The 71,108-nt window shown below is 46.9% G+C and overlaps 1 protein-coding gene across 2 annotated transcripts; it reads left to right on the top strand.

Annotated features, from left to right (window-relative positions):
• The first annotated feature begins 13,389 nt into the window (after positions 1 to 13,389).
• PDGFRA (platelet derived growth factor receptor alpha) lies at positions 13,390 to 63,588 on the top strand. Of its 2 annotated transcripts, none has more exons than XM_007075881.3 (23): positions 13,390 to 13,568; positions 23,553 to 23,613; positions 25,592 to 25,909; positions 29,683 to 29,943; positions 30,984 to 31,114; positions 32,958 to 33,129; positions 33,222 to 33,411; positions 37,254 to 37,369; positions 38,706 to 38,832; positions 40,749 to 40,942; positions 41,705 to 41,799; positions 42,005 to 42,137; positions 44,550 to 44,654; positions 45,045 to 45,155; positions 45,758 to 45,911; positions 46,689 to 46,855; positions 49,151 to 49,266; positions 49,602 to 49,724; positions 51,753 to 51,864; positions 53,117 to 53,216; positions 53,333 to 53,438; positions 54,960 to 55,201; positions 61,060 to 63,588. In XM_007075881.3, exons 2-23 carry the CDS (start codon positions 23,565 to 23,567, stop codon positions 61,205 to 61,207), a joined length of 3,270 nt encoding a protein of 1,089 aa, XP_007075943.1. In that variant the 5' UTR covers positions 13,390 to 13,568; positions 23,553 to 23,564; the 3' UTR covers positions 61,208 to 63,588. The 2 variants fall into 2 exon arrangements, with proteins under 2 accessions (XP_007075943.1, XP_007075944.1); XM_007075882.3 differs by lacking the exon at positions 13,390 to 13,568 and adding an exon at positions 16,368 to 16,408.
• Positions 63,589 to 71,108: the final 7,520 nt, after the last annotated feature.

Raw genomic sequence — 71,108 nt, 5'->3', positions numbered from 1 at the left:
AGTGGAGAGGGAGAAGAAGGGACAGATTTTAGATATTCTTGGAAGGTAAAATCGATAAAACTTGTTAATAGCCTGCATATGGGGAGTCAGGGAGAAGGAAAAACAAAGGAAACACCTGTCTTTGAAGCTTGGGCCACTGAGAAGATGGTGGTGTCATTACCCGAGATAGGAAAGTCTAGAGGAGAACCAAGCTTGGCTGAAAACCCATAGTTTGTAAATCAAGGCTTCCCAGCAGCTCCACTGGGTACAAGGCTGATCTCAGGGGAAGTGAAGAAGGTCAAAATGACTCAGAACACCTACAGCCTCGGGGTGCCTGGCTGGCTCAGTTGGTAGGCTTGGTAGAATGTGCAACTCTTGATCTCACGATCTTGGTTTCTAGCCCCATGTTGGATGTGGAGCAAAAAAATAAAAATTTAAAAATAAAATAAAATAAAATAAAAACAACCTAAAAAACCCATCTACGGCCTTGTCAGACCGAAGAGATTCTGTGAAGAGAAAAAATGGGGAACATTCTCATTCACAATGAGATCATTTCTTCCCGGGATTTTACTGTCTGTTTCCAATCGCTCCCCACTCCCTTAGTTCTGGATCTAACATGCAAACTTCTGCCCCCGGGAAGGCCACAGGGATATCCCTATATTCCTCTCTCAGCCAGAAAGTAGAAAGTTCCCTTCTCTTCCCCTTTAGTCATAGCTAGCCGCAATGGAAGAAAAGACTTTTACCAGAAATAAAAAGAAAGGAACCCAAATGTCAGCCAGAGAACATGAAGACGGGAGGAAAGCAAGAGTGTATTCTGAGTTGTCTAGGGTCTGGCTCAGACAACGGGGTGCTGGGTGTCTGTAATGCTGAAAGTGCTGGGTGTAGACAGAGATGTCATACCAAGGCGAAGCTGGGGGGGCAGCCAGGACCCTTTATGGTGGGTTTTGCAGGCTGTGCCAAAGGTTCTGGAACTTGATCTTATTGGAGTTGGGACAGACAGTTGGGAGGCTGTGATCAGTCTAGAGGGGAGATGGGGAGACGGGCTAGTCAAGGATAATGCCCAGCCTGGAGGGACCTTTTGGACTGTGATATCAACAAGTGAGGGAATGCAGGTCAAGGAGCAGGTTTAGAGAAGTAGCTTGAATTGGGTCAGTTGAATCCTGACCTGGTGACAGCTTACATCTTGCTTCCCACAAAAATCCCCATGGCTCCGACCACATCCAAGCCCCAAACCCGGGGACTTGAATGAATGACCCACCGCATTTGTTCATACGCTAATGTGTGCTTCTTAACACATAGATTTTAAACTTCTGGGGATAGCGTTCTATTTCTTGAAATTTCTTTGGTGTCTCTTCCTGGCCACCTAACACCCAGCTTTGCACATAGAACGTCTTCAAAATGCCTTTAGAAGTTTGTGGCATTTATATAGTGTGAACCATAATAATAGGAAAAAGGCCCAGGAACATGAAAACCTACCCCACTCAGATTCCAGGAGGAAAAAAACATTTTACTTCTGAGCTTCTTGATTCGCAACTCTACCCCTATTATGTCCACATAGACTCTTTCTAACTGCAAAGAGCATGATGGTGGTGGGGAGACCACTGCTGGGACCCGGGAGGATGTCCGTTCTTCCCCTACCTGGGAATGACGGCTTGTATAAATCAGCAACCTCTCCTACTCAGTGTCTGTGTCACTGTTCCTTTTGCCCATGGCTGTGAGGGACATCGGATGAGCTCGCAGATTCAGGAACACTTTTGGAAGGTGGAAAATAGCATGGGAGCATGGGGGTCGCAACAGTGGAATAGAAAAACTGAAATGAAAGTGACCTGTACCTCCAGCATCTGGATTTGAGAGTATCTGAAACACTGAAATGTTTTTCATCCACCCTTCAGGTAATATGTAGACACCGCTGGCCTTCATCCTCTGGATGGTAGGGCGTGATGGTGGGGTAAGGATGAGCTATTTGCCACACAGCTTTAGAATGAAACTTATCAATGGTTATGGACAGGGCTGTGCATTTTAGCCGAGCATCTTGGCAAGATCACTGTGCTCAAAGACCAAATAGTACGCAATACCCACAGTACCCATCAGACCGGCTCCTGCTCAGTCATCCTGGTGGGGTGGGGCAGGGAACTCTTGAATGGCCAATTCCACTTTCTCAGGTTTTATTGGTGGCTTGAGGGAAAGCAGACAGCACTCAGATAGGCAGATAAGATAACCACTATCTGAAGTGTGAGTCTGCACTTTTAAGCTGTCTTTTATTTGGAAATACATTCAATCTCATTTAAATAGTGGGTCAAAACTTAAAGATTCAACTCTATACAGCTATAGACAACTCATTTTTTTAAGTGGGCAGAATAACATCATGTGAATTAAAAAGAAACTTTTTAATGTTTATTTTTGAGAGAGACAGAGAGAGAGACAGAGAGAGAGAGAGAGAGAGAGAGAGAGCGGAGGAGGAACAGAGAGAGAGGGAGACACAGAATCCAAAGCAGGCTCCAGGCTCTGAGCTGTCAGCACAGAGTCCGACGCAGGGCTCGAACTCACGGACCTCCAGATCATGACCTGAGCCGAAGCCGGATGCTCAACCAACTGAGCCACCAGGCGCCCCTATAATGGGAATTTTTACCTGCAATAATAGTTTAGTAGGCTAGGTATTAGGTTACACCATCAGAATTGTTGATGCATAACCAGTTTGGGACCCACAGAGACAGTAGTTAATTATGCCAGAGTTGTCAAATTTACCCCAGCTTCTGTCACTGGGAAATTCAGGTGACTCGGGGATCTTCGTTTATAGAAGTCATTCTTTACCTTTTGTGTGACAGTCTGGCGTGTCTCTGATTACCATAAGGAGTACTGAAATACATCTTAAATCAAATTTACAATCATGCCACTGTGCCCTGAATTTGGTAGACGATGGGTTTGGGGCAGAGCATTAAGTGCAAAGACCTGAAGTCATCCCAATCTTGCCTGAACTCAACTAAAATGGAAATAGGTATTGGATCTCAACGATCAAAATTCTTCTTAGAGATAAGTGTGTCTGTTGTTATCTGTGTCCGTAATAACATGACTCAGCCATAAAAGCATGAGTGTTTTTTAATCGGATAAATCACTCTTGTTCAACTGGCCTCACTGGTTCCCAAGCGGAATAAGGGGGCTCACCCACAGTAATAATATCAGGGTTTTCACAGGGCTGTCGTGGAAAACTATTGGATCAGAGATATTTTCCTCGATGCCTGCCCCTTTCAGAGGGCCATTTCCATAGGAGAACCTCGGAAAATTAAATCTTTTAGCTCCGCAGTGCAGGACAGTCTGTCCAAACACTGTTCTTGTGGTAATACGTGCAAAATGTACTACAATATTCCTTACCGGCAGGTAAAATTGTTGTTTCAGTGTCTGAGAATTCCAACAGTCAATGCCGACTAAATGTGATGGGGCGCTGATATTTGTTACAGGTGCCAATTTTAGACCTTTTAATTTGAGCTGAACTTAAGCGCAGGTCCTGAGTTCGCTCTTTGAAGTCCTCAGGCGCGGGATGGAAACTGGCTGTAGTGCTCGTTGCATCCTGTGCCCCCCCCCTCCCCCCCCTTGTACTGACACACAAACCTTAGTGTTCTGAGGATGAGTCCAGACGGGGTCAGACCTTCGAGACGAATCTCCGGCTTGCTGAGGGCTGGCCTGGAACTGAACCAGTTTCTAGGGGTGACCGGGGAGTCTTAGGGAAGGGAGAGGCCCTGACCTGGTTCCTCTCCAGAGTATTCGGGAACCCTTGGCTTCTTTTTCCGGCACTAACGTGGACTTGCGGAGTGGACTTGGATCCTGAGCCGGCCTCTTGCGCCCTCTAGTGGTGCAAAGTCACAGTCGGACAGAGGTAGAACTCCGCCAGGGGTCTGGCTTTTCTTGCTTTCATTGGAGTTAACCACTTAGACGTCTACCAGTCAGTGAAGTCATTTCATAAATACACTCAGGGAGCAATGCAATAATTAACCAAATGCACATACAATAAGGGAACTGGTAACATTTTGTATTATCCTCGATGGGCCTTGGGTTCTCTGTTTTGTAATGCAAACTCTATCTAATAGGCTGTATGTACCCAGTGGATAATTGAAAACGTGCTTTAATCAAAGGCAATCATTCTGTCATTGTCAGCCTGTGAAACATTAGCTCAGGGAGTTGGATGACAGCACGCCTTCCTCTTATCTCCGCAAGACAGCCCCACCCTCAGGATGATAGAAGAACCGGGTTTGGCTTTGTCACGAATCTCCGTTATATTCAAATTTCATGATAGCCAATCTCAAGGGAGCGGAAGGGTCTCTTTTGAACAAGGACAATCCCCTAGATGAGTGTGTTCAATCATTCTGTGATTTGGTATCAGAAAGTTCCTTGGGGCACCAAGAACTGCCATTTCCAGAAACAGCAGAGTACGTTTTGTTGTCTTTCTACCTGCCCCAAACAAAACATTTCTCGCGGGACCTAACTTACTGAATGACTTAAAAATAATAGCAGAACATAGCCACTTTCCTCAGAACTGCATGCAGCTTTAAATAGCACCTCCTCAGGGGCGCCTCAGTTGGTTGAGCATCAGACTTGGGCTCAAGTCAAGATCTCACAGTTCGTGGGTTCGAGCCCCGCACCCGGCTCTGTGCTGACAGCTCAGAGCCTGGAGCCTGCTTCGGATCCTCTGTCTCCCTCTCTCTCTGCCCCTCCCCTGCTTGTCTCTCTCTCTCTCAAAAATAAATAAACATTTAAAAATAAATAAATATCACCTCCTCAGGGATGATTCCTTGAGGTATGGAACCAGCTCTGGCTTCCTGTGATAGGCTCGTGGGTCACCAGATGACAGCAGAGCTCTTGTCACATCTGCCATTTAATCAGGGCCTGGTTTGTTTTCTGTCTGTCTCCCCCCAGCCCCCCAGAAGCCGAGCCCAGAAAGCAGAGGTCTTGTTTGTTTCTCTACTACAGCATTCCAGAGTCTCGCACCATGCCTGGCACAGGGTTGCTGAATAAACATTTGTCAACTGACAACGTCCTGAATGCTAAGGAGACAGGCCACAGAGGAAAGCTGGTTTCCATTCTTTTCTTAGGGCTATGAGGGACCCCTTCATTCATTATGAGCTGGAAGAATATATGCTTAAAGACTCAGCGATACCTGCTTGGAGGGTTGGGAACAGCCCTAATACCTTGGCACATTTGCAGCTATGGATATAGAGCAGGGCGAGGAGAAACTCAAGTTCTCTTATTAAATTCCTGAGTCAATCAGAAATCATCATCTCCTTGCCTCGTGGGGCTGCATCTCTGCCAAGGAAGGGCCTGGTGGTGGAAGTTGACCTAAACTCCGTGGCTGTTTACCTGCAGGATCGTTTTATTACCTCAAAATGTGGGCGTGAAGTTTACCTCTCGGCAAGGGCATCTTTAAAGTGGTTAAAAACCGAACAAGGACGTAAGTATGTTAAGGATCTGGAGGTAGCAAAGAGAGAAGGCCAGTAGTGTGCAGACTGTAAGAATGTAATTAAGGGTAAGAACAGGACCCTAATGAGGAATGAAAATAGGAGACCAGGAGAAAGGGTGGGGGAGGAGAACTCATGCCTACTTTCTGTTGTTTCTTTCAGAGTCCTTTTTCTAGAAGCGCTGACTTTCCAAAGACAAATTGAGTAGGTAGCATGTCTGAATCGCGTGTTGTAAAACACACACACTTAGGTCCCACAGGAATGTTGTTAATGTCAGCACGTCAGCAGGGACACGTCCAGGTCTTGGTAGGCTTAATGGGGATGTCATTCAGCTGTGTATGTGCTTCAGCCCTTCTGTCCCCAGACAGTTTTCAGTTTTGAGTGAAGGTGATTGTAGTTAGAATGAACAAACGCTTTCTGATTTTGTTAGTTAGCCTCAAGCTGGGCTGCCGGTAACAGAAAAATTCAAAATAAGAGGCTTAATGAGCTAGAATTTTGTTTTGCCTACATTTTCAAGAAGATAGTAGGGAGTCTCTCAGGGTTTGTTTGGAGCTTCACAGGTTGCAGACCTTCCATGTACTACACCATAGTGCATGGTTTCCATTTTCAAGGTTGCCTCATAGTCTAAGATGGCTGCCGAAGCGCCGGTCATACATCTGCTTTCCATTCAGCAAAAAGACCAGATGGAGAAGAAAGTGCCCTCTACTATTAGGGACATTTGTTGGCAGTTGGACCCACAGCTTCAGCTCATCTGCCGTTGGCCAGAGCTTTTCTTCATGACCACATCTAGCTGCAAGAGAGACATGAAAGAAAGGTTTTGTCCCAGGAAACAAAAAAAATCAGAGTCTCAATTACTGAGAAGGAAGAGACATTGATTACTAGGGGACAGTATGTAATCTTTGTCACTGAAATCATATATATATATATATATATATATATATATATATATGTATATATATATATATATATTTTTTTTTAATTTAATTTAATTTTATTTTATTTTTTGTCCCTGAAAATGAGCCCTACTTCAGTCTCTCCAGTGCATGGTAAGGGCTGGGGGTGAATGATAGAGGGCTAGTACCTGAGGATCCTTTGGACAAGAATCCGGCTTCAACCACGCTTGGGTCTTTTGGTGATTCAAATCCAAATGTGGATACAAAGGTACATCTAAGAGTGTGAATGATGGAAACAAGAATCTAGTATTGCCATTCATCTCATAATTAAAGCTCTCATGGTTTCATAGAATGTTTATCCGCATTCAAATACAAAGCCAGCAGATATGTTCGCCCACAATTGATACTGTTGGACTTAGATGGTAAGTGGGTAAGTGTAGCCGGCTCTTTTAATTCAACCAACTCCTACACGATCCATTGTCTGGATTCAGAGCTGAGAGCCAAATATTCAAGAGATAAAGATTGCTGGCTGTTCCTTCTCAGCTGCTTCTTTGCCCACCAGAAAATGTTGGGAGTTACCCAACACTCCGTTCTGGATTTTCGACTCATTTTGACTCTTGCCTCCCTGAGGTTTTCAAATGTATCATCTTTAGGAGTGGGCTCAATGTTTTCCTTCCCAAATTTGGTTCCTTTTGTTCCCCAACTGAGTCAACAACACCAGCTATGGCCTAAACCAGAGGCTTCACTCCCCCCCCCCTTCCTCCCCCCCCACCCCCAGCGCGGGGGGGGGGGGGGGGGGGATGTGCATTCTGTCAGGAGGGATGTGCATTCTATTTGTCCCTTTCACATTCACTTTCTTCAAACCCCTGCTGTTAACCCTGGGGCAAGGGAAGCATCCTCTTTTGCCAGATTACAGCAGTAGCCTCCCTGCCTTCTGGCTTCATTCAGTCTGATCTTGCCTAAAATTCAGCTCTGTTCCAGTCTCGTCCTTCCGGAAACCAATTCTGGTACTTCCCTAACATTAAGTCCAGGCTCAACAGGACCCGGAAGGCCCCATGATCTGCCCTCCTCTTGCTCCTCCCCATCTGGCCTTTTCCAAGTACCGGCCATTCCAAACCTCTTTCACTTCTGATTACCTTGTGCTGTCTCTCACCTCCAAGTCCCTGCGCATGAGACTCCTCCCCAGCTAGATTATCATTTCTCTTAGGTTCAAAGAGCAGATGTCCCTTCTCTCTAAGAAGTCCTCACTGGCCCCCAAGTTGGGTTAGGCTCCTCGTATGTGCTCCACATCGCTGTGCTCCTCTAAAATTTGCTAACAGCACTATGGTGCAACTGTATGTTTAATTGTTTGTTCAACTAGCGTATAAACTCCATGAAGGCAGGGCTGTGTCCTTTACCACTTGGCACAGAGTCTTAGGCATCTTAGGCTCAGTAAGAATATATTGCGTTGCATTGGAGCTCCTCCCAGCCCAGGCTGGAGATCCCAGTGGTACACAGGCTGGAGAGTTTGGGAAGGTTCTGTGGCCCATGATTCAAAACTACGCTTCGTCTGGCTTCCCTAGCCGTCTTCTTTCGTAAGAGTCTCACAGAGAAATGAGTGTTGGTCCAGTGAGTGCTCTCTCAATACTCAGCAGGGAGGCTGCAATGGAGGAAACTTTGGTGGCGAGACAAGAATATTCTAGCAACTTCCCTGAAGGCAAGGACCCTATCCATTCTGCTTACTACTGTATCCCCAATGCCTAACAGAGTCAGACACAAGGCAGACGTTCAACAAATGCTTCTTGAATCAATGAACCAACTTTCCAAAGCTGAGAAGAAATTCTGATTAGTGGACACCATGAAATTTTGATGAATTAAAAAGTGAGAAAAGTGGGGCACCTGGATGGCTCCATCGGTAGAACATGCCACTCTTGATCTCTGGGTCATGAGTTCAAGCCCCACGTTGGGTGCAGAGCTTACTTTTAAAAAAATGGAAAAAGAAACTCTTCCAAAACCGAGGTTAGGGGGAAGTCTGGTGGGGGAGGGTAGCCACGAGAGGTATGCGTGCATGGGACACTTTGCCCTCCCAGGGGCATCCTCTCCAAGTGAGGGCAGGGCATCAGGTGCAGAGCCCCACAAGACACCCAGAGGGTTCCCTCATGGATCCTTACCTCAAGTTCCCCATGCCAAGGCCTCCGCTTTCCTGCAGACCCTCTGGTTGGTGATGCCAGGCCTGTCTCCCATTTTTGGTCGCTCTCTTTATCCTTCCTGGCTCCCCCTCCTTCTGCCCTACCGCCCGGGGCCCCCCTTTTTCGGGGAGGACCTCAGACACTGGGGAGTAATAGCTGAGAATCCAGATGTGCCTCGCCTCTTCCTTGAGGATACGAAATAGAAAACTAGACTGGCTTTCGCCCAGCTTTTGAGGCCAATCCAAGGGACCTGGCGACGGGTGCGACAGTCATTATGTCTGTGGAAAAGCCTGAAGAAGGAAAACAGGGACATAACGCACACCTTATGCCTATGTGTGCAAGTAAGGAAACTGAGGCTCAGAAACATGACCAGTCTTGACCAGATCACACAGTACCTGGAACTGGGACGTGGCCAGGCAGATTCTGGCAGGGCCGTATGCAAATTGCTTACCCCCTCTGACTTTGTTTGCTCCTCTGCTAAAAGGGGGTAATCTCGCACAACCCCCACGGTTGCCTCAGGGATTAAATAGAATAATGCCTTGATTAAATAACGTTGCCCTTATTGAAACTTATGTACCACACTTAATGTCACTGTGGGACACGGGTCCCTGTGGCTTTCCACTATCACAACGCCTCTGCTGGATTTTTTTTTTTTTTTTTTTTTTTTTTTTTTTTTTTTTTTAAACATCACAGGGTCTTGCTCTACTCCTGGGACTCCCAGAGGACAAGGCCCTTTCTTCAGTCAGCCTGACCTAAACGCAGCTGTGTGTTGGAAATCTGGACACTCAGGCCCCTAATAAAGAGCAGACCTCCCAATCGCTTCAATGCCTCTCCCTCCCCTCACGTAGGGTTTCAAATTAAAAGTAACTAAAAGCTAAATCCTAAGGAGCAGAGGCAAGGGGGCAGGGAGGGAAGCCAAAAATATCCCGAGATGAAGGAAGTGGGGGTCTCTCCCTAGGAAAGGGTACTCTAAAATCCAGATCCAGAGAGGGGTTCAGTCCTACCACATCTTTCCCAGCTCTCAGGAGCGGAGGCCCGCCTGGGCTGGGCCACAAAGGGGAGCGCACAGTCTGCGGTCCTCAGGTCCCAAAGCAGGCTGCCTGGTGGTCGTCAGCCACAGGGAACTGCTTTCCATTTCTCCCTGGACACAAATCTTCGGAGAGAGAGAAAGAGAGAGACCCAAGGAACCCAGAAGAGACGCTGTACCCTTAGCTAGCCAGCAACCGCCAAGGAGAGGAGGTGCGCCGGGGGTCCTGGACGGAGAACTGTCACCCCAAGTTATACACGCCAGTCTGAACCTTTTTGGAGAACTGTTCCTCCTCCTTTTCCAAGACCTGGGCCTCTCTGCATCCTGAGCGTGCAAAGACGCTGGCAGCAAGCTTCCAAGCCTCAGCTGGGGCAGACCCGAGGCAAGGGCGGAGTCCTCGCCGGTCTCCCCGTGGGGACCCCGCAACTGTGCGCCACGTCCGCACGCCTCCCCTGAGCGGTCCCTTCGCGGGGCCCTGGGAGGCGGCTTTTCCAGGCGTTGGCAAGTATTGATGGCGGGGTGGGGTGGGGGGGAAGGGGCAGTTAGCGCCGTTTTCTTTTTCAAACCTCCAAACGGCCCTTCATTTTCAAACTATGAAGCTAGAAATGTGCCCCCGTCCCGTCGACTTCATTGGGGGGGGGGGATCATAAGTTTGTTTAACTGTGATTTGCACAACTTAACGGCTTTGATAACTACTACAACCCCAACTCTTCTAAAGCAAAAGGGCCCTCTGAATTCCCGGAGGAAAGCAGAATTGGGGGTGGGGCTGGAGGGCGGGGGAGTAGAGGGGAAACAAAAAACCAGCTCAGCCGGGAAACGCCCCCGAGAGCCAAAGGTGTGCCTCCCGGCGTGGAGGCCGAGGCTGCGGAGGGGTGGGGGCCGCAGGAGCGAGCCCCGGGGCGGGGCAGGTGGGTGGGTGGCAATTTTTGTTTCTTTTCAGGGACCATTTTGGTTTGGTTGTGCGAAGTTTGCGGGGCCTTCTTTTTGATGGCTGGTTCTACTTCATCCCTTTTACACCCTTGCACCCAATTTTATGTCGCCTGCGGGCCTAGACGCGCGAGGCCACGCCAGAACGGCCATGCTCTCTGCACCCCCCCCCCCGCACCCCCTCCCACCGGCTTTCCCCAAACTTCTCGACCCAGCTCAACTCCGAGTTAGGCCTCCTTCCCAGAAGGTTTCAGTAACCCCCCACCCCCAACCCCGGACTCCCGGTTTGGGGAGAAAATTCTCATTTTTAACCCCATGATGATCGTACAAGGAAGAGACACGAGAGGTTAAAATAAAAACCCGGGGGCGGGCTGGGACCTTCGCACAGCTGCCCACGTCCGCGAAAGTCACTGCTAGGCGCGCGCCGGGTGGCCTGGTGCCCCGCGGTGCCCGGGACAGGAGCCGGGGGAGAGGAGAAAGGACCTCGTCGTCCACCTTGGCCGGCGGCACTTCTGGCCCGCGGCTGCTCCAGGACCACCCAGGACCCCGGGCGCCCAGGGAGCAATCTGGAAGGATCTTAGAACAACAAGGGTAGAGTGCGGCTCGCCGCCCCCCCGCCCCCGCCCCGCCCCGCCCCACCGCCCGGGCTGACTACGCGGCAGACCCGTCCTCTCCCGAAAGCTCGGACCGGCGGCGGAGGGCGGACGGCAAGATTCAAACCCGCCTATGAGCCGTGGGAGGCGCGGGTGGGTGGTGGCTGCAAGGGCAGGACGCGTTTTAAGGCACGAACCGCCTCTTTGGTTCCTCCCGACCACTGGGTTTATTTTGCTTTTGCAGGGGAAGCAGATGTTGACCTCTCTCCGTCTTTGCTCGGCCCAGACTCGGCGAAGTGATGCCCCAACCATTTGCTTCCCTGCGCCACCCCCCACCGGTGCGCTATCCCGGGAGTCAGCCTCCCAGGCCTTTAAACCTTCTGGAATGTCACACATGGAAACCTTTAGCAAATGTTTGTTAATGATCATAACAAAGGCATCATTCAAATTAGGCAGGTAATTACTACCAGAAGGACAACTGGGTGCTCACTTGCTCATGCGTTCTCCATGCTTCAAACTCGCGAGGAGTTACGACCCGAAGACACTCCCGCCCAGCCTGCTTTTCGGGCTCCTTGAAGCATCTCTGAAATGAACTGTGAAGTTACCATTTGTGGGCGGGGAGCCCTGTGCTCAGGAGACCCCGACGCGTCCGGGCGGGCCCTTTCGCAGAGCCTAACGGGCCTTGCCGGGCAGCCTCCCTACTTTGTCTCCTATTCATTTGGGTAGTCGCTATAAAAACTTCGACTTCACTTGTTTTTATTAATGAGATGAAAGCCAGCACCCGCCTTGTCCATTATTCCGCACTCTGATTTTTTTGGGGGTCGTGCGTCCCGGTTCATTATCTACAAACATTACGGTATCCTGTTAGCATTCCGAACAAGGGGCCGTTCATATATTTGCCTTCAATGATTTCCTGAAGGAACATGTGGAAGTAATAGTGAGCAGTGCAGTCGCCCGAACTGAAGATGCACGAGAGGCGGGCGCGCAGAAGAGCTGGGGGAATGGGGCCCCTAGCCCAGCCCCAGGCGTCTTCCCGAGCCTGACACCCCAGGACCCCATCCCAGTTAAGTGCGAGATCCCTCGGAGCACTTTTCTGTGACCTTTTCCTGCCGGCTGTTCCCTGTCCACCTTCCCGATGAAGGAGGTGATGGCTGTCCGACGTTCTAGGCTCAAGCTGGCCGCCCTAGCCGCTCTGAGAGTGTAGGTGGAGTGGGGGTGGGGATAAAAAACGACCCCCTCAATCCTACGGGAGAATTCAAAATTAGAGAAGGCGGGGAAGGTGAGCGCGCTCCCCTCCCCCTCCGTCACTTGGAAGCCCCACTCGGCCGGGTCTGGTTCCTGGAGCGTCAGCGCCCCCTTTCCTTCGCGAGCAGAATCGTCCTCTCCCAGTACCATCTCTTGCCTCGCGCCTTGGGTACAGGATTTGGGGCCCGCTCAACCCCAGGGCGGCAGTAAGGTCAGCCCAAAGCGGCAGGAGGGAACCCGCGGAGGTGAACCTTCCCTGAACGCGGAGGTGGCAGGTTTTTTGCAAATGATTCCTCGAACCGCCAAGCCCGAGCCTTTTTGTGTGCGTGATAGAAGCCAAGGCAACCTCTCCCAGATAACCCCCAAAACAAAGGCACGACAAGATAAGTGCTTCCGCGGGAGTAAAGGTCATTCTGTCGGAGAAAGTTCCAAACCTACGCAGACCCTTGATTCTTTGTACCTTCTTTCAAACCCGTTTTCAAAGCAAAGCAAAAGAAAAACAAAGACCATCATCTTCATATTGGACTCCACAGTTTGCCTGCATCCCATTTAAGGACTGGCAGCTATCCGGCATTTGCCCTAAAAGACCCCAGGTTGTAAGGACGCCACCGCTGGGAGACCTCTCTCGACAGCCCCTCTATGCAGTTGGGCTAGGAATTTCTACAGAAGGCACATTCTCCATTCCAGATGTATACTCTTTCTGGGCATTAACTGCAATTTCACGAGTTCTTTTTTTCTCTTTCAAAGAGAATGCAAAGCAGTATAGCAACATAGGAAAATAATCCCCCTAAGTCAGGAGGCAAACTCATTCTGGAATTGATGGGCAGTTTGTATTTTCACGAACCTCTTTCCCGGCAGAACATCAACACCTCCCCCTTCCACCACCCCCACCCCATCTGGTCTGCCTCTCTCCGCCCCCCAGTTGTTGTCGAAGTCTGGGGGTTGGGGCTGGACCCCCTGATTGCGTAAGAGCGAAAGAGCGAAGGCGCAATCTGGCTGCGTGGAGAGTCAGAGCGCACGGAGTTCGAGAGAAACTTTTATTTTGAAGAGGCCAAAGGAGGGGGGGGGGCGCTTCATTTCCTGACAGCTATTTACTTAGAGCAAATGATTAGTTTTAGAAGGATGGACTATAACATTGAATCAATTACAAAACGCGGTTTTTGAGCCCATTACAGTTGGAGCTAGAGGGAGAAAAACAGGAGGGGACTACGGGAGAGGACTGCAAGCCGTGGACATACTTTTTACTCCATATGTAGGATTTTCATTACGCATTGACATAGGAGGAGAAGGTAAGAAAGGAGAAAAAAAAATGATTTTTGTTTCTAAGAGAAGTCCTTGATCAGGCCCTTTGGGCTAGCAGTGAAGTAACTTCACTCAAACTTTAGGCGATGAGGAAAAAAAAAAAAGGAGTTGAATTCCAACTGTGTGTCCAGAGTCATTTATTTTGAATAAACTTTACTTGGAGGAAAGATAACCATAGAGTTCGAAAGTCTAGGGATTAAAAAAAAAAAAACACATTTTCCAGACCTATTTTTAAAAAGCAGTGTTTTTCTAACAACTCTACAGTCTCCCAAAGAAATTGTTTAGGCTTACATTTTTGAGGTTTCTTTTGGGGCTGGGGGTGGTATCCGTGTATACCGGGACGAGCACCAAGTAATGCTGGGAGTGGGGGCAGAGGTGTTTGCCCTCTTCTTGGCAGTAGGTCCTGGAAGGCGACAGGTTTTTAATGAGTATTTTCATTCCTCGCCCGCGGTTTGGCGGGACAGCGCTGCAGCGGGTGGTGTGGAGCGCGGCAGGAGGACTGGGGGAGGTGGGGGGAGAAGAGCGCCGAGTGGGGCGCGTAAGGGGTTGCGAGGAGGGGAGGCGTGAAGGGCTCCGCAGGAGAGGGCCGGACCTTGGGTGGCAGCCGGGGGCACATGGCGCCGGCCGAGGGCGCGTAATTACTGGACGGCGCAGCGCCGGGTGCGAGCCGGGGCCAGACTCAGCACAACCGTGGCGGCTGCGAGAGGAGTAGAGGGGGCGCGGACGTGGGCGAGGGTTTGGGAGACTCCCCAGCTGTTTGCAGGATCGGTGAAGTGAGAAGGAGAGAGGGCGCCAGCCCCGCAGTGCGCTGGCGTTGCGCGCCCTAGCGCGGGGGCGAAGGCGGCGCGGGCGGGCGGGCAGACGGTCTGGAGTAATGACAAACACATTTGGCCCCGAGTGAAGAAGTCGTCGTCGCCTCGCATTCCAGCAAGTGGGATTTGAGGAATTTAGAACTGCGCTCCAAGGGGCCCTCCTTGTGCGCTGTGGTCCCCACCCCCACTCGTCTCTGCGCGCCCCCTTTCCTCGGTGGAATCATTTTTGCAAAGCCCGGGGCTCTGCTGCTGCCCAGTCCCAGCCACAGGAAGGAAAAAAGGAAGATTGCCAGAGAAGTGCAGAACTTCTGGGGAAGTTAGGGACGACTTGGAAGGGAGAGATTTGGTTCCCAGGTAAGAGAAAGATCGTACGGGAACCGCCCTCGCCACCTCTCTCCAGGCACCTGAGCTCTGGACCCCCCTCGCGGGTCCCTTGCCTCGCGGGGATGCGTGGCACTCGCCGCCTGCACTCGCCCTGCGCTGCTTCATCCTCGCCAGTGCCTGTGTCTATTCCAGTCCTTGCGCCGGCCTCCTTGCCAGCCTCGGAGCCGGCTCCTCGCGCCCCTCCCTCCTCCTCCGTCTGTCCCCTTGGAAATCGGCTTTTACTTGTGAGACTAACTTCCCCCGGCAGCGCCGGGGGAACGGGCGGCATACATTTAGCTCGGAAACAACTGGGATCAGCGGTTCTGTTCGAAAAGGGTCGCAGCCAGCTCAGAGCAAGAGGGACCCGAGCACGGCTGCCCTAGGGGCGAGTAACCGGGTTGCCTGGCCAGGTGTGCGGGAGCTGCCAGTGCTCTGGCCAGGCGTCTCCGACGGGAAGCAGTGCTGGGCTGCCTGAATGTCGGCTGTGCGTCTTTCCAGCAGCCGGAGCGCCCGTCCCTCTCTTCGCTTCCTTAGCCCTGCTAAGACCTCAGGATTTCGGAAGGCTTGCCTGGAAGAACGTGCCACTCACTCCCATCTCTCAGGGTGAGAGGCAAACCCGGGCTGGAGAGGGAGCGTGGATGGCCTTTATCAGGTCCGGACTGCCCAGAGCCCGGCCCAGCCGCCTGGAAAAGCCCTGGGCTGTGCCGTGTGGGAAATGGCTTTTTGGCTCCGCAGCCGAATTGCTCAACGTTTTGGACCGACTCGTCTCGCCGCAGTCGCTCCCAACCAGAACTAGGCAGCTTTTTAGAGCAGAGTGACATCGGGCAAACGGGGGAGACAATCGGCCGCACCGCTCTAGGGACTAACACCCCCCCCCCCCGGGGCCCAGCGGGCGTCTGGGCAGCTGGAGGGGAGAGGTACTGCCGGTTTGCGCACTTCATCCGCAGTCGTGCTGGCTCGGGTTTTAACATCCCTCACCTTTACCCGCATCTGCCCCACTAGGATCCTAGCGCTGCGGCTTTGTGTCCCTTCCCTGTTTTCCTTTGCTCTTGGTTTCCTTCTTGCCACAATCCCATGATAAAGGGGGCCCTTCCACCGCTCCCGGACAGGCTAGGGCCCGTCCATCGTCGCTTTGACACCCTGGCTAGTCCCTGCTTCGAGGCTCTTGCACAGTCTTGCGTTTGGTTTGACCCAAATGTAGCTTGGGTGAGTCCCCAGAGCGGGTATGGGGGTGGGAGTGGGGGGCTGAGAGAGGAGGAAGAGGGGGGGAGGCACCGGGAAGGAGCGGGGAGCTGACCCTCGGCCCTTGCGCCAGTCCTTAGGTGGAAGCAGAACGCTGGCTCCCGGCCCCAGGTCTGCTTTCCTCCCGGGGCGCGGACTGGGGAGGGGAACAGGGGGAGGGGCATCGGGCCGGGCTTTCCAGCTGCAAACGCGTCTGGCGCCGAGGCGGGCCCGTTTTGTGCCTCCTGGGGACCGGCCGTGGGCGGCGCGCAGCGCCTGGACGCGTCCTGCGGACGTGGTGGCCAGCGCCTTCCTGCAGACTCCAGCGGGTGGGACTCCCTCTGGCCTCCGGGGAGCTGCGACAGGGTTACATGTTGCTGATGGACGAGTGGCAGTTCTGGGGGAAAAGCTAAAAGCTCGGTGACTGAAAGGTGGGGCTCTCAACGTCCCTTGAATCTGGCTTCAAGGGGCCTACGCACAGCATCAGTCGTCGGGGTGTGAGGGGGGAGGTCCCGCGCGGGATGCAAGCTCTGGGCAAATTGCTTTGCCCCATTGCGCTCTAGTCCAGGCTCTGCCGGTCCCTGTGTTTTGCTGAAGTGGCTCTGCGGCATTTCCTTTTGTTTTAAACTGAACAGTAAGCCAGGAATCGGTTGGAAAAATAGGTTGGAGTAGCTAAAGAGGACCTTAGACTTGGGGCTCTCCCTCCCAGCCCACCGCAGTCTTCCCTTTCCCCTAGAAAGGGAAGCGAGGGGCGCAGGCGGGCGCGAGTGTGTGCTTGGCAGCGGGGACAGAGGCGACCATCGGGCAGGGGGGCGCAGGGGAAGCCGGGTTCTTGAAAGACGAGGGGTCGCAGTTTCAGCGCACCGCGGCCTTCTCCGAGAGCAGCTGCCCGCGGCCGTGCCGCTTTTGGGCCCATAGGAGGCGCTGGCGCGCGACTGTAACCCTAAACCCCCCGGCCCCTCTCTCTCCACCCCGCCCGGCCCCTCTCCCTCCACCCCGACCGGACCCCTCTCAGGTCTCAGCCGAAAACAATGCAAACGCCTAGCGTCGTGCCTAGGGCGCCGAGGCCGCTGCAGCTCTGAGGCCAGGAGCGCGACCGACAGGGACGCTAAACTCCGAGCGGGCGGTGGTCGCCACCAGCCCCGGGGCGACAGAGCGGCCCAGGGCGTGGGGGCGGCGGGAGGAGGAGCTGCGGGCGCCAGTTGTGGGGGCGGAGGGGCAGGAGGCTGGACGGTGCGGAACGTCCGCCGAAGGTGGTGGAGCTGCGGGGCAGGCTGCACTGTCCGGGGACCGCGAGCCGGAGCCGCCGGCGGGCGGGCGGGCGGCGGAGCGGCCGAGCCGGGTAAGATTCTCGGGGCTGCTGCGCCCTCTAGCGGCCTTCCGGAGCGCGCCCGGTCCCGCTCTCCGCCAGCCTCGCGCGCTCCGCGCCGTGGCCGCGTCGGAGTTTCAGCGCTGAGCCCGAGGGCTGCGGGCCGACTGACCTTGTCACCCTTCCCACTGCCGGGGGCCTCGGATAGACGCCTGCAACACGGTGGGGCTCGGGAGGCTCGGGGTGGGGGGAGACTGAGGAGGGGCGGGAGGGGGCAGGGTGCAGGGTTTGGGGATAGGCTGGGGGCGTCGTAATGAATTAAGCGTGGGACAAGCGGAGGGAATGGAGGGGGTAGGGTTCCGGGCGCTGTTACCGGGTAGCCGCCGACTTTTGTTTTGAGGCCCCTCGCAAGGTCCGCTGCCGCGCGGGCGGCCCCTGGCTGTTTGTTTGTCTTACAACTCTGCGCTATTGAGCCACGGGAACAGTCGTTTCCAATCAGCCGAGGTTCCCGGCCGCGCGGCCGTCGCGGCCTCCGCCGGGCTGGTTTACGAGGGGTGACAATGGCCTGCGGACAAATCGGGCTGCGCGGGCCGGGTTACGGCGTCGCGGTCCCCACCCGGCGCGGCCCAGGTGGTGTCGCTTCTGCGGGTGGGTGCCATTCCCGGGGCGGGGACAGAGTGGGGGAAACAAAGCCCTGGATCACCCGAACTCCTCTCCAGTGGCTTCTCCTGCCGAACCCTCTGAACCTGTGCCGCCTGGGATGGCAGCGCTGTTTTCCGGGGCTCCCGAGGCCCCGCTGCCCCAGCGGATTCGTTCGCAGCGACGGTGCTGGTGCCTGTCCCTCACCGAATTTCTCCTGGGGCCCCGCGGACAATTAAGCTTTTTCGGCCGCAGTTTCCCTATTCCTGTTTCTATTCTGTGGGCTCCAAACTGAGGTCACCACGAAACCTAAAAGTACAACCCAAGAAAGGAAGAGATTGGAAGTTAAGATTTGGGATATTTTAGCACAGGACTTGTAGCCGCATCTGTCTCCGTGGACCCCGGGACGCATGTCCTTGGACCAACACTGTCATCTGCTGGCCGCACTTGAGAACTGCAACGACCCTCTGCTGGGGGTGGGGGGCGGCGGGGGGAAATGGGCTTCGCGGAGATTCTAAGCAAGTTGCGGCATCGGGAAGATGCATTTTCTGCCTGGTAGGACCCAAGCAGAAGATGATGACTGGTTTCCTTTTCCTATGAAGCGGCAAGAATCACTGGGCTGAGCACATTTATTTTGTGGACCTTTGTGTAGTTTTTTCGCCTTAGTTCATTCTTTGCATTTGTGTGATGAGCCAAGTACTGACCTACCACATCTGATTATCAGAGCCGACCTGTGAAGAAGTTGGGCAGATACTTGCATATCCCCCCCACTTTTAAAAAATATTTATTTATTTTTAAGAGAGAGACAGAGTGTGAGCAAGGGGAGGGGCAGAGAGAGAGACAGAGGGAGACACCGAATCTGAAGCAGGCTCCAGGCTCTGAGCTGTCAGCACAGACAAGAGTGGGGCTCAAAGCCACTAATGGTGAGATCATGACCTGAGCCGAAGTCCGGCGCTTAACCTACTGGGCTACCCAGGCACCCCTTGCATGTCCCTTTATGAGTGAAGCCTTGGGGGTTGGGAGCTTGGTGACCTTGAGTTCGAGTGCCCTGAAACTTACTACACCCAGGTTATCCCATTAGGAGTCACACCAGTTTGGTGGCGATCAGAAGGAAGTGTCATTTTAGTGTCCCGTGGTTCAATATCTGATGCAGGAAGAGTAGAAAGGTTTATGAGCTCAGATTGTCCGGTAAAATGCTCCCACTTAAAAATACTCCAGCCAACACCCATCCCCGGAATGTCCCACGGAGCTCAGAGAGATCAGAACAACAAAACAGGCTCTGGTGGGGTGCAGATCCTGGCGAACACACCCTCCATGAAACGCCACCAATGTAGCCCAGCATTTGGATTGCCTGGGCTGATGTTACCAGACAGAGCAGAACATTTGTCACAGGGAAAAAGCAGGATATGTAATTTTCACAGTTAGAATTAACTTAGAGCTGAAATTAACCGAACCTCCGAAATTTGAATCTTATAGCCGTCAGTGGCTTTAGGGACTGTGAGAGTCTCCTGTGGCCTTTAATCATGCTAGGGTGGGGTGAAATTCAGTATTCAGTGGCTTTGCAGTCGGCTACACTGAGCAGTTGGTGATCGGGAAGCTAGCTCTCTGGCTTTCTGAGAATAAGATCATGCTCTTACTTCCGGAAATAGTGCCCGTGTTCTGTTTACTCTCTAGCTTAGCATGTTGTCTTTGATGATTGAGTCTCACTTAATGGCTCTTTCACTTCTGTTTGCAGGGACAGAGGTGCCAAGTTGTTAAACAATAGCGGCTCCAAACAGATTTCTTTTTCTGTTTTCATGACTGTATATATAGGTTCCTGTTAAAACAGCTTGGCTAGTTCATCGGGCCTTCACGGAACCCGAGTTTAGATCCACTTGTCCACTATGCAGGTGATGCAGGGCAAGTCGAATGACCCCTGGGCCTGACTTTCTCAGTATGTAGACGTGGAAGTCAGCCCTCTGACATCCCTGTCATCTAAAACATCTTCAGAGTCTTCTGGAGGAGTCCGTATAAAAACCCCATAGCTGCAGTTTTCAAAGCACTTTTGACTAAACTCTGCAATTCAGTCCTTATGATAATGTAGTAAGGCAAGCCAGAAAGTCAGGTGTTACTAGTTCCCCTTTATGGAAGAAGAGCCCGAGGTTCAGAGAGAGGGACTGAGTGTCCGATGTGGGATGAGCCTAGTCCAGAGCAATTTCCATCATGCTTCTGAGAGAAGGAGAGAGACAAAAAAGTGTGAAGGAACCACAGGTCACTAGCCTGACAGTGAACGTGGCAGACCTCTCTTTCCCCTGTTTATTTCTCTAACTCTCGGTTTTGCTTCTTTTGCGTTGTGGCTATAGAGGTCGGAGGCTGAAACCCAACCTGTAGTTGGCACGAGAGATAGGATTCTGATTTTTTAAAAACCAGATTTGGATGAAGTTCCTCCTCGTGAAGTGATTTGTTCTTGCTGACTCCTAATATGCCAGGTTTCTCTGACATAAGCATGACCTCACTTGCTTCCGTGTGCACATCTGACTTTTGGGCCAGCTGCAGGATAGAGGTTACTGATTGAGGGTGAGCCTTTACACCCAGAGGAGGTAGAAAAGTGCCAGAAACAGCAAGCCGGCCTCCCAGAGAGTCTCACTGCAGGACCAATAGGCAGGGAGCCCTCCACCCTCTCGTATTTTCCATTACCTCCCCATAGGGCACACACTGTGCGATTATTCACTAGTAAATTGTCTTGAGTTACCGATGAGTAACGACATGAAACTTCACAAATGCCCTAGGTTTCTAGCCAGAGAACTACGTTTATCAGAGAAGGGAGTTTGCAATCTGCAGCAAACACATGTTGATTCTCAGTATTCGCATCATTATCGCTGGCTCGGAGGCCCTGTTTTCATTGCCCACTTTGTATGTCAGTAAATAACCCTCTCTGGCAACAGGTCTGCCGTATCTGCGTGCACAGAAGGAAATCTGGTGGGGCTGGGCCAGGGCAAAACGCTCCTCGGAGCCTGCCCTATAAAAGCAGCGAGCCCTTCTCTTAAGCTCGGGAATGCTTTAAAGATGCATCATTGGCAAGCCCTGCTAAAGAAATACAGGATATAAATGTGATAAAACCCAAGACATCAAGCTGGCTCTGGAGGGCTCCTTTGAAGTTCGCTAAGTGGATTATCAGTGGGAGGCTGATATTTATATGTACAAACATACAGGCCGTTACTGCTAATTGTGGTACGTCAGGCTGGCCAGGCTGGCTCTGGGGCCTGCTGTGCCCGTCACCACAGCAGTGAGGAAACCCTGCAACCCCCCCGGGCACATGCCAGGATCCGCAGAAGCCATCAGCGAGCCAGCATTGTGCAAATTGCATTTGGGTTCACAGCCCTGCAATTGTACTTCTCTCGCTGGGGTGAGCAGAGAAGGAAAGCCGGGCCCCAATTTGCATTAGGAAATAGTGTTGGGCGGGGGAAGGAGGGGACCCACAAGACCGAAACCCTGACCTTTCCTTGAGGGAGACCATATGGTGAATTGGAGAGAGCATGGCTTTTGTGTCACATAGACTTCGGGTTAGAATTCTGGCTTTATCACCAGCTGTGTGACTTGGGGTGAGTTGCTAAACTTCCCTGAGCCTCAGCTGGCCCTTCTTAAAATTAAATATGTGTCAAGGTTATTATTTTTAAAAAAAATTTTTTAATGTTTATTTATTTTTGAGAGACAGAAACAGAGCACGAGTGGGGGAGGCGCAGGGAGAGAGGGAGACAGAATCTGAAGCAGGCTCCAGGCTCTGAGCTGTCAGCACGGAGCCTGACACGGAGCTCGAACTTACAAACGGCGAGATCGTGACCTGAGCTAAAGTTGCACCCTCAACCGACTGAGCCACCCAGGCGTCCCTCAAAGTTATTAGGTTATTATTAACAGACATGACATAATGACAGCTTTGGCTTAGTAAATACTTGTTTCTCATTCCTGCCTTGGAGAGAACAGAATTATTGTTTTTTTTCCTGTCTACCCCCACCCCCACACACACCATGGTTACCAGCATTCTGCCTTTCACTCTTTCTTCCTCCTGGTAGAATTCAGTGAAGCAGAAATCCGGTTTGTGCATATGGGTCACCTTAAAGCAGAAATACATGATCAGACTCGCCCAGAAATGACTAGGCTGTTATCTGCTGGATCTTTTCCAACCAACCAACCAACCAACCAAACAAACAAACAAACAAAAACCAAACCCCACAAAACTTCAGGCGCTTAACACAGGCATACATTGAATTTCTCTTTTTTGTTGTGGTTGGTTGGTTTGTTTTAAGCCAATTTACTCAGGAATCGTGAACACACATCTTTGTTTCCAAAGCCCATGATGGAACCAGTTAAATCCCATGAACTCCTTCCACTGCATGCTTGGGGTTTTGAGCAACTCAGGGGCCCAGTACATCCCCGGGCAAGGCTTAGGTGACTTTTTTATGGCATATCATAAAGCTTGCACCCCTGCCGGGGCCCCTCAGCGGGGCCTCTCCAGTTGAAACTTGGGTGCACGGTTCTTTCCCTAACTGCAGTCAGATCACTTTATCAGTGATGTCATGTGGGCAGTGAAGGGGGAGATAAAATAAGGTAAGCGGGATGTGCATGAAAAGGAAGAGATAAGGAAAAGGGGGCCTTTTCAGAGGATTGCCCAGAATAGGCTGTTCAGTGGTTTCACCTCGGGGCTGCCTTGATCCTTCTTTAATGTTTCCCTGCTTTCCTGGTTTGTGTCTCCTGGACGTTCAGTTTCAGTCTCTCTCCCCACTTCTGTCTTCCCCTGCTCACATTTTGTGGCAGGAGGTTGGAGTCGAAGACTTGGTTTCTGCAGCTACTGTCACCTGATTGTGAGAATCACTCGTTGGTCTCTGGTGCATTTTATCGTGTGGTTTCCTGCGTCCTTGGAAAAAACGGGCATTCAGTCATGCTTTCCTCTCCCGTGTCCTCTCCCTGCTTCACCTGCTTTACTGCGCCATCCACTCCCACGTCCTGGGCTTCGGGTGCCTCGTTTAGCCCCACTGAGGTGCAGCAGGCCCCCGGGGGAACACGGGCCGGGAGCCCAAGGCCTGAGCCTGGTCCGGGTCTGTGCACGGCAGAGTGACATTGTCTAAGTGACGTGGGTTAGTGGGGCTTTCACAAACCCTAGATCAGAAAGGCTTGTCAGTATGGAGATATTTGTTGTAGTCCAAGCATCTCTTGCAGAGCTTGTAGATGATGTGAGCTTCATGTACTTTCTGTAGCGAAACACAAAGCAAAGGACAACCTGTTTTGAGTGAAAACAGCTCCAGTTTGGAAGTTGCGTAAATAGATGTGCTCGTGTTTCACAGTCTTAATTTAAATGGCTTAAAAGGAACAGTTGTCCTACACTCTTGGACGCATTCTAAGACCGTAAAGCAAGGCTTTTTGGAATTCGAGAGCCACACGCAATCAAAAAGGGTTTCAGCTTCAGGTGGTTTCTGCATGATCTTGGGGTCCCATCGGACTATGCGATGACCATTTTAACCATGAATCTTAGATCGAGGTGTTTTTCACTATAACGATGCTGTTAACATGTTCCATACTGCAAAGCACAAGAAAGAGGCTTACCAGTCATTTTATTGGCTAATGCTGTTTCTGTTTGACTTTTGATTTTCCAGTTTTCCAGAATTATGGGGACTTCCCACCTGGCGCTCCTGGTGTTAGTCTGTCTCCTCACAGGTATGGGTCCCAGTTCTCCTCGAGTTCCTTGTTCTGGGGGAAGCCTTGCTTTCCAAGTTCTCTGCTCCGGGAGTGTTATTACCTGTACGCTGCAAACACAGTCCACAAGAGTGAAGGAAAGCAGAAAATTGTGAGAAGTTATCTAGAATGACCACAAACCTCCAGTCCCTTCTGCTGTATCGCACTAATTCCAGTTCAAAAAGAATGCTCGCCAGTGGCAACTTTAGCGTATGTGTGATCCTGGCCTTGAATCGTGGGAGAAATGATAGCCTAAATTTCCCCACTGTTTTTTATTTTTCCTGGGACATGGATCTCCAGTAAAGGGGATCAGAGACCTTCAAGAGTGTTCAAAAGAAATAAACAATGGAAACTTCTTTACAGGAAATCATACCTGTCTTTTTAAAAAAAATTTTTTTTTTAACGTTTTTTAATTTTTGAGACAGAGAGCGACAGAGCATGAACGGGGGAGGGTCAGAGAGAGGGAGACACAGAATCTGAAACAGGCTCCAGGCTCCAACCTGTCAGCACAGAGCCCGACGTGGGGCTCGAACTCACGGACCGCGAGATCATGACCTGAGCCAAAGTCGGCCGCTTAACCGACTAAGCCACCCAGGCGCCCCTAAATCATACCTGTCTTAAGTGGAAGATGCTTAAATTGCTGGAAAAATCTTAGAGCTGCCTTTTGCCTTCGAATCTAATTGGTAGACTGTTTGACTCTTGGGTAATCTTACTAATGCTTTTCTACCAGGAGGATACTACTTGGACCATTGGCTGAAATGCTGACTGGGAATTTTTAGTTTCCATCCAGATCTTTATACATCACAGATGTTCGTCACAAACCCAATGTTTTCCTCGTCTGAGGAGTTAACTTAAGTCTGTTCGTGTCTGTAGGGCTTATCTATAAGGGCATGTTAGAAATGAGCGGTTTGGCAGTTCTAAACTCCAGCAGGAATATGCCGCCTTCAGGATAGAGGTGACCAGATCCACTTACGACTTCTGCCGTAAGCTGCAGGAATCCTAGTGGGCACATAAGTGAAGTTGGGTGGGATTCCCACACTGGGCTCCGAAGGAGATAAGAGGCCACTGATGAACAATTAAGCCATAATATCTCTTCTATCAGTTTTATAGACAGAGACAGCTAGGCTGAAATTTTAGGTTGTAAGATGAACCTAGAGTTTTCACTCTTGGACTTCATGTATTCTTACCTTTTTTTTTTTTTTTTAAGTTTATTTATTTTGAGAGAGTGAGAGAGAGAGAGAGATCAGGGGAGGAGCAGAGAGAGGAAGAGAGAGAATCCCCAGCAGGATCCGCACTGTCAGCATAGAGCCTGACATGGGGCTCGAACTCACCAACGGTGAGATCATGACCTGAGCCCAAATCAAGAGTGAGACACTTAACCGACTGAGATACCTAGGTGCCCCTGCGTATTCTTACTTTTTAAATTAGAATCTACATCATCCGGCTTGGGTTTCTGGGAAGTCATTAGAGGGCAGGCACGCCAGAGTGTCGTGAGAAATGGAAACCGTGTAATTCTTGAGCACAAATCTGCCTTGTGCTTTGTTCGGTCTCCCTGGTCCTGTTCTCATCCTGTTTCTTACTAAGGGAAACCTCCACAGGGAGTATGGACGATAAAGAACATGTATGTGCTTCAGCCTATGCCGTCTTGGGATATTTTATGGTCACCCATGACCGTGTAAAATACGGAATTGGGATCAGATGTCCTCTCTCCATTTGAGTGTTTGGAGGGGTGAATCTAGGGGTTGGGGGGGGTTGCTGTTGAGGCCTTTGGAGCATTCGCTGCTCTCGGCAGATGCAGTGGCCGTTATAATGGGGGGCCTTTCATGGGCATCCAGGCTAACGGATTTTTGCGGAGAAATGGTCATTGTTCGTATAAGCTGCTACTGTTGTTTCTGTCAGTTCTCTGGGTGAGACTGTCCTTTCTGGCTGCATCCTATTCAGAGCATGTTTCCTTTTACAGGACCGAGCCTAATCTCCTGCCAGCTTTCATTACCCTCTATCCTTCCAAACGAAAATGAAAAGGTCGTGCAGCTGAATTCCTCCTTTTCTCTGCAATGCTTTGGGGAGAGTGAAGTGAGCTGGCAGTACCCCATGTCTGAAGAAGAGAACCCCAATGTGGAAGTCAGAAATGAAGAAAACAACAGTGGCCTTTTTGTGACGGTGCTGGAAGTGGTCAATGCGTCGGCGGCCCACACGGGACTGTACACTTGCTATTACAACCACACTCAGACGGACGAAAACGAGATCGAAGGCAGGCGCATTTACATCTATGTCCCAGGTGAGCTGTGGTGGGTCCCCTGGGCCAAGCTTCTGGCCCCGTCTCTCCTGTTAACTGTATTCAAGTTTTAAAAAATACAAAAATAATAAATACCTATTGGAGAAAATGTGAAAAACACAAGAGGACGCACAACGGTCAAGGTCATTTGTGACGCCGTTACCAAGAAATATGTATCGTAAACATTTTGGAAGTGTGTTAAGTTTTGGAAATCATTTTCATTATGGCACATCTTTCTTTTTCTTTTTTTGGCATTGTGCAAAAACAGCTGAAATGTACTCATTTCTGTTCAACCAAGTTTGACAAATATCTGCTGTTTATTTATTGCGTGTCAGGCACTATGCCAAGTGTTGGAGACACAGAAATTAGGTAGGTTCTCTCTTGGAGCTGCTTGTAGTTCATTATAATAGCTTCCAAATAACCGGGCTATTTTTCAGATTGAATAAAACATATATTTACTCTTGATTAATTAGATGGGCTTTTTTTTTCTTTTTAATTAAAATTTGGGGGCAAATTCCATACTAATGATGTTGTCTCCTGACCTGTGAGATGCAGACGGCAAGATAGGAGTAAGACGGGATTAAACACGCTAGGGTTTGATTAGGGGAGAAGCCTGTGGGAGAAAATGGGGAGGGGGGGACGCCGCAGAGCCTGCGAGGGCTCTCTGCCAGCACTGTATGCGTGACTCTGAAAGGAGGAGAGAGGGAAGGAAGGTGGGGTAGATGAGTCGGGGGAACTCTGTGGAAAGGAAGTCTGGGAGTCCTGCAGCCTACGGAGCCCCAGTTCCACGCAGTCTGTGGCTGTGGCTGGCCACACCTCCGGAGGGCGTGGCCTTGGCTTGTGATGGATTTCAGGGCCTGCCCCCCTATAGTGGAAGATTGTGTGGCTCTTTCTCACAGCAGCCCTGTGAATCAGCTAGGCTTAGCTGTGAGCTTGAGGTTCATTTGGTTTACCACCCACCTGGCATTCCTCGTAATGATCTAAATCTAAATCTGTATATATGTCTCTATCTGTATCTGCATCTTTGTCTATATCTCTATCTAAATCTATACCATGTATATCATGTATATCTGTATCTATCTATATCTGTACCTGTATCTGTATCTGTATCTATACCTTTATGTCTATATCTATATCCATATCTGTGTATCTGTATCTGTACCTGTATTGGGTACCTGGGTGGTTCCGTTGGTTGAGCATCTGACTCTTCATTTCAACTCAGGTCATGATCTCACAGTTCCTGGGATTGAATGCCCCACCTCCAGCTCTTGCGCTGACAGCACAGAGCCTGCTTGGGATTCTCTCTCTCCTTCTCTCTGCCCCCCTCTTGCTTGCACGCTCTTTTCAGATAAACTTAAAAAAAAAAATTACATCAGTATTGGAGTGCCTGGGTAGCCCAGTCGGTTAAGCGTCCGACTTCGGCTCAGGTCATGATCTTGTGGTTCATGAGTTCGAGCCCCACATCGGGCTCTGTGCTGACAGCTCAGAGCCTGGAGCCTGCTTCAGATTCTGTGTCTCCCTCTCTCTCTGCTCCTCCCCTGCTCGTGTTCTGCCTCTCTCTCTCTCTCCTTCAAAAATAAATAAAAACACTGAAAACAATTTTTAAATTACATCAGTATCTATATTTATGTATTTGTACCTGTGTCTGTACTTAGATCTGTATTTAGATATACTTAGATAAGACTTAGATTTGTACCAATATCTATATCTGTATATATTGGCTTCTACGAGGATAGTTGTTAGAGGAAGGACCATGATGTTTTTTAAACATTGCATAGCAAAAATAAATAAATAAATAAATAAATAAATAAATAAATAAATAAAAATAAACATTGCATAGCTAGTGCATAATGGTAGGGAAGCTGTGCATTTTATTTATTTATTTTTTTTTAATTTTTTTTTTTTAACGTTTATTTATTTTTGAGACAGAGAGAGACAGAGCATGAACGGGGAGGGTCAGAGAGAGGGAGACACAGAATCTGAAACAGGCTCCGGGCTCTGTGCGGACAGCTCAGAGCCCGACGCGGAGCTGGAACTCACGGACCGCGAGATCATGACCTGAGCCGAAGTCGGCCGCTTAACCGACTGAGCCACCCAGGCGCCCCAGGAAGCTATGCATTTTAAAGGGAGCTGTGGCTCATGTGTTATGGATACCAAGTATATATCTTAACCTGAAATGAATTCGGAGTTTTGTTCGCTGAAATCTTTACTAACAAGGTTCAAGGATTTGGAACTCTGAACACAAATTCAAGTAATGGCAATCTTCGTATGTGATTTAAAGGAACTACAGCTAGAGTTCTTGGCCTTAAAACAAACATACGAATATTGATAACTCTTACCATCCTGTTTTGGCAGAGGTGAAATAAGGTGGTCTCCGAAGTACGTCTTCCTATTTTCCCATCTTTTCAAGTTTTTTTTTTTTTTTTTTTTTTTTAAGTCAGCTACTCTTCTTCTCTGTAACTGTGGGCACTTCACGGATCTAGACCCTGTTCACTTCTTTCACGACACTCTTATCTATCTGAACCTTCCTTCCTAACAATAAAAGGTTTTGTTTTAAGAAAGGTAGGTATTCAGAACTATCACCCCAGCTTTGTGCACACATAAATGCCCCTTGCTTTGAAGAGAATGGTCGGAATGTGGGCTTGTTAAAGTTATATATGAGTCCTGGAGTTTTGATCACCTAAGCTTGTCTAAAAATTCTTGTTCCTCCCCCACCCCCAGCACAAACATCACCCAAGTAGGCCCTGCACTGGTGTCAGTTAGAGATCTTTTTATTTGTAGTCGTGGGGAGTAAGGGGCCCTTCTGAAACTGATGTTTGAGTCTCTTAGTATTTTGTACCATGGTAGCCTCCGTAGCTGGTTTTCTTTGAAAATAAAATTTTCAGGTTATGGAATTATAAATTTTATTTGTTACTTGACAGATTATTACTTATTTATTTTTAATGTTTATTTACTTATTTTTGAGAGAGGAAAAGGGTGCACACACAGGGGAGGGGTAGAGAGAGAGGGAGACACAGAATCTGAAACAGGCTCCAAGCTCTGAGCTGTCAGCACAGAGCCTGACACAGGGCTCGAACTCATGGACCACGAGATCATGACCTGAGCCAAACCTTAATGGACTAAGCCACCTAGGTGCCCCATTGATAGATTATTTTTTAATAGACAACTTTCTGTATTGCTTTTCAATGATACTACCTATAGGCAATAAGAATTTTTGAAATCATGAATATTTTCTCTTGTTTTGAATAGACTTGATTATTGATCATGTTTTTAGTAGTGTTTAAATTTTGATTGCAACGTATTTATATTTATCACCAGTCTTTTTTATTGGAGTATAGGCAATTTGGTGTTGTTCATACTTTATTTTTTGTTTTATTTTATTATTTTTAAAAAAATTTTTAAATGTTTGTTTTTGAGAGAGAGTGAGCAGGAGCAGACAGGGGAGGGGCAGAGAGAGAGAGACACACACAGGATCTGAAGAAGACTCTAGCGCAGAGCCTGACACAGGGCTTGAACCCATGAACTGTGAGATCATGACCTGAGCTGAAGTCAGACACTTATCTAACTGAGCCACCCAGGCGCCCCCTGTTATTCATGCTTTAAAATCACCTTCTAGCTGTGATGATGATTAATGTCAGCGTGGGGACAAGTCTGGATATATGTGAAGGTAGAATTCATACCTAATGTGACTCAGGCCAGCGGGATGATTTTTCTGTATGTGTGTGTAAAGGTGAAGTTAATGCCTAACATGTTTTTCTTTCTTTTCAAAACCACAGACCCAGACGTAGCCTTCGTACCTCTAGGAATGACAGATTATTTAGTTATCGTGGAGGACGATGACTCTGCCATCATACCTTGTCGCACAACTGATCCCAAGACTCCGGTTACCTTACGCAGCAGTGACGGGGTGGTTCACGCCTCCTATGACAGCAGACAGGGCTTTAATGGGACCTTCAGCGTCGGGCCCTATATCTGCGAAGCCACAGTCAGCGGGAAGAAGTTCCAGACCATCCCATTTAATGTTTATGCTTTAAAAGGTACTTGTACCTTCTCTCTCCTCCTTTAAAGAAGAGTTAAAGGCAAAATAATTAGATGTATATATGATTTAAAAAAAAAATCACAGTCCCTGGTGATGGAGACCCTGAGTATTTGGGGATTTAGGACCCAAATATTTAGGACCCCACATTTACCGTACGTTAGGCTGCCCTCTGTGGCTATAATCATACTAAGTGTGGCATTACTAAAAACAAGTGCTTCTTTGCTACCGTAAGATTTCATATTTCACCAGTTGACTTCAAAATACTGTAAGGAATTCTTTTCTTGCATAAGCCTCTTACTGTTTTACCCACATTTCTGACCACAGAGGACCTAAAAACAAACACATACCTGTGGGAGGTGGATGCCTAGATTAACTTTAGTAACTTAAGAAAAGTGATTTTGATTTTGAGAAAAGCTTGTGATTACAGTCACCCCTTTGATGTGGGCGGTTAATGTGAATGGAGGGTATAATACAGGTTTGGGGCAGCAGATTTATTGAACACTCACGTGCAAGAAGGCAGCAGCAGAGGGCCATTGGACTCTCGGTAAGGGCTTATTTTATGCCAGCACTGTGGTAGGTTCTAGAAGAGGGCTGAGAATAGCCGGGTAGGAGGGTGGGAGAGAGGAGAGAAAGGGTAGGGTAGGAGTGGCCCGAGCAGTACTGGTCAGTAAAGATTGGTTGAGTAAATGAATAAATACATCCATAAAGGTGATTGCAGAAGAGGAAAGCCATCATTGACCCCAATGCTAAGGAAGGTGATGTTCTGTTAAATTGGAATTTACTTTTACTATCGTTACCGTTTTGTATGTAGGTATTTGTGTGTACGTGTGTATGTGTAGGTGTGTTATTTTATAACTATATGCCAGATTGTGTATGCCAACATAAAATCAAGGCTCCTGAGACTTCAAAAGTTTCTTCTTGATCACAGTGGTTTGAAAATTATTTTTCATTTCTTTTTAAAAAAGAAACCCCAACCTTAGAAGATTCTAACTATACTGTGGGTATTGAGGTCCTGGTGTTTATTCTTTTTTTAAATAGCAACATCAGAACTTGATCTAGAAATGGAAGCTCTCAAAACTGTGTATAAGTCCGGGGAGACGATTGTGGTCACCTGCGCCGTCTTTAACAACGAGGTGGTTGACCTTCAGTGGACTTACCCTGGAGAAGTGGTAGGTAGCTTCTGGGCTCCTGGTGGAACGGGGTGGGGCACAGCAGGACTCAAAAGACCCGTCACTGCCAGGGCAGGACATGAGCTTCTCCAGACCTCAGCTTGCCGCCTCTGTAGTGAGCCCATTTGTCTAGATGACTTTCTGGCTTTTCGGGCAATGGAAGAAGCTGAGACAAAAGCTGGACCAGACCCTTCAGAATGCATAAAGGTTGCACCCTCAGCCTTCTTATTCATAAGTTAGAAAGAAATAGGAAAGCTCTATGGCTACAACTTAACAACCAAAAAATTAGAAAAGCAAAAGGGGGTGGCTTTTACAATTTATGAACTGCTGAGAGAGTCATTAATTCCCATTTTCTTGGCTCCCATCCTTTTGGGTTTTGAGGCATTTGATAATGTCGATGGCCTGCCCCCTTTCATTTCTGCTTCTTTGCCACCCAGGACGCTGTTCTCGCTCCTTTTGGCCTGGTCTTTCTTTGCATGGCCTGCCTTCAGTGAGCAGGCTTAACTTGAATCATTAGGCAACGATTGAGGAATGTTTGCTAAATCCCAAACACTCTGCCAGAAGCTGGCCCATGCACCAGAGGAGGGAGGAGTGCGGACTGAATTGGGGAAAGGGGAACCACATGCCAGCTCTAGGTCCCTGGGGATTTACACACACAGGGACTCATTCATTCTGACGCATTGTGATAAGTGTACAAGAGAACCGTGTGTAAATGGCTGTGACTGTCCGATGGAGTGATGATCAACAGGGCTTCATGCAGCAGCCTCATGGAGAGCAAAAACCATGTATATATTTGTATATGATTATATGTGTATATATGGGTATGTATATGTGTATATATATATATATGTATACAATATGTATTTTTTCCCCTTCAGTCCTGATTTGCAAATTTCTGCTCCCTGCTCTTTTTGGCAATTGAGAGCTTCTCTCCTTTTATCCATTTTTCTCCCCTGTGCTCTTACTGCCCCCTCCTTCCTTTCTCTCTGGGGCATCTGACTGGAAGTTGGGCATTTTCACATATTACCGTTATCACATCACATTTTCACCTACTACCTTCACATAGACCTCGTGCATTGAAGAGACATTCATGGTCCAATATGTGTACCTCTTCTCTGAAATATGAGGTGTTTTTATTTTACCGTTCACACTTGATTGCCCTTAATCCTTAAAACATAAGCGTTTCTTTTTATTTGTTGGAGAGAGACATTTCCCCCCACTCCCACCCCCAAACCACAGTACCTGCTATATTTGGACCAAAAAAATACATAAGCACAGTATTGCTTTGTAACACAAAGTTTTCATCAGATCATAAATCATGCAGGTTTATTATTATAATATTAGAAAATTCAGAGAAACAGAGGAAAAGCCACTTCCCAGAACATCACCGTTAATATTTCAGGGAGATAAATCCTTTCAGTACTTTGTATACAAAATGCATGTGACCATTAATGGGTATTATGCTTTAAATAGTACTTTGTTAGATCCCTTTTCCTTCGGTGGTATACCACAAACACCTTACTGTGCCATTGAATGTCCTCTTAAAACATGATTTTCTAAGGAGTTAGCTTAAAAAAGAATCTTTTTTGTCAGACTTTATTGTTTAGAGCAGTTTTAGGTTGACAGTAAAATTCAGTGGACGGTACAGAGATTTCCCATATAGCCCCTGCCCCACGCATGCACAGCTTCCCCCCTTATCAGCATCCCTACAGGGTAGTACATTACCATCTGGGAGTCTATACCGGTGCCCCATCACCACCCAGAGTCCAGACTTTCCATGAGGCCTCACTCTCAGGAGCTAGCTTTTTAAAGTTGGTTTTCCTCCCCTTCTGCTGTATTGTAGAAAGGCAAAGGCATCACGATGCTGGAGGAGATCAAGGTCCCGTCCATCAAACTGGTTTACACGCTGACGGTCCCCGAGGCCACGGTGAAGGATAGTGGAGATTATGAATGTGCTGCCCGCCAGGCCACCAAGGAGGTCAAAGAGATGAAGAAAGTCACCATTTCCGTCCATGGTACATTCTGCTTTCTAAAATGTCAGTCGTCCGGGCTGCTCAGGATCGATCATGTGGTAATCGTTACTTAATGGAAACTCTTCCCTGTACAGAGAAAGGGTTCATTGAAATCAAACCCAACTTCAGCCCGTTGGAGGCTGTTGACCTGCATGAAGTCAAACATTTCGTGGTGGACGTGCAGGCCTACCCCCCTCCCAGGATATCCTGGCTGAAGGACAACCTGACTCTGATTGAAAATCTCACGGAGATCACCACTGACATAGAAAAGATTCAGGAAATAAGGTAAAGAAACACCCTTCCCACGTATGCCTGTCCTCTTTATGGTGCGTCTGTAGACAGAGCGAGGTCCGCGCGTGTTTCGCAGCACAAACCGAGAATCAGTCTAGGAGATGTAACAAACCAGCACGGGAGACCCTTGGAATCAGGTACCTTTGGTGGTCACGTTGCCATGTGGTAATACTATGCTGGTAAATACTTAATAAAATAAGAAGAAAGAACTGAAAAGCTCTGTTCCCAATGAAAGACCGTTTCCTGCCTCCGGGAAGGGATGGAGGGAGGAACATAAAATTGGACCCACTTGGATTGAATACATTCCATGACATCCCCCATCTGTGTGGCAGCTAGACATGTTGGTGATTCCAGTGACGAGGCCACTATCACATAAACCTACATGAAACAAAACATCACTGGTTTAATTTGAAACACATCTGCCCTAGCGAGGCTTCCACCAGAAATAAGGGTAGAGTCTGGCCAGATTTGGTTTGGAGAAAATGTGCAACGACTATAGTTTGGATCCCTGCCCTCTGATAAAATAGTATGCCGCTCTCATCTCTTAACTAGGGGTGGAGTTAAGTCACCTCAGCCTCAGTTTCCTCCTCTGTAAGGTAGGGTAAATAATACCTTATTTTTAAATTTTTATTATTTTATTATTATTATTATTTTTTTTATTTTTTTAATTAATTTGTTTTACTTTTTATTTTTTTAAATTTACATCCAAATTAGTTAGCAGATAGTGCAACAATGATTTCCGGAGTAGATTCCTTCGTGGCCCTTAACCCATTTAGCCCATCCCCCCCTCCCACAACCCCTCCGGTAACCCTCAGTTTGTTCTCCATATTTATGAGTCTCTTCTGCTTTGTCCCCCTCCCTGTTTTTATATGATTTTTGTTTCCCTTCCCTTATGTTCATCTGTTTTGTCTCTTAAAGTCCTCATATGAGTGAAGTCATATGGTTTTTGTCTTTCTCTGACTGACTAATTTCACTTAGCATAACACCCTCCAGTTCCATCATGTAGTTGCAAATGGCAAGAGTTCATTCTTTTTGATTGCCGAGTAATACTCCATTGTATATATATACCACATCTTCTTTATCCATTCATCCATCAATGGACATTTGGGTTCTTTCCATTCTTTGGCTATTGTTGATAGGGCTGCTATAAACATGGGGGTGCATGTGTCCCTTCGAAACAGCACACCTGTATCCCTTGGATAAATGCCTAGTAGTGCAATTGCTGGGTCGTAGGGTAGTGCTACTTTTATTTTTTTGAGGAACCTCCATACTGTTTTCCAGAGTGGCTGCACCAGCTTGCATTCCCATTAATAATACCTTATGTGCTTCAAGGCAAGGAATTAGACCTGATGACATTGTGAGGTCCCTCGAAGATTAGTTTTAAGCTCTGATTAGAATCCCAGAGCAGCAAGTACATCTTGAAGGACCAGCTACTCCCACGCTGTGCCGTCCTCAGAAGCCGTCCTAGGGAGACACAGGGCAGTCCTCGATTTCCAGCCTTCAGGGAAGAGGGGAAGAACCCTTCTCGTCCGTTCACTTAATCTTGGGATTTGCTTTCTTCTTTCTGAACTAAATCCCATGTGCAGTTGAGAAGTGGTATCTGAGAAAACGGAATTTTACAGCCTCTGTGGAACAGCGATGGAAAAAGTGGTGAATACCGAATCTGGAAGGCTTTCTGATGACATGAAATGAGGGTGTGCAAAGAGGTGGGCAGTGCTAAACTTTCCATTAGGTGTGAGGCCAGAGAGGAACAGGGTAATTCTGGCACGGCTAACACTTAGACGCTTGTAGGAGTGCTATACACGAGCCATAATCAATAGTAATGACCGAGCAAAGCTCACCAACGAGAGGTTCGGGAAAGCTGCCTGTCACAGTGATTCAAGAGTCCCTCTAGGACATACCACTAATTCCCATTGTGGGCCAGGGAGTGTGAGGAGGGAGTGTGAGGTTGGGGTGTCTGGCTTCCTGAAGCTTAGAACCAGTGGATCCACCAGTTTTCTTGGCTGAGCAGGTGTAGGCATTGAGTGAGAGGACTGTTCGGTGACGCGTAGCCAGGAGCGCCTGTGGGGACTCACTCAGGAAGTCCAGGCCTGAAGCCTGTCCAGTATGGTGCAGCAGAGGAAAAGCCAGCCCAGTGTGTGCTCTTGCCCCCCGTGCTGGTGCCCAGCATCTGGGGCTAGACGACTCGACATTTACAGGGTACTTCTGAGCCCTCAAGATGCTTTCACACATATAATTTCATTTAACTAATTCTGAAAATGACAGTGCGCTATGCATACAGTTATCCCATGCTACACATAAGGGAGCTGATGCATGGAGAATTGCAGTAATGCCCAAGGTCTCCTCGCTTCCTGACCAGCACTCTCCCCCTTCCATCCCGTTGCCTTTTCCTGCTGTGATGTTTTATAAAGAAGGAAAAGAAATCAAATGGGCCAGTACTTTATTGATGTACATACATAGAGCCAAATGTCATTTATAACACACGTAAGAAGTCTTTAGGGGAAACTTCCCTTTAGTAAAGTATGAAGAAATGGAGTTTCTTAATGTATTTATTTATTTATTTATTTATTTATTTATTTATTTATTTTTTAACGTTTATTTATTTTTGAGACAGAGAGAGACAGAGCATGAACGGGGAAGGGGCAGAGAGAGAGGGAGACACAGAATCGGAAGCAGGCTCCAGGCTCTGAGCCGTCAGCCCAGAGCCCGACGCGGGGCTCGAACTCACGGACCGCGAGATCGTGACCTGAGCTGAAGTCGGTCGCTTAACCGACTGAGCCACCCAGGCGCCCCTTAATGTATTTATTTTTAATAGGTGATGGAATCTTGTGCATTCAAAACATTCGGACATCAAGACAGTGCATTGTAGGAAGCCTCACTCCGTTCCTGTCACCATTTTCCCAGGTCCCCCTGCCTCCCCACGCAGAGAAATACCTCTGTTAGTTTCATTAGGTTCTTCTGAAACCTTCCAGAGTTTCTTTAAGCAAATACCAACAAGTAGGAATGTTATACCCTGGCGACCTCTCCATATGAGTTTATAGACCATGTCCTCATTGTTTCTTCCAATGGTGGCCCATTGTTTGGCTGAACCACCTAAACGATGGATATGTAGGAGAAGCAAGTGTTTTTTAAAAGGTAAACATGAAGATTTTTTTTTATTTTAAAGGGAAGTTGGTGGGATATGTCTACTTTCATTCAGAAGTCAGGCCTTACCAGAGCTGATCAGTGTTCTAGCCACATAAGCTATCCCTCATCTCAAGATGTCTGGTCTTCTGTTTAAGAATTAAGTGTCGGTGGCACCTGGGTGGCTCAGTTGGTTAAGTGTCCGACTTCACCTCAGGTCATGATCTCACAGTTCATAGGTTCAAGCCCGGCTCCGGGCTCTGTGCTGACACCTCTCTCTCTGCCCCTTGCCTGCTCGCACTGTCTTTCTCTCCCTCAAAAAGTAAATAAACGTTAAAGAAAAATAAATAAAAGAAAAATAAAAGAATTAAGTGTTGGGGTGCCTGGTTGGCTCAGTTGGTTAAGTGTCTGACTCTTGATCTCACCTCAGGTCTTGGTCTCAGGGCCATGAGTTCAAGCCTGTGTTGGACTCTATGTTGCGCATGAAGCCTACTTAAAAAAAAAAAAAAAATTAAGTGTCTATAAGTCAGACCTTCAACATGTAGAAAGTGCATCGAAAATCCCAGAAAAGTGATGATGTGGTCAAGAAAATAAGTTGTTTTTCCTTTTTTTTTTTTTTACAAAAACAAAATTTAAATTGAACGTGGTAACTGCTTGAATGGCTGGAATCTATTTGGCTACAACCTGCTGAGACAGAGTATTTTTCTTGTCAGGTATCGAAGCAAATTAAAGCTGATCCGTGCGAAGGAAGAAGACAGCGGCCATTACACTATTGTCGTCCAAAATGAAGACGACGTGAAGAGCTATACTTTCGAACTCTTAACGCAAGGTGTGTAAGGGCAGTACAAAGGTAATGTCAGCTCAGGGAATAAGTGCACGGGTGTCCCCCAGGGAGGGTTTGGCACTATTCGCCCAGGTCGCGGAGAGAAAAGCAACACTTCATGGGAGAAGCAGGGGGTGTAGATGTCACGTGTCAGGGAAAGCTTTGTTGGGCTTAATGAATTCACGCAGTTCTGGGAAGTTCCCGGCTCTGCTCTGAAGCACCCTGACTGGGGAATTCCTAGGTTACAACACCACCTGCTTCTCAGTCTGGCACCTCCAGTTCTGGGAAGAGGAAAATGATGCTTTTTTTTTTTTTTTTTTTTTTTTTGTCCAGATGATCTTTAGATTGTTCCGGAGACTTTTGGCCTTTTTGCTTAGCTTCCCTTGAAGATATTGGACAATAGCCCTTAGCAGGAGGGAGTGCCTGAGTCTGTTTACGTTCAGGCTCAGCACCTGTTTACCTAGGTGCCTACCTTGTGCCAGGGACTGTCTTAGGTGGGCTCAGTTGACCCTCGCAGTAAATCTGTGATGAGGTGTTAGCATATTTCTAGTTTGTTTGACCACAGGGCCGCCTGGCTGGTTCCGTTAGTAGAGCATGCAGCTCTTGATCTCGGGGTCATGGATTTGAGCCCCACATCGGGTGTAGAGATTACTTAAAAATACAATCTTAAAAAAAATCTAATTATTTGATCATGGATTAAAAAAAGTCTTTTAGGGGCGCCTGGGTGGCTCAGTCAGTTGAGCAACCGACTTCGGCTCAGGTCATGATCTCACGGTTTGTAAGTTCGAGCCCCGTGTTGGGCTCTGTGCTGACAGTTCAGAGCCTGGAGCCTGTTTCGGATTCTGTGTCTCCCTCTCTCTCTGCCCCTCCCCCACTCATGCTCTGTCTCTCTCTGTCTCAGAAATAAACATACATTAAAAAAAAATTTTTTTTTTTAATCTTTAAAACGTAGTCACATTCCACAGAGGCACTTTGGTAGATGCTGCTTTAGATTATACTCTAGCTGAATCCATTAGTTGAACCCCAAGCTGTAATACAATTTTAAGAGCCCTCTTTGCCTTTTAAGCCAAATAACCACAGGGGCTTTTTGCTTTCCTCACTCCAGATTTCAAACACCACAGGATACAAATCCCCAAACACTGAAACTGTGAAAATGCTCTTAACCAAGTGGGTCTGCCCAGACTGGAGCGTTATTATTATGCACAAAATTGCTTTCAGCCCCTTCTTGGGCGGTTACTTGCTCTGTAGGTTCAAGTGCCACGTGGACAAGTTCTGAACTTGTGTTTCAGGGGAGTTCTGGGACACAGGCCATCCCGTTCTGATTTCTTTTCCCTTCTTGCAGTTCCCTCGTCTATTCTGGACTTGGTCGACGACCACCATGGCTCCACCGGGGGACAGACCGTGAGATGCACAGCAGAAGGGACACCTCTTCCCGATATCGAGTGGATGATTTGCAAGGATATTAAGAAGTATGGAAACGAGATGTTTCTTTTCCATGTGTGGTCAGAATGTTTCCTCCTTGATAGGAAGAACTTCAAATGCATTTTCTTTCTCTTGCTGGTCATTTTCTTGTTTTTTTTTTGTTGTTGTTATTGTTGTTTTTTGTATTTGTGATTCTTACTTGGCCTAAGTCTCAATAAACTACAAGGTAGGGTTCGAAACCTGGGCCTAGTGTGCACATGTGCACGTTATCTATGCATGTGCATTTGTGTGGTTGTGAAGAGACGTAAGGAGAAGGTCCGTGGCTCTCCCCAGATTCTCAAAAGGTCCCTAATCAGAAAAGAAGATGGGGGCACCTGGGTGGGTCAGTTGGTTAAGCATCCAGCTTCAGCTCAGGTCAAGATCTCACGGTTCCTGGGCTCGAGCCCCATGTCGGGCTCTGTGCTGACAGCTCAGGGCCTGGAGCCTGCTTCGGATCCTGTGTCTCCCTCTCTCTCTGCCCCTCCCCTGCTCACGCTCTATCTTTCTCTGTCTTTTAAAAATAAATTTAAAAATGCTTACAAAAATTTAAAGAAATAAAAGGAAAGAAGATGAACTTAAAGGACTACAGCGATAAGAGGATTTTTACTATCCTGGCCCACTTCACCTTTCACTTCTTATATGGTGAACTTTATTTGCTATACTTGCTAGACTGGCATGGGAACGTAAACGAAAATAGTGCCCATGTGACTGCTCACGTCATTTGCCTGCCTGCTGTTTGGCAGGAGTTACCCCACCGGTTTCTCCTATACCCCCCATTTGTGAACCTTCCATGATGGGCACTTGAGCAACATGGTCACACTTTGACCCGTGGTGACTGGTTGTGTTCAGAAGCCTTGCCTCGACTGTTTCTGCTGGAGGCTGAGACCCCTGGACCTTCCCCTTCTTGGGGCTGAGAGCCTGGACTTAGATTTTGACGAAAGCCGGAATCTAGGTCTCGTAACTCAGCCAGGGATCACTCTAAACCTTGCGACATCTCACGGGCTGTTGACAGTGCAAGTGGAGAGAAAAGGACGGAGCCAGGCTTTTTCAAGGGGTGGAAAATGGGGATAGTTAAACATTATTTTTTTCAAATTAATTTATTTATTTGAGAGAGTGAGTGGAAGAGAGGGGCAGAGAGAGAGGGAGAGAATCCAAAGCAAGCTCTACACTGTCAGCTCAGGGCCCAACTCAGGACTCCATCCCACAAACCATGAGATCATAACCTGAGCCTAAATCAAGAGTTGGACGCTCACCCGACTGAGCCACCCAGGTGCCCCTAAACATTCTTGAGGTGGAACTGTTCCGTTTGCTCATGGGGTCAAGACTTGGGATTGGTAGTTATATTTGATTGAACTTATTTCTACCTCGTGTGCTTCCTAACAGTCAACTTTTTTTTTTTAATTATTTTTTTTAAATGCTTTTATTTTATTTTTGAGAGAGAGAGAAAGGAGAGAGAGGGAGTGAGTGCGCCAGGGAGGGGCAGAGAGAGAGGGAGACAGAGGATCTGGAACAGACTCCAGGCTCCATGCTGTCAGCACAGGAGCCCAATGCGGGGCTCGAACTCACGAACTGTGAGACTATGACCTGAGCCGAAATCGGATGCTTAACTGACTGAGCCACCCAGGCGCCCCTATTCTTTTTTTTTTTTTTTTTTAATTTAAATCCAAGTTAGTTAACTTGTAGGTTGACCTATGTGTAGGTTTCAACAGTTACCTTTCATTTATCCACCTATAGGTTATTCTCTCTTGGGCGTGTGCAAACAAGTTTTAGCGTTATTATGTGCATAAAATGAGAAAGTCAACCTGTAGCACCCCCAAATGTAGGCAAGGTCAGAACTGCCTGTCACCTTAAAGGAGTCTCACTGCTTCAGTCACCTCCATTATCCCGATAATTGGCTCTACACTGATGTCCTCTTTCTCTCCAGATGTAATAACGAAACTTCATGGACGGTTTTGGCAAACAACATCTCGAACATCATCACGGAGGTCCACCGCCGGGACAGGAGTACTGTGGAGGGCCGAGTGACGTTCACCAGAGTGGAGGAGACCATCGCCGTTCGATGCCTGGCCAAGAATCTTCTTGGAGCCGAGAACCGAGAGCTGAAGCTGGTGGCTCCCAGTGAGTTGCTCTTAGACATCAGCTCAGCCCTTCCTCCCTCAGCCAGAACTTCGAGTCCCAGATGGGGGTTCTAAAGGAATGAAGGCCCCAAGGCAGAAATTCAGCTCTGAATGCTCTCAAAGGGCCTTCTCTGGGCATCCATATGGGAGCCCTTTTCTTTCAGATTTTGACCCCAAACTACATCTTGCAGAAGCATCCTAGGCATTTTACTTGTCTAACAGGATAGCTGCTCAGTCTCTTTAGTCTGAGGGGGGGAGGGGAGGGGTGGTGAGGGAGAAGGAGGATCTTCTGCCTTGATGCTCCTTACAACCCTTGAGACAGGTTGAATTCTTACAAATAATAATAATAATAATAATAATAATAATGAAGCCAGAAGTGATAGAAACACACTGCAGCCTTTCAAAATAAACTGAACTTACACAGCATTCAGTGTCATTTGTCAGTCTTTATATTCCCAGTTCACATTCTGTCTAGAATGTTAATGCTGCGGCACCCTTGGAGGAAGTATGGCATTTTGTGCAGTTTTGTGCACCTGCACGGAGTTGATTGAATTTTGTCCCTTTCTCTGCTAAGGGAAGAGACTGGACTGGTTTCATGAGCGTAGGTGATGGAGAGATGCTATCGCCCGTCCCTAAAATAAGCCAGGCAGCCTCCTGCTTCTCCACCAGCGGTGTGAGAGTTCCGGCCCAGGCACACCCCCCTCGCCTTCCTGCGCTCTGGCACGTTTGTGCGAATTCTTCACCATGCCTCTTTCTCCTCCAGCGCTGCGTTCTGAACTCACAGTGGCAGCTGCAGTCCTGGTCCTGCTGGTGATTGTGATCATCTCCCTCATTGTCCTGGTTGTCATTTGGAAACAGGTAGATATTTTCTTCAGAGAACGAAAGATACGAACAAGGAGAAGCGCGATCTAGTTCCGTGCTTGGCACAGAGAAGGAGCTCGGTCGTTCCGTGTTGAACGAAAGTGTCGCTCGGTCCTACTGTGTGTGGTCGCCTTGCTGTAGTTAAGCTTTGGTGCCTTTGGACTTTGGTAATTCACCAGCTAGTTGTCCTGGTCGTTTACAGAAACCGAGGTATGAAATTCGTTGGAGGGTCATTGAATCGATCAGCCCCGATGGACATGAATATATTTATGTGGACCCGATGCAGCTGCCTTATGACTCTAGATGGGAGTTTCCAAGAGATGGACTAGTGCTTGGTAAGCGCCTACCCGGCTGATCTCCCAAGACTCCCTTTTGATTTCTACGTAACTTTACTTTTTATAGCCTTGTGCAGGAATAAGGGATCTGGGCTTGCTTAGCAAGAGCTAGGCAATGGAAGTTGGCCGTTGGAAGTATTTTTGTCTTGAAAATGAGTTAATTGCATCACCGCAGTAGTTTTGGGTTTTTTTTTTTTTTTTTAAATCTTGTCCTGTAGCAAATTATGGTTAAAGAAAATTTTACAAGAGGAGAAGAGAATATGAGGAGGTCCTGCCAAAGGTAACAAGCAAAATGGCTTTGCTTTGGGAATGACACAAATTGAAAATGAGGCGAATTTCAGTGACCGAAAAGAGATGAGAAATGAATGAGGACAACCACAAAGGGTTTTTTATTCCAGTACATTCTGAGGATGTATTAGATACTTCTTTAGAATATACATATTTAATAGGTACTTTTTTGGGGGTGCTCGGGTGGCTCAGGCAGTTGAGTGTCTGACTCTTTGATTTCGGCTCAGATCATCATCTCAAGGTTCGTGGGTTCGAGCCCTGCATCGAGCTCTGCGGTGACTGCCTGGAGCCTGCTTGGGATTCTCTCTCTTCCTCTCTCTGCACCTCCCCTGCTTGCTCTCCCTCTCTCTCTCTCTCTCTCTCAAAATAAATAAAATAGGTACTTTTCAAAGCAGAACGTGTAAAAATAATCAAGCCAACTTCTCACAAACTTTTCAACTATTGCAATCTTGAGCTGAGACCAACTACATGAAGCTTTAGTCCAAGGGTTTTTTTTTTTTTATTTTAAGTCATATTCAGAATGAATGAAAACAAGACAAAGACAAATGAAAGAGCTAGAAGTTGTGTCATCAGGAATATGCTAACGGTATGAACTTCGGAGGATGCCAGAGGCAGTGTTTAATTATCCACTTGTCTCATTCCAGAGTATGGCAAGGTTAGGTCTTCTTAGAGACTTACTTAAGCTGAAATCAAATATGGTGTCCTAGCTACTTCCAAGTTCAAATATTACAGCTGGGAATTTAGCTTTCTTTATTATCTCTCTCTGCTGCCAGTCCCACCCCACCACCACCCCTTAATTTTACAAAATGGAGCGAGGAACTTAAAAGTAATAAAATGTGGTGGAAAAGGGCGACATCCCTAATATGCTAAGAGGCATTTCTATGTCTCTCTCTGCTTCTGTGTATTTCCAGGTTGCTAGGGAAGCAGTACCTTTCCGGGTGCAGCTTCCGACAATGAAAACATTCAGTCAGGGTTGCTGCTGGCCGGGGCGCCTGGGTGGCTCAGTAGGTTAAGCATCCAACTCTTGACTTCGGCTCAGGTCATGATCTCATGGCTTGTGAGTTCAAGCCCCACCTTGGGCTCTATGCTAACAGTACAGAGCCTGCCTGGGATTCTCTCTCTCTTTCCCCCTCTCTCTGCTGGCACATGTTCTCTCTCTCTCTTTCTCTCTCTCTCTCACAAAATCAATAAACATTAAAAAAAAAAAAGAGTTACTTCTGGCTATTAGTCCCTTATGACCTGAGTCTTTTCCTGGTTTGGCTCTGCGTGGTGGGGCTGGCCACTCTGGGAAGCATTCCTTTTTAGACTGCAAGCTCTTTGGGGGCACCTGGGTGGCTCAGTCGGTTAGGTGTCTGACTTTGGCTCAGGTCATGATCTTGCATTTGTGGATTCAAGCCCCGCGTCGGGCTCTGTGCTGACAGCTCAGAGCCTGGAGCCTGCTTCCGATTCTGTGTCTCCTTCTCTCTTTGCCCCTCCCCGCTCGTGCTGTCTCTCTTTCTCTCTCTCTCTCTCTCAAAAAATAAAATAAAACCTTAAAAAAAATTTAGACTGTGAGCTCTTTAAGAGTGGGGACAGCAGCTTCCATTTCCTTTTGCTCCCAGGGCGTGTTTAACCTTTGTTGTGCCTGGGCTTTCTGACAAGCAGGCAGCTAGGACACCAGCCTGAAGTTTACTTTGTCATTCCTCGGAATCAGCGATATCTTGAATGCTGCAGTCTTTCCAGTGGATAAGGACTTATTGATGCAAAAGATGCCTGTGGAGAACAGAAGGGTAGCGAGGCAGGGGGTTTTGGGTGAGAGCCACAGAAAACGAGCACATGGGAGCCTGCAGTCTGGCCCAGCGCTGGAGCTAGCCGACAGGATGCTCACCCCAGGGAGAGCTGCACCCTCCTTATTCCTCCCTGCGTTTTCCTTTTCCTTGCAAATGTTATTTGACAAAAGCAATCGTGCTAATGTCTTTCCCCGTGGGTTCGGTGCTGGTCTTGACATGGTGACTAGGAGGAATCATTATGCTTACTCCACGCTGGAAGAATGCCCCCGTTGTGCCCCTGCGACCGCTGGCCATGGGGAATAGAACTGAGGGGACGCCACCGTCTGCCTGAGTTAGTGGTTCTGATCGCCCACAGGTCGTATCCTGGGATCTGGTGCATTCGGGAAAGTGGTCGAAGGAACTGCCTATGGATTGAGCCGGTCCCAGCCTGTCATGAAAGTAGCAGTAAAGATGCTAAAACGTAAGTGCCCCATCCTGGGATTTCTTCGAAAATGGAGATAGTAAGTGAATCGCTCCAAACCCCACAGCCAGTAAATGCCAAACTTAGGACTAGATCTTGGTTCTTTCGACTCTAGGTTTCATGGGTAGTTAGACTCTTTTCTCAGTTGGGTTATTTAAATTATTCTTGTTGCCTGTACATTGGAAAATCAAGAGTTGTTATTTTTGGGAACTTCTTTTTTCCCTGAAGACTTGGGATTAGTTATCAGAGTCTAGACCAAGTCACTGTGTGTTTCTCTTTTAGACCCTTCGCTAAATAAAATGCTATCCAATCACAGGATTAAAGCCATGTTGCTGGCTTTTTCTGGGAAGTAAATCAGTTGAACTGATACGTGATTTATTTCTTCAACAGCCACAGCCAGATCCAGTGAAAAACAAGCTCTCATGTCGGAACTGAAGATAATGACTCATCTGGGGCCCCATTTAAACATTGTGAACTTGCTGGGGGCCTGCACCAAGTCAGGTAGGTTTCTTGACCTGGGAGTAGGGATCTTTTATAGATCTATAGTTGGGAAGACTGCCCAGGATTTTTTTTTTTTTAATGTTTATTTATTTTTGAGAGAGAGAGAGAGAGAGAGGTGCAGAGAAAAAGGGGAACAGAGGATCCGAAGCAGGCTTTGCACTGACAGCAGAGAGCCTGACGTGGGGCTTGAACTCACAAACTGTGAGATCAAGACCTGAGCTGAAGTCAGACGCTCCACCGACTGAGCCACCCAGGAACCCCCTTTTTTGTTTTTGTTTTTTAAAGTTTACTTATTTTGAGGCAGGGAGAGAGAGAGAGCCTCCCAAGTGATCTCATGACTGTGAGATCATGACCTGAGCAAAGTCAAGAGTCAGATGGTTACCTGACTGAGCCACCCAGGCGCCCCTGTCCAGACTTTTTTAAACCCTCCTTCTCTCCCTGCAAACATGCCCACAAGTGTAAGTCCATGAATGGAGTTGCCTGGATTCCACCGAATGGAAGCTCATTGTTTTTGAGCGATATCTCTCGCCAGCGCGAACATTTCATGACTTTTCTCTTTTTCATTTTCATACCCATTTCTAAACTGGCCTTGGTTCCCACAGGCCCTATTTACATCATCACGGAGTACTGCTTCTATGGGGATTTGGTCAACTATTTGCATAAGAATAGGGACAGCTTCCTGAGCCGACACCCAGAGAAGCCAAAGAAAGAGTTGGACATTTTTGGGCTGAACCCTGCTGATGAAAGCACACGGAGGTGGGTGCAGAGGGACACGTTGCCGTGAATCGTTGTGTTACAACTGGGGAGAACCCACGTCGCGATAGAATCTGCGTCTGCAGATCCAGGGCCGGCAGGTGGCAAGAGTCCAGCTCCCCTGCCCATCATCCCATGGTGGTGACACGTGCTGGTACATCCCATGACACGGTGCTGGTGTTTTGGACCAGATATCACCTGAGGAGGCCTAACTGAGAGGTTTGAATGGAAGCAAAAGTTGGACTCATTCTGGGGGCCAGTTTGCTGTTTTTGTGTGTTCCATTTAAGACCCGTAATTGCAGCTATAAATCAAGCCAGTGGTAGTGATCGTAACTGCAGGAACTTAACAGGTGGCTATAAAGATCTCTGTAGATTTCAAGTTCCGTAAGATCAGAAAGTACAAGTTCCCTTTGTATCGAATTACTCGACGGACACCAAACTGGCACTGAATTTATGGAGTAGCAGGAAACGTCTGCCCGAGCCATGTGGTCGTGTGGTCCGGGTTTGTGGCCTGTTTATTGTAAAACGGAGCAAGAATAAGGACAGACACACCTGAGTAGATGATCCGTGTGTTTGTGTGATTACTGATTAATGCTCATCTCATCTACCAGACCACCCCACGTGAAGGGTACACATTGGTTTTGCTTTTGCTCACCCCGGCCGCCCCCCTACTCACCACACTACCTTGCACGCGGTAGGCACCTGGTCGTCCCCTACTGAATGTTGAATGACCACCCCCGAGGGGCACCCTGAATCAGGTTTCTTTTTCTGTTTTTACAGTTACGTTATTTTATCTTTTGAAAACAATGGTGACTATATGGACATGAAGCAAGCTGATACCACACAGTACGTCCCCATGCTGGAAAGAAAAGAGGTTTCTAAATACTCGGACATCCAGAGATCGCTGTATGATCGCCCGGCCTCGTATAAGAAGAAATCTACGTCAGGTAAAAGTGTCAGTGTGTCCTCTTTGCCTCTTCTAGTGCCTTAACGATTCAGATATCCCCTGCTCTCCGCAAGTTTTGTTCGTGCCACTCTGCTTTTATGAAAGGCCCACGTGAGTATTCGTTTTCGCTTGCTGAGAGAAATCAATCCAAAGAGGATTTGCTTCTTTGCTTTATGCCCTTTTGGCTTGCAGAGGGTTTCATAGGCATGCTCTACTTTCGGATAGTGGTAAATTCTCAGAGGAAGGTGAGCAGGTGGGGTAAGTCAGACTGTGAGGCTGTGGTCCCTAAATGCAGGTTTGCACAAGTGGGTCTGTGACGTGTCTTCAGAACATTCTGGGCTATGACTTGAAAGGAAGAACAAGAATAAAGACAAACTTAATGCAATGCATTTTCATACTTGAAATGTAAAACTTCTAAGGAATTATTTATTCTGATATAACAATCTTCCTTTCTTTGGTGTTTGTGTGTGTGTGTGTGTGTATTTTAATGAAAGTATGGGGATAATTGATGTTTTTTTTTCCCCCCCTCAGTGCCCTTACTTGGTAAATTTAAAAGTTGGCTACCTTATATTGGTTCCCAATAGTATTTAAAAATTTTTAATCACATAAGTCTCTGATATCGATGAGTTCAGTAGCCCTTGCTTTTGGCTTTGCTAATATCCACTTTGTGATAGAAGCTGGAAGGTAGACAATTTAAGGTTGTATTTTCTGACAAGGGTGTTGAGTGTTTGTACTGAACGTTGTTTGAAGGAAGATCCCGTCTAATCTTTCAAAACAGATGAACATGTGGCATAGTGGCATTGATTTGTGAACTCCAGGGAGCCTAACCGATGCCCATAGCAGATGGACTACCCCACTGCTGCTGCGGGGAGACCCTTCCAGGTCCCCGTCTAATCCCAGGCTTGGAGTGGGGAGGACGTCCTGCTGGGTCTGAGGTTGACCGGTCTCTCGATTTTGTGTTCCTGGGCCTGGGCCCTCCCCTTGGTCAATGCAAAAAAATGTTGAGCTGCCATGGAAATTATTTTGTAAATCACTGATATGCTCTGCATGCTTGTGGGGTTCTTCAGTGCAAGGTACAAATGCATTTAAAAAAAGAATGTGCTTGTTTTGCAAAGCTCCATACATGAGGATATTTTCCACTGCTGCAGTTCCAAGCTCCATTCACTCCTCATTGCCAAATGGGGGAATTTCCAAGCCCTTTTAAAAGATTAGCCAATGAGAGCTGTCAGAACAGTGCTTCCTCTCCCCTCCGGTATTGTTAAAAATAGTTTACATTGCTTCCCAGGCTGGACCTGGCTCCAGATGTCGGGGGAACCTGATTCATGCTCAGCCCGGGCCCTGTTGGCAGGCACGCCCCTGATTTCTGGCCTTCTCCTGGCTGGCTGGAAAAATATGAATGGTTGCACTACTCTTCACTTGCCTGAAAGCGTTCAAAAAGAAATGAGAACGGCTGGCCTAGATTACCTCCTTCCTCGAAAACCCTGGGACCCTTCCAGAGGGGACTAACTGGGCAAAGTGGACAAGTTGCAAAAGGAACTAAACGCAGAGTCAATGGCACTGACCTTTAAGATCGTTCCCTCTAGTCTGACTGGGGCTTGCTTTAATACAGGAAAGAAGCCAAATACTATGAAGGTGGCTTTAACGAGAAAAGAGACAGGCAATTCTTAGAAGCTACTTTTTTTTTTAATGTTCATTTATTTTTTAGAGAAAGAGAGAGAGACACACACACAGAGTGTAAGTGGGGGAGGGGCAGGGAGAGAAGGAGACACAGAATCCATCCAAACGAAGCAGGCTCTAGGCTCTGAGCCGTCAGCACAGAGCCTGACGTGGGGCTCGAACTCACAGACTGTGAGATCATGACCGAAGCCAAAGTCAGATACTTAACGGGCTGAGCCATCCAGGCACCCCAAAAGCTACTTTTTCGAAGGGCCTTCATGTGTATTCATCATGTAAGATTTAAAGGTGACTATGTGACTTGCTAACTAAGGTTGAAAAAAGAAATATAGGAGGCAAACAACAAAATATGTGTGAGACCCCATTAGACTGGTCCCTATGGACACACACACACACACACACACACACACACACCAGATATATATTTCTGCAGGCATACTTCTTTTAAATGGTAGAACCTCTGTGTGGTTTGCATCCCCACCTGCGAGGTCTGGAAACACTATAGGAAAATAATTTTAGATTTGTTCTTTGGACAAGCCTGTGCAGCCCTGTGGGAGAGCCCCCCGTGGGTGACGTTTCACGCTGTCCTCCAGCACCAACACACTTAATTCCTTTCCTGCAGACTCGGAAGTCAAAAACCTCCTTTCAGACGATAACTCAGAAGGCCTGACTCTGCTGGATTTGTTGAGCTTTACCTATCAAGTGGCGCGAGGGATGGAATTTTTGGCTTCCAAAAATGTGAGTATGTTCCCGGAACGGAGTTCTCTGTAGATCCGGGCCTGGAGCGTGGTAGGCCTGGCAGAGGCTTGTAGCAACGGCTGCTTCTCCCTTCCCTTTCCCCGAAGTGTGGCAGGGCGTCCGGTCTCGTCAGGCGTCTACTCTGCTCCAGAGCCTTCTCCTTCTTGGGGTGGCCGGGATGAGAGCCTGCAGGCCGTGAGCTCTGTGCTCCAGGACAGCCTCCCTGAGGTGTCCCGGGCAGCCCCAAGCACCACCACGAAGTGGCCAACCTTGCAGGGGTGAGGTGGTCTGGCGGCAGATGGACAGACTCTGTTGTTTCTTCCCTTCCCACGCAGTGTGTCCACCGGGACCTGGCTGCTCGCAACGTCCTCCTGGCGCAAGGCAAAATCGTGAAGATCTGTGACTTCGGCCTGGCCAGGGACATCATGCACGATTCAAACTACGTGTCCAAAGGCAGCGTACGTGCTCTTTCCCCCCGTTTGACTCGCTCACCTTTCCTCACTGAAGCTCTGAAACTAGGCATTGCTTCTGGCCATTCAGTGTCCATATTTGTTGTTAAATATTAAAAAAAAATTTTTTTAATGTTTTATTTATTTTTGAGAGAGAGAGCATGAGCAGGGGAGGGGCAGAGAGAGAGGGAGACACAGAATCCGAAGCAGGCTCCAGGCTCTGAGCTGTCAGCACAAGAGCCCTACACAGGACTCAAACCCACGAATCTTGAGATCATGACCTGAGCCAAAGTCGGACGCTTAACTGACTGAGCCACCCAGGTGCCCCTTAAACATTTTTTTTAAAGTCAACTTATTTGAGAGAAAGAGAGCATGTACGTGTGCATGTGCAAGTGGGGGAGGGGCAGAGAGAGAGAGAGAGAGAGAGAGGGAAAGGGGGAATCTCAACGAGTCTCCATGCTGTCAGAGCAGAGCCCAACGCCGGGCTTGATCCCATGAGATCATGACCTGAGCCGAAGTCAAAAGCCAGACGCTTAACCGACTGAGCCACCAAGGCATCCCCAGCGTCCATATTTTAATGTGGAGCCCACAAGATTCATGAATGGGCTCCTGGGACCAATACGGAAAGCACAAAGTCTGCAGCCAGACCGCCTGGGTGTGAGTACTGGTTCCAGCGCTTACTACTGTGGGGATTTGGGGCAAGTGACTTGACCATTCTGTAGCTTGGTTTCCCTATCGGTCACAGCGACCTGATAATAGTACCCATCTCCTGGGTTGCCTTGGGTGATTCAGTTGGTGACTTTAAGTCAAATGCTTAGGGTACTGCCTGGCACATACGAGCCCTCAGCAAGTGTTAGCTATTAATGTGTAGATCATGTGTGCCTGTGCACCTGCATTTATTTCCAAAGAGAGCATCTTTAACTTTTATCAAATTTGCAAATGGTGTCTGTGACCCCTAAAATGTTGCGACCCTATGAGTTAATAGATCTTAGAAGCACAATTTCCTTAAAGATGGTCTTTCTCCCCATCCCTTCTACCTCTAAGCAGATGTAGTAATTTAGGATACATTTTCCACTTGTAGGGACAATTCCAAATCACCCCACTGCACTAGTTGTGAGACAGCATGGGGCTGCTGTGCCCACCCACAGAAGGCCACTGGTCTGTGTCCAGGCTCCATGTGAGACCAGCGTTAGGTACCCTGAACAAGTCAGTGGACTTTGGTGGAGCCTATTTCTCACCTGCCTAAAAAGTTGGGGCGCCTGGGCGGCTCAGCGGGTTAAGCATCTGACTTCAGCTCAGGTCATGATCTCACAGTTCTTGGGTTCGAGCCCCACGCTGGGCTCTGTGCTGACTGCTTAGAGCCTGGAGCCTGCTTTGGATTCTGTCTCTGTGTCTCTCTGCCCCTCCCCCACTTGGGCTCTGTCTCTCTCTCTCAAAAATAAATAAACATTAAAAAAAAAGTTGATGAATCTGTGATCTCCCCATGAATTTCAGAAGGCTGAAGGATGCTAATGTGGTTCCTTTATATTGTATATCTGCTTCAGTCTTAGTATTTCCACTGGAGTTTGTACAGCTTCCCAAAAGAAGCTGCAAAATTATCATAACGTCATATTTATAGTGATAGGAAATGAATTTCTTAAAATTCAGTAATGTAATTGGTTCTCAGATCACTGGATCTGTTTCGAATTTTGTTCCTAGGAACACCGGCAAATAGGAGAGACTGGTCCAGTCAGGGCTTTCGCTTTTTGGGTAAAACATTCAAGATTAAATATTTTCAAATGTTATTCCTTGGGAGGACCTAAGAGGCCACATCAACTATCCATCATTCATGAAATATTTATCGAGTACCCACCAGGTGCCAGGCACTCTCATGAGGGTGGAGAACACAGCCCTGGACAAAAAAACACAGGGAGATACTTACATGGACAAGGTTCTCAGTGCAAGTTATTATTAGTCCAAAAAGGACCCCTACTATTTCCGCTGCTGTGGGTCATTGGTGCGTATGCTGGATTTAATTTCCTCCCTCCTTCCATGCAGACCTTTCTCCCCGTGAAGTGGATGGCTCCTGAGAGCATCTTCGACAACCTCTACACCACGCTGAGTGACGTCTGGTCTTACGGCATTCTGCTCTGGGAGATCTTTTCCCTTGGTACGGGCCTGACGTCTCTGCTCGCTTGGGTCGTTTTGGAAAAAACACTGGGAGGGAAACACTGTGTTTTCCAGGCTCCAGGGTGTTAACGATGTTAAGATACCTGCTGTGAGTCAAGGGCACTGCGGCAGATGAAATCACACATTGAGCACTTCTGGTGTCAGGAGTATGCCCGTGCAGACAGCCAGGAGTTTTGGGGGGCTGCACCCTCACGTCTGGCCTTTGCCCCCCCCCTCCTTTGGGCTGTGCTAGAATGACTTTCTCCCACTAGAGATGTTCCTGAGGACACCCACTCCCCAGCTGCTTTTTCACGGGGTCTTTGGGTTAAGTGGGCTCACCAGTGGTGATCGAGGCTCAGGTGAAAAGAAGTGTGGCCAGGAAAAGAGTGTGATTCCCCTTCCTGATCATCTCTCTGGAGGAGAAGAGCCTCCTAGTCATTGGGTTAGTCAGTCACCAGGTCCCAAACAACACAGGTACCCTGTGCTGCCAGGTGAGGGCCCTGAGGGAGGAGTGATTCATGACCCTGACCTCTGACAGTTTATCTCGGATAAGATAAGACTTACACATAGCAATAAACGGGGTGGTTCTGATTAAAATTGTAATGGAAGAGAAAAGGGGAAGGAGTTTGGGGGTAGTTTTGGAAGGCTTTAGAGAGGAAACTAAGCTTGTTCTGACTGTGGCCATAAAAACGGAAATGTTTCATGAATTCTGTTATCTTAATGTGGTAGTAAAGGGTTTCTTCCCTGCCTGGTCTCCTTTTTCGATCCCATTTGTCCCTGCTTGGATGTCACTGCATCATCCCGGTGTGTGGCTTAACTGAGTCTCACAGTCTACTAAAAGCAGAGAATCACCTAGATATTTCAAGCCTCAGCTTTGACTTTTGCTCTAATTATTAAACATTTTTGGTGAGAATGATTTTTTTTTTGTAATTTTTTTGGCTTTAGTGATTGAGAATTTCTCTTCCTATTCTATTTTGCTTTGTATGTGTAGATCCAGGGATCAGAAACATTGAAAAACACTTGTGTGCTTTTCCTAAGATGTAGCATCTTTGCCTAGGGTGTCTGGACTTGACCAACCCAGAAGTCCTGGTTACCTTTACGATTCCGGGCAAGCCCGTGAAGTCAAGGAGATGGTAACCCTTCATTTCCTTGCAAGAACCAGAAGTCCAAGTGGGGATCCCCAGATGTGTCCCCGAGTGTCTCAGCAGTGTAACGCACGCTCGTTAATCCTGGTTGTTCCCTTTGGTTTTCAGGGGGCACCCCGTACCCTGGTATGATGGTGGATTCCACTTTCTACAACAAGATCAAGAACGGGTACCGGATGGCCAAGCCTGACCACGCCACCAGCGAAGTGTGAGCCCCTTCCCCATCTTGTGCGCCTTGCGTTCATGCCCAGCGGGCGTGTGGGGTGGGGCGGGGGTGCCCTGACACTCCTCCCTGTGCCCACTCGGAGTTGTGTGCTTCCGCAGCTATGAAATCATGGTCAAGTGCTGGCACAGTGAGCCGGAGAAGAGACCCTCCTTTTACCACCTGAGTGAGATTGTGGAGAATCTGTTGCCGGGACAATATAAGAAGGTTTGTCTGGGCCCCTCCAAGCTGGGTGGAACGGCATGGGCAAAGGGAGAAGTCAAGAGCAGGCAGTCACGCGAGTGAGCAGCACAGTTCAACGCTGTTTTAAAGGAACGTTTCCAAAGGGGGAGGAAGATTGTTTGATCCAGTGGCCAGGGCTTTCATGGCGTGCTCCCTCAGCCCCTGGTAGCGACGATGAATGAAAACCCTCCCCTCTCCTCAGGGCTCCCCTTTTATCTCAAGTGTACGACACCTGTAAGCACTTTATTCTCCAGATGTTCGAGTATCTGAAGCTACCGTGCAGTTAGAAGTCTCAGGGCATCCACAGCCATTAAATCGCTAATTTGAATGCACTTAAATCCATGTGAAATTGGCTTTCACCAGCTGACTGGAAGGAACAACCTCAGCTGTTATCTGTGGCTCCAGCTGGTTTTTTGCGGAATAGGAAGCATTGTTCAAAGGAACAAATGTAATTTCATGGAGCCAAGCAGGATATGTTAATAAATGAAACAACTTTCTGCCGAGATGCTGTGAAGGAGCCCCAGACACAGTTGTATAATCAATACAATTTCTAAGATTCAGGTTCGTCAGTATGTAGAGTCTTCATATTTATTGCTTGTCCTTCTCATAGAGGAGCAGCGTTAGGTCGTTGCATGCGGAACTGGGCGTTAAATACTTGTGTCTATTGATTATCTCACTGCCCGTTACAACTCCCATAAGTGAGGCAATGAGAAGGCAAAAGGAAATTAATGGTGGCTCAGTCAAAGATGCCCTGGCTGGTTAAGTAAGATGTATGGGTGGAAAGAGACTGGAATTGGTCTGGAAAATGAAGTCTTTTTAGATCCAAGTTCTGTAAGTTTTGAGTTAGATTTCTCCAACGTTTAGGGATCAGGAAGGTTTCAGGGGTGGTGCTTTCAGTGGAAGTCCTTGTCCCCTCTTATTGAGACCCATCCAAGCCCTGAAGAGACTATGTATTGGGACCAGAAGGCTCCCCGCTAGTCCCAGAGAAGGGAGTGTGTGTGCATGGAGGTGGGTGGGGACACAGTCATAGCTACCGACTCAGTGAAGGGGTTCATTGTATCTTTTTTAAAACAAGTTTATTTGGAGAGCGACCGAGAGAGTGGGGGAGGAGCAGAGGGAGAGAGAGAGAGAGAGAGAGAATCCCAAGCAGGCTCAGTGCTATGCGGGGCTCAAACTCAATAACCGCGAGATCATGACCTGAGCCAAAACCAAGAGTCAGTCGCTTAACCTGCTGAGCCACCCAGGTGCCCTTGGGGCTCATTGTATCTTAAGGAGAATGAGAGATCCCATTGGTAGGATGGCAGGAGATCTCTGCCATCAGTGGTCATTTCCCCGTGTCCCACATCCCTGGGATGTGACAGTTGACAGCTGACTCTCCTTCAGTTGTCTCAACCCCGCATCTGTGCGGTAGCTTGGAAACACAGACGGTTAAATAATAGTTCTGAGCGTCCTTTCTGCAGTTCAGTGGGTGACACTTGGTTAACCACGTGAAACGCATATCTGCAGAGCTACGAAAAGATTCACCTGGACTTCTTGAAGAGCGACCACCCTGCCGTGGCGCGCATGCGCGTGGACTCGGACAACGCCTACATCGGCGTCACCTACAAACACGAGGAAGACAAGCTGAAGGACTGGGAAGGCAGCCTGGACGAGCAGAGGCTGAGTGCAGACAGCGGCTACATCATCCCTCTGCCCGACATCGACCCTGTTCCTGAGGAGGAGGACCTGGGCAAGAGGAACAGACACAGGTAGGGCCTCTTGCAGAGCTCCCCTCCGCCCCCCAGCTCACCTGAAGGAGGGGAGCCATTGCCCTGGCGACATCAGTGTATCTGTTCGAGGGGAGCGGTGGCAGAGCCTCCGAGGGGTCTGTTTCCATATGTAAATGCTTCCCAGATGCTCCTCATACCTGCCCCGTGGGGCTGGGGGAGGTATAGGGCAGGCAGGGTGGAGAGTCTTTGACCAGAGTCCTCAGGTGTTTTGATCAGACTGTCGCAGCCACTCTGATTATTGAGATGCTAGAAGCCTCTCTTGCTGTTTTCTGCACTGGTCATGGAACGGAAGAGAGAGCTGAGAGAGAGGCCAGCTGGGCTATTTGATGCTTCATCGGTGGATCTTACCCCTAGCTGTAAGCTCGGATCACCTGGGGAGACTAGAAAACCGATCTATGCACATCACCCAGACCAACGAGTTAGAATCTCTGGGAATGGGACCCAGGCGCTTCCTGGCTGATTTGTTCTTCCTTTTTAACTTTGTATAATGGAAGACTTGTAACGTGCCCGACTCAAGTCGTACAGTGACCTGTCAGTTAATCTGTCACCCAGTTTGAGCATGCATGAACTCATGGCCAGAATGCATGAATCCACTACTACTCTCCTTGGATTATTTTGAAGCAAATCCTAGACATCGTGTCATTTCACCCGTAAATATTCCATCATGGGTCTCTAAAAGATAAAGGCTCTATTTAAAAAATGTTTTAAGTTTATTTATTTTGAGAGAGACCGAGAACACGAACGGGGGAGGAACAGAGAGCGAGGAGAGAGAATCCTAAACAGGCCCTACGCTGTCATCGTGGAGCCTGACCTAGGGTTCAGTCGCACAAACTGTGAGATCATGACCTGAGATGAAAGCAAGAGTCAGGTGCTTAACCGACTGAGCCGCCCAGGCCCCCTATGACCCTATTGAAAGAAATAACTGGAGTTATTAAAAATAACTTACGATGCCATTTTCTCACCCCTCCCCCACCAATTGACAATAAATTGTTAGGAGCATCAGATATCCAGTGGTCAAATCTCCCCGACTCTCTGATAAGTATTATTTTGCATTTGTTTTATTCTAATTGAGATGCAAATTAAGAGTGACACATGGCCTTTAGTTGCTATGTCCCTATGCATTTGTCTTGCCTCTTTTTACCCACTTTGCATAGTGTTTGTGAAGGACCCGGAGCGTTTGGCCATCACGTTCTCCCGTTCAGAATTTTGTTGATTGCATCCCGTAGTGCGCCTTCATGTGCTTTATCTCCTGTATTTGTTGCAAACTGGTGGTCTAGAGGCTTGATCTGACTCAGGTTAGATTTTTTGGCATGTGTGCCTCAAAGATCGTGCTGTGTCTTTCCGTTGGGAGCTGCATGCTGTCCAGTGGCCTCCCCTTTTGTGACATCAACAGCCATTGTTGATCATTACCTGGATCCGTTAACTTACGACCAAAGCGATGCTAATACGCAGCCGGGACTAGAACCATTGGTTTGAACGTCCAGACGAGGGGACTGTGTCTTCGGCCTCCGCTGTCTTTGCAGGGTCCTTGAACAGAGGCAGGTGAAAGTGATGTGCCTCCTTTTTCCATCTTCATTGAGGATGTTTTTCTCCCTTCTTCCTCTTTTGGTTAGCTACATGTAATTATTTAGGCAGAAGCTTATGGCATTATTATTTTGGAGGCTGGTGATTGTGACATCCCTTGCTGTTGGTGTGAACCAGGTAATTTAAAAAAGTATAATTGTGTTTTTTTGTTTTTGGAATGGGTTATGAGGATTGGAGATTGCGCAAAGCGCTCTGACTTACCTTTGCAAAAATACGTTTGTGTTGTTTTAGCGGTACGCGTCTCCAGCTTTTGGGGATCTGTGGTAGCCCTTGACCCCAGATCTGCCATCCATTTGGTTATTTTGTATTTGGGGGCTCTGAATAATATTTCAGTGATGAAAAAGTTTTGCTTCATTTTTTCTCTTTACTTATTTATTTTGAGAGAGAGAGAGAGAGCCAGTGAACAAGCTGGGAGGCACAGAGAGAATCTCAAGCAGGCTCCATGCTGTGAGCTCAGAACCCAAATGGGGCTCGAACTCACGAACCGTGAGATCATGCCCAAATCAAGAGTTGGACGCTTAGCCGAGTGAGCTACCTAGGCACCCCAAAAGATTTTGTTTCTAAATTAAGTTAGAAAGTTGTAGGGACTTTCACCATTCATGAGTTTGAGCCCCGTGTCGGGCTCTGTACTCACAGCACGGAGCCTGCTTGGGATTCTCTCTCTCCCTCTCTCTCTGTTCCTCCCCTGCTCTCTCTCACTCTCTCAGAATGAATAAACTTAAAAAAAGAAAGTCGTGTTGATAAATAACACAAGAAAGGTGCCCAGAACTTTTCTAGGCATATACCAGGCTGTAATGCAGAGTTTGACGTATATTACGTGGAGAGAACAATTCTAGTTGATAGAAAGTGGTTGTGTTAGATAATTAGAACCTCTGGAAGGGCAATACATTTGGTCTTCTAATTGTGCAGAGTATGTCCCAAATGATTACACCAGGTCAGTTGAAGCTGTGGTCCTCACAGATAGGCTGAGCACGGGGAATGTCTTGGTTAGCTTGGGCTGCCATAACACAAAATACCGTAGACTTGGGGGCTTAAACAATAGACATTTGTTTTCTCACAGTCCTGGAGGCTGGCAGTCCAAGATCAAGGTGTTGGCAGGTTTGATTTTTCCTGCAGCCCCCTTCCTTGGCTTGCAGATGGCCATCTTCTTAATCTGTCCTCTCATGGTCTTTTTCTGTGTGTGTATCACAGGTGTCTCTTCCTCTTACAGGGACACCATTTCTATTGGGTAAGAGCCCCACTTTAATGACCTCATTTAACTGTGATTACCTCCTTAAAGGCCCTATCTCCAAAGATAATCACAATGGGGATTAGGGCTTTCACATGTGAGTTTTGTGGGGAGGGGAGGGGGACACAGTTCAGCCTATCCTAGTGAAGGGGGATCCCAGGGCTGAGATGCTCTAGGTCTAGGAAAGCATGATGATCCTGTGGAATCTTCTTGGGCTCAGGGGGCTTGGCCTCGGGAGGGGAATGGGTATGAGAAAGACTGGGCCTTGCTTTCTATAGAGGGTTTGGGGCTGCTGGGTCAGGAATATCAGGAGCCAGGCCCTGGGCCACAAGATGGGCACTGTGGCTTGGGACTCAAAAGTAAGCCCAGTCATCAGCTTTAGGACCACCATGAAGCCTGGCAAGCTGCAAGGATGATCTCGTGCCGAGTCTCTGTGGAAGTTAGCTTCCTCCACGCCCATACCCTTGCCTTCTCTCTGTGAGGTAGACTGGCCGAGAGAGGAGCATGTCAGGCCCAGGAGAGTCAGTGCAAGGGGAATGACTCCACTGTAGGACTCAGCTGTAGAACTTGCCCCCAAGGAGGGGACCTTAGTCCAAATCACGGCATCTAGAGCAGTCTCATAAATGCAGGTCCTGTCTGGGTTAGGGCCATCTCCAAAGGTTGACTCTGGCCTCCATATTGGCCAGGGCCCCATGAACTGGGGCTGGCTTCCCAGAGAGAGAGGTTGTCGGGACAACATGGTTATCAAGACCAGCCAAGTGGACTTGGGGTTCACAGTGAGGCTCCAGGACCAGGGTGTAAGCCGAGGGGAGGGTAGAGTACAAAGTAAGAACGGAGACAGAAACTCTCAGTCCTAGGGAAAGGCCCAATCTGTGGGGTTGTGAAAAGACACCTCAGTGTAGTCACCCTGCAGGTTCTAAGAACTCTCCAGGCCACCTTTGGGATGGATGGCAGCAGACCATTTCGCATGGGCTTCTATATGCCAGGCTCAGTTTTCTGCCTGGAAACTGAACTGACCTAGAGAGGAGGGGGAGAGGCAGAGGAGTCAGGCCTGGCCCTTCGGGAAGAAAACAGCCAGCAGGGCTGAGAGCCCCTATTGGGCACGTGTGTGAGACTGCCTCCTCTGGCTGGCCAGCCAATGGTATGGTTTCTGTGTTATGTCTACAGTTTCAGCCTCACGGTGAGAGCAGACCGTCCTGCCTATCAGCAGATAACCTGCTTGTGGCAAAAAGATATATATAGAAATTTCGCAATCCAAGGCAGGATAATGATAAGGCAGTAAGAGTTCAGAGACAGGAAGACAGGGAATCATGACGGGCTAGAGACTAGGGAGAATTATTTTTCTAAAACTCCTTGTGAGAAATTTTAAATGTTCAGAAAGATTGAGTGAATCCATCTACCACTTAGCCTTAGTAGTTGTTAACATTTTGCCATGTGTGGTTTATCTAACTATACATATATATGCATATATACGCGTATATACATATATATGTATATATATGTAGTTATACCTATGTTGTGTCTATACATAATATATAATAATATGTACTACATATTTTTTTTTTAAGTTTATTTTGAGAGAGAGCAAGCACATGTGTGAGCAGGAGAGGAGCAGAGAGGGGGGGAGAGAGAGAATCCCAAGCAGTCTCCACACTGTCAGTGCAGAGCCCAGCGTGGGGCTCGATCTCATGAACCATGAGATCATGACCTGAGCCCAGATCAAGAGTCGGATGCTTAACCGACTGAGTCACCCAGGTGCCCCAATACTACATATTTAATAACATATGATATGTAAATATACATGTACCACATACACACCCCTACTTTTTTTTCCTTGCTAAAACATTTGAAACTCCTGCGAACATCTCCTAAGAATAAGGATACTCTGTCTCTTACATAATTATAACAGCATGATCACATGTGAGAAAATTAACAACAGTTTCCTGATATCTGATATTCAGGCCCTAATCAGGTAAGGATTTGAGTGATAACAATAATAATAGTAATAACTAATATTTATTGGATGCTTAGTATGTTGTGGGTCCTATGCTCAGTGCTTTATGGTTATTACCTTATTTAATTTCCCTAATAGATAGGAATATTGTCAGGTACTATTGTTATCTCATTTTATTTAATGTAATTTTTAAAAAGTTTTTATTTACTTATTTTGAGAGGGGGTATGAGTGGGAGAAAGGCAGAGAGAGAGGGAGAGAGGGAGAATCCCAAACAGGCTCCGTGCTTTCAGCACAGAGCCTGACTCAGGGCTCGAACTCATGAACTGTGAGATCATGACCTGAGCCGGAATCAAGAGTTGGATGCTGAACTGAATGAGCCATCCAGGTGCCCCTGTCATCCCATCTTATAAGCCAGGGAACAAGTTCAGGGAGTTAAGTGACTCATGTGACTCCTACAGCTACTAAGTGGTGGGTGATTCCAGACCTAAGGCTTTTTGACGATAGAACGCTCCCTTTCGGCCGCTACTCTAGTGAGTAAGGAGCCTTCACCCGCCTTCATGACTGGGGCCAGGGAACGTGGGGGGTAGGTATAAAGAGGAGGGGGAGGAAGGCATTCCAGGGGCGTGGGGTCGGATGCCGACAACACCATTTGGGTGCTCGGGAAATTTCACAGCAAGGGACTGGCTGGGCTGTAGTTTGCAGCTGATTTCATCCCCCCTCTGTCTTTTGACCAGGCACTGCTTACTCTCTTTTCAACTAGGACTGCGTAGGGAAAGAATCGTGGCAGCGTGTTAGCAACTCTGCTGAAAGATTTGACGGGAGAGAAGGAAGGCGGAAGGGTGAAGGTGACCTGGGGGTTCTTGGTTTTCCACTGGGCCCCCTGCAGTGTGGTAGATGATGACTAGCTGTCTGGCTTGGTGGCAGGATCTTGCCTAATTCGGTGGCCAAAGGATCTTGCAGAAAGAGCTCCTTTGCCTTTGGTGGGGGGGGGGCGGCCACCTTAGTCACACAACCGTGGTCTCGTCGGTCTGTACCTGGGCTTAACCTTTCCTGCTCTCTCCCTCCACCAGCTCGCAGACCTCAGAAGAGAGCGCCATTGAGACAGGTTCCAGCAGCTCTACCTTCGTCAAGAGAGAGGATGAAACCATCGAGGACATCGACATGATGGATGACATTGGCATAGACTCCTCAGACCTGGTAGAGGACAGCTTCCTGTGACTGGCAGATTCAGGGGGTACCTTCCACTCTTGGAGCCACCTTGGATCCCTTGAAGAAAACCACTTTATTGCAATGCAAAGTTGGGGAGGAGGACTTGGACGATGTGTAAAGAGAAGTTCCCAGCCAAGGGCCTCAGGGAGCCTTCTAAATATGGATGAATGGGATATTTCGGAATGAACTTTCTTAGCGTTGCCCTCGCAATGCTTTAGTAGCATCTCAGCGGTGTGTGAAGTTTGGAGATAGATGGACAAGGAAATAATAGGCCACGGAAGGTGAACTTTGTGTTTCAAGGGCATTGGTGAGAGTCCAACATACACGATTTACATTTGCGAGAAAACTCCAGCATTGTAATTATGTAAATAACTCTAACTGAGGATGTGTTTAGATTTCTATTAACTGTCTGCTCTGGACTTCTGAAGAGACCACTCAACCCATCCATGTACTTCCTGCTTGAAACCTGGTATCAGTTGCCGTTGAACTTTCCTGGGAAGTACATGCAAAACCACTTTTGAACCTTAAAAGGTACTGGTACTATAGCATCTTACTTTTTTTTTTTTTTTTTTTTTTAGTGTTAAAGAGATAAAGAATAATAATTAACCAATCTTGTTTACTAGATTTGGGTCATTTAGAAGCCCAGCCACTCATTTTCATATTGTAATCTACTGTTACCAGTAATGCTACATGTGTAATGTGTAACACGTTTTCCCTACAGAGAAAGCACAATTTAAAAAAAAAGATTCTTACTAAGTAGGCGACAAGTTTGACAGTTTGTGACATTTATATCAAATAACCGATGTTTCTCTATAAAATATGGTAATAGCTTTAGTGGATTAAATTTAGTTGAACATAGAGAACAGTAAAAGTAGTGTCTTCCAGGAAGTCAGTGTTTTTAACTGTGTGCCGAATAGGTTCCCTAATCCGTTGTACTAAAAACAATTAACTGCCCTCTGAAGTAATGGGATTTGAAAGAAACAAAACCCCGAAATCCTAAATGTTCGCAATCTAAAGGCATAAGCCTATGCCTAACATGACTTGTCATGTTACTACCCAGTGGAAAATATAATCATCGGTAAAAAGACTGGATTTGCAGAGGTCGTTTTCATGCTTGGTGATAACTTTGGTGGATCCCCAAATCTGTGTTTTTAAAATTTTACAAACCCTAGAAGGGTCAGAAGGATGCCTTGAATATCAGCCCCCTTTCTTTCATCTCATACCCCAAAGAGAAATAGTTTGAAACTGTGAGAACATAAAGGCATTATTTAATGAATACTGCATGCGCATTAGCCTGGATCCTTGGTTCCCAAATGGGATCACAACTGGGAACACCAGATTCTAGGTCCCCACCCCAGATCTTCTGAATTATTAAGTCTGGTCAGGAGTAGGAGCCTGTCTTTTTATAAACTCCCTGGCTGTTTTGATTAGCCAGGTTTGGGCAACACCAGCTTAGGGTACAGGAAGTTGCCATGGGAAACAGATAATTTGAAATTTGGAACTAGGCTAGAAGTCAGCCATGCAGGAAGCCTACCATTTAAGTCCTTGGCTTTGGGTCAGTGACGTTTAATGCCATATATGTGGCAATTGCTGCCCTTAATTTAACTTTCCAGTCTTAGCTGAGGCTGCGGAAGCAAAATCTTGGTTTAGCAGGTCTTTCCAAAAGTAAAGACATTGCTCCCTACTGCATGGGGGACCTGAACTTGCCACCCGCCCCCCCCCCCAGCCCCCCAGAGGCATGTACAGAAATGATGCGATTCAGAGTGCCAGGTCTCTGTACAACCAGGTTAATATTTTGGTGAAAACAAAAAAACCCTAAAAAGTTGTGCTGAAATTTTGGGGTGACATAGCAGGACACATTGTCACCTCCATCCAAACTGTCAGACGGATCGGGGTGGGTTCATTGGCATTCTCTGCATTTCTGCTTCATTGCTGACACCATATGAATGAAACATGGGCTGTGATGGCCGCAATCACCGTCCGTGCTCCTTGGAAGAAGTAGCAGCAGAAACAAGGTACTTGACTACCTAGTGGTATAATCTCAGTGCAAGCCCCAACTTTCTTACCCACCTTTTTCATACTAAGTGTGAAGACTGAGCCAGCTTGGCCAATTAAAAAAGAAAATCTGACTAGGTTCTGTAGAGCCAATTAGACTTGAAATACATTTGTGTTTCTAGAATCACAGCTCAAGCATTCTGTTTATCACTCACTCTCCCTTGTACAGCCTTCTTTTGTTGGTGCTTTGCATTTTGATGTTCCTTTGAATTTTGTGTGACATCATGGGGCTGGATGAAAATTCTCAGACAAGCAGGTTCCAGTCCTACTGAATACTCCCACCTAAGTTTTTGTGTGACTGCATCTTATTTTTTTTTTAACAGTGTTTTCATTGTATCACAGACTTGTTTCCTTTTTGGCCTCCTGCAAAATCCCCAGATGAAAATTTGCCAATCCTTCCTGCTTTCTGTTTTTATGAAGACAATCAAAGCTGGCCTGAGAAACACAATTTGTGACTTTTTTTTAAATGATCAATGATGTCCTTAAAATGTGGTCTGCCAATCTGTACAAACGGTCCTATTTTTGTGAAGAGGGACGTGACATAAAATGATGTTATACATCAATATGTATATATGTATTTCTTTATAGACTTGGAGAATACTGCCAAAACATTTATGACAAGCTGTATCACTGCCTTTGTTGATATTTTTTTGACTGTGATATTCCCCACAGGCACATTAACTGTTGCACTTTTGAATGTCCAAAATTTATATTTTAGAAAAATAAAGAGAAAAATACATAAGTGTTTCCAAAACAGTGGTGTGGTGAATGTTTGTGAAGTAACTCAATAGGTAGGGTCTACTGATAAAAAATGTATTACAGAACGCCCCGTTCGTGTTTTTGTTTTAAAACATGTAAATGAAGATCTTTATATTTCAATAAATGATATATATAATTTAAAGTTACACTAAGGTCCCAGCATTTTTGTTTTTAGCTGAATCACATAAATTAAAGCAATCTTGTTCCATGCGCTTTCTGAGCAGTATTTCAGTAGGGCTTCATATCGTGGTTTTGATGAAACCAATGGGAAATTTAAGATTTAAACGTTATTTGAGCGCGTTAGTTTTCAGACACAGCGTTTAACTTAAAGATAACCGGCACTCGGCTCATCCTCAATCCTATTGTTTGTTTGTTTGAATAGCATTTTATTGCACCGTGTTTTTCTCCCCCGCAGGAGCACAGGAGTGCATTTGCAACATTCAAACATTGTAGGTGTGTGTGATATGAGCGATGAAAGGCTTTCTTCACTATATCTTCTTCCCTGTCCCTGTCCGGGTTCCCAGAGGCAGAATTGCATCTTTCATCTTTCCACCCTCCTCTCCGTGCATCTGCTTATGTATCCATATATACATCTCTATTTTTGCTTCATGTTTTACCTAAATGGTATTTACTTTACGTAACGCTTTGCAAAGCGCTTTTTTTTCCTTTTTTAAAATCGGCTTTATTTCCTACAGCAGTTTTAGGTTCACAGCAAAATTGAACAGAAGGTACCGAGGTTTCCCGTATACCCCCTCTCCCCACTCATGCAAAGCCTCCCCTATTATCAGCATCTCCCACGAGAGTGGTACATTTGTTCCAATTGATGAACCTATATGCATACATCATTATCAGAGCTTATACTGCTCTTCTCTTTTAATGCTATGTTTTACAGAGCTCTGTGAGAAGTACATATAGATCGACTTCCCTCGATTTTTGTCAGCTATATAGTTTCTCATTATGTGCATGTACCATAATTTATGCAATCATGTTCCTATAGGTGCATTTATAGGTTCCCATTCTTCGGTACGGAAATGACTTCTTGAATAGCCTTGTGCACACATAGGAGTGTCTTGTTGGGGTAGAATCCTGGAAATAAAATTGCTAGGCCAAAGGGTATGCGGAAAGAAATTGATGTTAAGCCCAAGCCTTCACGTCCGACCGTCACAGTAAATTTTGGAATGGGATGGGAGTCACCTGCTTTGCAGATTATTTTATTAGCCCTAGTTTTCTCGGGTCTCCTCTACCTTTCATTGCTCGCTGTGAAGTCGTAAGTGTCAGGAGGGTGTCAGTTTTTGCATTCTGAGGCATGCCGAATCAAACGACATGGATTTACAAAACAAAAATTGTATAATTCAATTTTTCTTTTTTTTAAATTTTTTTTACATTTTTTTAAATTTATTTTTGAGAGAGAGAGAGAGAGATACAGAGCACAAGTGGGGGAGGGGCAGAGAGAGAGGGAGACACAGAATCTGAAGCAGGCTCCAGGCTCTGAGCTGTCAGCACAGAGCCCGATGTGGGGCTCGAACCCACGAACCGTGAGATCATGACCTGAGCCGAAGTCAGTTGCTTAACTGACTGAGCCACCCAGGTGCCCCTATTTTATTTTATTTTATTTTATTTTTTTATTTTTTTTAATTCAATTTATTTTCAGTTTCCGGTTATGGAAATTGATTGTTATTAATAATTGGAATATAGCACCCTATTCCAACAGAACTCCTTCTGGCCCATATTCAATCAGCCTGCAGATCAAAGTACACCTCCTTGGAGTTAAGTTGGAAGCTGTCAATGTAGGCTGAGTATTGGCTCTGCTTCTGTTCGGCCCCAGAAAGGAGAGGGATCATCAGGAACAATAATCCTACTGATTAAACAATAGCTGCCTAATCTAGCATCCACACAAGGCGCTAAGCCTGCAGAGAGATCTTTCTGTTCTCCTGTTTAACGTATAACTCTACCTCTCAATATAGTATAGACAACGCGGCCTTCTTTATCCCCTCGTGATGATAAGAATGACTTTTACTATTGGAGGATTTTCCAGCTTTTTCAAAGATCCTGTTCACATTCACTTCTTTTGATTCTCAAGATGGGATTTTGAGGCAGGGAAGAGAGTTTATAGATGAGGAAACCCAGCGACTTCTAAAAATCATACAGCGGAGTGGTGAGAGCATTAGGGCCAGAAATTCGAAATTGTACCAATTCCAGTGCTGTTTTCACCACAACAGACCAGGGAAAGCAAGAGATACTGAGAAGCCTTGCTGCTTGAGGTATTTCAAAAGACAAGTGATGGATTAGTTGGCCTATGGAAGTATTTTACACGTTTATAATAACGATTTCCTTTTAGGCTATACTACAACAGCTGTAATAATGGATATTATGACTTTAACAGTTATATGCTTCATAAAATGCAGCTCAGGAAAATGACTTAGAATATCTGAATCCATCATAAACTAGGCAATTTTCCCCAAGATAATGGCTATAGAAATGCTTCATTATCTCTGACTCCGAATACATATAAGGATCAAACCCAACCATGTTGTTACAGCAAAATGAATATACTGTGCTTATAACAGACACAATTTTTTTCACCCCTACACTTAAGATACAGGTGAAAAAATATATATGTGGCCTTAATTAGCAGATTACAATGTTCTGTTCCACCCGGTTACATGAATAGCACCTGTGTCCTAGAGAATAATGAACGCATCCTCCAAAATATATTCCTATGTGGCTGATGTTTCCATCACCCGCATCCTAGTCCACGTATAGAGCAGTGCAGATATCAAGGACACATGGTTTCACGTGGCAGGGGGAGCATATTTGCTCCCTGTTTCTGGTTTAAAGGCTAATTGGAATTTTAAAAAGATTTGCCACATTATCCTGGCAGATGGTATTTTGCTTTATCATTATTCATGGGTATTAATGACTTCCCTCTGGAGCATGTGTATCCTGTCTATTTTGAATTTCATTACATTTCATGCTGACTGCTCCGCACAGAATCGGATCCAGTGTTTTCTGTGTGGTGCTTAAGCTGCAGATTGTTGGGTTGGTCAAAGTTTTAGACTTGATGAGGAATTAAGGAACGCTTTGAAATGAAGAAAACGTTTTTCTTCTCTGACCTGAGTATTCCATTATACATTATACATTTCTCGTTTTGTTCGAGCTTGCTGTCCCACAGGGTAGCCTGTCATATCTGGTGTCTGTGGAGGCAGTTCCAGAGTGGATACATTCTTCGCCAGCCTGAGATTATTAGACACCCGTTCTTTTTCCCTGGAAAGGTTGGGGTTAGTTTCCTAAGTGCAGAAAATGCATGAGAACATGATGTAATGATCTGGCCACAGAAAATCATCTTTTAAGTTAATCTCTTCAACAAATATTTATTAGAGAGTAGCCTCTTCTTTGTTTAGGTGATCTCTAGGATATGTAAGCCTCAGTGAGGCAGCTGGCGGAGTTGATTCCAACTGGCTAATTACCTGAGGGGAACGTTACATCACAGGGCAGAGCAGCGCAGAACAGAAAATTGTGGCGGGTGGAGGCCACGGTCTGCACGTGGGAGTAGCAAGCAGCCGGAGGACTATATCATGTATGTTCTGAGTGATATGGATTATAGCTCTAGGGAGCCTTCTGATAAAACCAAAGCTTTTCTGCAACCAGAGGACACAGAGTGTTGTTGGAACATTCGAGAATGGGAAGGTGGGGCCGGGGGAGCCAGACCTGGTGGATTTGCTTCCTGAAGCCCCTGTCCTAGCTTGATTCCAGATACTCTATGGCCAACTTCACATCCCTCCTCCCCAAATCGTATTCCCCTATTCTTAGATGTTGTTGAGCTAGGCACTGTTTTAGGCACTGGGATTCAGAAATTAACGCGACAGACAAGATCTCTACATCATGGGAGACAGAAATAGTCTTTCTCCAGAGCAGAAAGCAGATTTGTTTAATGGCCGGTATAATAAAGACGATGTCCCCTTCTGGGACAAATGTTGATCACATTCGCTTGCAGCCCATAATAAAAGACTGGTGCTTCCTAAGCTTAGGGCTCTTGAGCTGTGACACAAAGCCAGTGCCTGAATAGCACCCACCCAGGACACATTGTATTACCCCCACAGGGCTTGGGGGGGCAGGGAGAACTGATGTAAATACCAAGTTCATGGTATTTACTGGATTGTGAGTAGTAAAGTCCTGTTTCTGACTTAGGAGTCTCTTGTGTTTTCTGGCAGCATCCATGAAACCGTGGTAGGCTAATTTGTTAGCTTGCAAATAGGATAAAACCTCAGACTCTTCATAGTTCTCAACACTAACTGAGCACGGTACCAGCCAAGTAAGATCTCCATCTTCTTACTTCTTCCCCAGACGATGCCCCCCATTAGCCCTGAAGGGACTGTGAGTGGGGAAGGAATTAAAAAGCTCTAGTTGGGGAAGATAGAGATGAAACTGATCATCATCATCTTTTTAACGCTGTAACCTTTCCTTCGCCTTCTTCAGTAGGTCCAAGATGGGGAAATAGAAATTAAACCTTCTCACGAAGTTCAGAGTTGATATAGTTACTATACTGGAGGAAGTAGAGAACATTTCATTATCTAAGCATGACAAAAAATGTCAATGGGTTGATTCTAAATTTCATCCAAAGGGACAGGAAGAATGAACTCTACAGAATAGGTATGTAGGGGAAGTTATGGGACAATAATTAATTAAGGTTGTTTTCTATTCTTATACATGTTCAACCCAACCATTGCACCTCAACTCTACAGAAAACAGGGAAAAAAATAGCAATTTCCTACTTCTTGTGAGAATGATATATTTTGGTGCAGCCATTTAGCTCCTATCATAGCTCCTTTTGCCATCAGAGTGAGACTACGGTGATGGTAGAATCTAAGAGATGTCCACAGTGAGGGTAAGGTTGCAACACTCTATGATCTCTTTATGATCTGGGAAATAAGAATCCTTCGAAATCAAAGCATAGAGTGATATTTTGTCCTATTTTTTTCTAAAAAGACATTTATTTAGTCGTTACTCAACAACCATTTCTCATGTATTAAGTCCTAGGGATACTAATATCACTCATGTTCAGTGAACATTGTGGTAAATCAAATTATGCTTTAGAACTATATTCCTCCCCCTCACCTTCACAGGGGAAGTAGATATTCTCACTGCATTGATGTTAGACTTGACCATGTAACTCTCTTTGACTAACAGGATGTTAACAGACATGATACAGTGGATGCTTGAAATTTGTGTTTAGGGCTTATGCTCTTGACATCTTAGCAATATCGAGTCTTCCAACATGTGGACATGATTACCTCTGTAGTTAGTTAGGTCTTCTTTATACTAATATCTCAGTTATAAAAACTGTATTTTATAGTTTTATGTATTTACATACATTCTGTTGCCATATATAGCATTTTTTCTATATCTATTTATAGCTGGTATGTAGAAATGCAATTGACCTTATATTCTGCCACTCTGTAGGTTCCTAAAAAAATTTTTTTATACAGAAAGTGATGTTATCTGTAAGTAAAGACGATTTTACTTCTTCCTACCCAATTTGGGTGCCTTTCATTTGTTTCACTTATCTTATTTCACTGGCTAGGAATTCCACTACATAATTAAATGGATGTGGTTGATTAGGAAAGCTTTTTCCTGCATCTATTGAAATTATCATATACTTATTGCTCACAGACTTTATTTTACTCCACAAGATTCTTAGGACAGTACAATTATTTATCTAAGGTCCTTATTGCTTACATTATCCGCAGGTGTCTTTATCAAAGTGTTCCCTCCCCTGGGGCACCTGGGTGGCTCAGTCAGTTAAGCTTCAGGCTGTTGATTTCAGCTCTGGTTATGATCTCACTGTTTGTGGGATTGAGCCCTACATTGGGCTGGCTCTGTGCTAACGGTGTGGAGCCTGCTTGGGATTCTCGTTCTCCCTCCCTCTCTCCCCTACCCTGCCCAGTGCTCTCTCTTTCTCTCAAAATAAGTAAATACACATTTTAAAAAAGTTTCCTCCTCAGATGCTTTATGGCTGGGGTCTCTCTCTCTTTTTTTTTAATGTTTATTTATTTATTTTGAGAAAGAGAGAGAGTGTGAACATGAGTGGGGGCAGGCAGAAAGAGAGAGAGAGAGAGAGAGGGAGAGAGAGAGAGAATCCCAAGAAGGCTCTGAGCTCTCAGTGCAGAGCAGAGCCTGAGGTGGGACTCTATCTCACTAAGTGTGAGATCATGACTTGAGCTGAAATCTAGAGTTGGAGGCTTAACCGACTGAGCCACCCAGGCACTCCAAGTCTTTTTTTGTTCTAAGACTCTTTTATTTTTTTAATTTACTTTATTTTATTTTTTATTAAGTTTTTAATTTTAATTACATTATAGTTAGCATACAGTTTATATTAGTTTCAAGTGTACAATATGGTGATTCAACAATTCAACAATGTATTTATTACTCAGTGCTCATCATGATAAGTGTACTCTTAATCCCCTTCAGCTATTTCACCCATCCCCCCACCTCCCCTCTGATGTGCTTTATTTTAATAAAGTACACACAGTTAAAGCTTTTTTTTTCCAACAAGAATTTTTTTTACTTGAAGCATACTTCAGAATACGTGGTTCTAAAAGATATATATAGAACATTCCATCCTTATTCATAATGGATATTGACTTATAGTTTTCTATTCTTGTCATGTCTTTGTCTTAGTTTGTATAAAGGTAATAAAATGGCCTTATATAACGAGTTGGGACATGTTTCCTCCTCCTCTGTATTCTGGAAGAGTTTGTGTAGAACTGGTATTATTTCTCCCTTAAATGTTTGATGTAATTCATCAGTGAAGCCATTTAGGCCTGGAAATTTCTTTGTTGGAAGGTTACAAATAATGAATCAATTTCCATAAATGTAGGGCTCTTCAAGCTATCTAATTCTTTTTGAGTAAGTTGGCTAGTTTGTGTTTTTAAAGAAATTTGTCCATATCCATTATGAATATATTAGCAGAAAGTTTTTTACTTTATTGGCATGAAGTTGTTGGTAACATTTCTTATTATTTTTTAATATTGTAAGATCTGTAGTGTTGTCTCCTTGTTCATTCATGATATTGATAATTTGTGTCTTTCTTTTTTTA

This window comes from Panthera tigris, chromosome B1 (genome assembly GCF_018350195.1).
Source record: "Panthera tigris isolate Pti1 chromosome B1, P.tigris_Pti1_mat1.1, whole genome shotgun sequence".
NCBI lineage: Eukaryota > Metazoa > Chordata > Mammalia > Carnivora > Felidae > Panthera > Panthera tigris.
This window is presented reverse-complemented; position numbering and strand designations above follow the sequence as displayed.

Excerpts from the sequence above, each read along its gene's own strand:
- PDGFRA (XM_007075881.3), top strand. The coding sequence starts at position 23,565 with ATGGGGACTTCCCACCTGGCGCTCCTGGTGTTAGTCTGTCTCCTCACA. Across the intron at positions 49,267-49,601 it reads AATTTTTGGCTTCCAAAAAT|TGTGTCCACCGGGACCTGGC; the intron begins GTGAGTATGTTC and ends CTTCCCACGCAG. Across the intron at positions 53,439-54,959 it reads TGCCGGGACAATATAAGAAG|AGCTACGAAAAGATTCACCT; the intron begins GTTTGTCTGGGC and ends GCATATCTGCAG.